Here is a 72089-nt window from a genome sequence, read left to right as displayed (position 1 = left end):
ACTGCAAACAACTAAGCCACTTGAGCTCTAGGAACCAGAATGGTGATGCTCCAAGTGCCAATATGGTTGGCATGTGGAGCCTCTGGAAGATCTGATATGACAAACACTGCAATTTGAGGAAGGCAGGCTCTATTCTACCAATAAAGATTCACCTTTGATGACAGTTTCTGGCTTAATGGTGCACACAAGATGCACAATGCTTGACCTAGTCACTCAGTGACCTTGTGATCTGACCTGCCTATCAGAAAAGACATATAGAGGAGGAGCCAAGATGGCAGAACAGCATGGAAGCTTTTTGTGTGTCTCAAGTACATGAAATACAGTCAGACCAACACTAAATCATCCTACACACCTAGAAAACTGATAGGAGGATTAGCACAACAATCTGCACAACTTGAACCACAGAATTCAGCAGGTACTGACGCAGAGAGGTGAATTTGGGGAGCAAGAAGCCGTGGAGGTTAGGGAACGGCTTTTGCGGGCAAAGAGAGGACAGAGACTGGGGAGGCAGGGAGAATATGGGAAAAGCACCCTTCCCCAAAAGCAGCTGGAGAGAAAGTGGAAAATTGGAAACAGCCACAGGGACTAAACTAAAAAGGGAGAAAGGAGAAAGGAGAGGGTTTAAATTCCATTAAGACTGTGAACAATGGGAGTGCAAAGGCTGCAACTCCACAGCTCCATACCTGGCGGTGCTCTGGTGGGAAGGGCGAATCCCCAGGAACAGAGTGGGGTCCGGGAGGTTCTCGGGCCACATGGGGAAAAGCAGTTCTACTTCTGGAAGGACATTTGGTAGACTGTTGAAGCCACCTGGTCCCAGCAGAACGCAGAAAATGGCCACATTCGCTGTTGCTGGAACAAGGTCATGGAGGGTGAAGCCTGGTGCCAGGTGTGTGTTGTGATTTTCCATAATCCCTGAGATGCTGCTGCTACACTGTCTCGCAAACATTTTCTGGGACGGGCTGGCACCTGGCCACAGTCTCAAGGCACGGCAGCAGCAGGGTCCAGCGGGTGGTCCTGGGTGCAGCCAACATTCGACCAACGCTCATTCGGCCATTGCTCGGTGAGACCCTCCTGCAGAGGAGAGGAAGGAGGCAAAGCCACAGTCCTTCAGAAGTAAGGGGCGAGGGAAAACAGCCGCATCTGAAACAAACTCGGTAGAGAGGTACTGCCTGGGGCCTGGTCGCAGAGAGTGGAAAAGCGGGGAGTGGACGAGAGCTGAAGACAAGAGGACGGGTGCTTGATTGCTGACCGGGGAGAACAGATGGGGTAGCTGCGCGGAGGCAGGGTCACCGCTCTCGCGCGTGCGCAGAAGTACCTCCAAGCTCTGCAACAATCCACCCCAGCAGGCTAGCAGCACCATCTAGTGGAGAGCGGAGCCATTACACTGAGCCCCGCCCAACTGGGCCAACTTTGCTCTTCAAGAACACAAGTCTCACCGCCAGCCTAGTTTACGGACTATAAAGCGCTACATAGACTGACTTCCAGGGGAAAACAAAGTAATTTCAGTCCTACTTCAATCTGTTAGGTCCATCTATTCGATTTTCTTTCTTTTTTTTCTTTTTCTCTTTTGCACTCTTTTTCTTTTTCTTGATTAGAGAAAGAGAAAAAATTCATTTTTATTTTCAATTTTTATTAAAAATATTTTTCTTTAATTTTTACTATATTTTTTGCTTTTGTGTAAATTTTTTCAAATTCTATTTTACTTCCATCATTTTATTTTAGTCTACTTCAGTGTATTCACCTTTTCAAAATTTTCAATTTCCTTTTTTCCTTTTTCTTTTTTCTCTTTTTCGTTTCTTTTCTTTTTCTTGAGTGCAGAAAAAGAAAAACTTCATTTTTACTTTCAATTTCTATTAAAAATATCTTTAAATTTTTTTACTATATTTTATGCTTTTATGTAAATTTTTCAAATTCTATTTTACTTCCATCATTTTATTTTAGTCTACTACAGTGTATTCACTTTTTCAATTTTCAAACGATTTCCTTTCTTTTTCTTTTGTTAAATCTTTTTTCTCTTTTTCGTTTCTTTTCTTTTTTCGTGAATACAGAAAGAGAAAAAATTCATATTTATTTTTAATTTTTATTAAAAATATTTTCCTTTAATTTTTTCCTACTATATTCTTTACTTTTGTGTATATTTTTTCAAATTCAATTTTACCCCCATCATCTCATTTTAGTCTACTTCAGTGTATTCATTTTTTCAAATTTTCAAATGATTTCCTTTTTTTTCCCCCTCCCTTTTTTTTCTCTAATCTGTCAAACCACTTTCAACACCCAGACCAAAACACACCTAGGATCTAGCACCATCTATTTGATTTGTGTGTTTGTTTTTTTTTTAATTTTTCATTTTATTTTTTTATTTTAATTTTTTTAATTTCAATTTTTCTACTGATTAATTCCTTTTCTCCCTTCAAAATGACAAAAACGAAGGAGTTCATCCCAAAAGAAAGAGCATGAAGAAACGACAGCCAGGGATTTAACCAACACAGATACAAGCAAGATGTCTGAACCAGAATTTAGAATCATGATAAAAAGAATACTAGCTGGAGTCAAAAATAGATTATAATCCCTTTCTGCAGAGATAAAAGAAGTAAAAAAATAGCCAGAATGAAATCAAAAATGCTATAACTGAGCTGCAATCATGGAGGGATACAGCGGTGGAAAGGATGGATGAGGCAGAACAGAGAATCAGTGATATAGAGGACAAACTTATAGAGAATAATGAAGCAGCAAAAAAAGAGGGAGATTAAGGCAAAAGAGCCCGATTTAAGAATTAGAGAAATCAGTGACTCATAAAGGAACAACATCAGAATCACACGGGTCCCGGAAGAGGAAGAGAGAGAAATTGGGGTAGAAGGGTTATGTGAGCAAATCATAGCAAAAAACTTTCCTAACCTGGGGAAAGACACAGACATCAAAATCTAGGAAGCACAGAGGACCCCCATTAGATTCAACAAAAACCGACCATCAAAAAGGCATATCAAAGTCAAATTCACAAAATACTCAGGCAAGGAGAGAATCATGAAAGCAGCAAGGGAAAAAAAGTCCCTAACATACAAGCAAAGACAGATCAGGTTGGCAGCAGACCTATCCACAGAAACCTGGCAGGCCAGAAAGGAGTGGTGGGATATATTCAGTGTGCTGAATCAGAAAAATATGCAGCCAAGAATTCTTTATTCAGCAAGGCTGTCATTCAAAATAGGAGAGATAAAAAAGTTTCCCAGACAAACAAAAATTAAAGGAGTTTGTGTCCACTAAACCAGCCCTGCAAGAAATTTTAAAGGGGACTCTCTGAGAGGAGAAAAGATGAAAAAATATAGATAGATAGATAGATAGATAGATAGATAAATACCAAAAGCAACAAAGACTAAAAAGGACCAGAGAACACCGCCAGAAACTCCAACTCTACAAGCATCATAATGGCAATAAATTCATATCTTTCAGTACTCACTCTAAACATCAATGGACTAAATGCAACAATCAAAACACATAGGGTAACAGAATGGATAAGAAAACAAGATCCATCTATATGCTGGTTACAAGAGACGCACTTTAGACCTGAAGACACCTTCAGATTGAAAATCAGGGGATGGAGAACCATCTATCATGCTAATGATCAATAAAAGAAAGCCGGAGTAGCCATACTTATATAAGACAATCTAGACTTTAAAATAAAGACTGTATCAAGAGAGGCAGAAGGGCATTATATCGTAATCAAGGGGTCTATAGACCAAGGGGACCTAACAGTTGTAAACATTTACGTGCCAAACGTGAGAGTGCCAGAAGCCGAGCTATCTAACCAGCCTGATGGCAGGGCCCAGACAGTGGACGGATTGGGACTGCAGGGTGGCCCCCCGACAGTAAAGCTTCTTGTACTGCCGCTTTTATGTAATTTGGCCTTAATAAAAGTACCTGGGGAATTGTCTGTTGGGGACTTGCCCTCGACAGGCCCCCTACAAAAAGAACCATTGGGAAAAGAAATAAGGTTCCGCAAGGAAACTGTGCGGCCCTAGATTTAGCCCTTGCCACCCCCTATAAAGACTCTTCTACCTAAAGGAAGGATAGCCTCATACATTTCCCAGTCAAGGAAGGAACAAATGGATTTGAAAGCCCCACTCAGGTAACTAAGGAGTGTATCTATGGGCATAGGTTACTCCAACCCCTAGGCCCACTTGGCCCCCAGGAGGCATTCCAGATGATGATTGAACCTAGTTGGCTAAGGGACGGTATGGTTCATTAGTTCCTAGGTGCATTGTCTCTCTGAGAATATATAAGGTGTGGGTTTCTAAGGCCCTCTTGGCCCCCTCCTAGAACCTCAGACCAAGGTGAACACTTCTGTTCTTCAAAACCATGAATGGTTCAGGGAAACAACTAAGAGGTCATGTCCCTGTAACTGTTCCACTTGAGGTGTTGAGAGATAAATGACCTTTCATGAAAACAGCAAAGCAAATGCTTTATAGATTATAGATAAAGGTAGATACATAATAAAAACAATGAAAGAAATTAACCAATAAGCAAAGGGCAGGAGGGAACGTTACAAGGAAACAATCATGTTATTCTTTAATGGGTGATTACACAACGGAACAATTTTAGAATTGGGTAATGCCAGAAAACTTAGATGACGCATGCTATAAGGAAATCGCTAGCAAATATAATGCCACGTTTGCCACAATAAAGCGGCCAGCACAACACACTGCTGTTGTTTGTGTCCATTTTTATTTTTGTTTTATTTTATTTTCACTTTTTCACCGACACCGTTCATCCTTCGGGAACCCCTGGACCTGCTGGAACTGGACTTCGGCATGAGAGCATCCAAATATGTAAGTCAATTCATCACAATCATAAAGAAACTCATTGATAGCAATACCATAATAGGAGGAAACTTCAACACCCCACTCACAGCAATGGACAGATCATCTAATCAAAAAATCAACAAGGAAACAATGGCTTTGAATGACACACTGGACCAGATGGACTTAACAGATACATTCAGAACATTTCATTCTAAAGGAGCAGAATATACATTCTTCTCCAGTGCACATGGGACGTTCTCCAGAATAAACCATATACTGGGACACAAATCAGCCCTACGTAAGTACAAAAAGATCGAGATCATACCATGCATATTTTCAGATCGCAACGCTAAAAAACTCGAAATTAACCACAAGGAAAAATTTGGAAAGGTAACAAATACTTGGAGACTGAAGAACATCCTACTAAAGAATGAATGGGCTAACCAAGCAGTTAAAGAGGAAATTAAAAAGTATATGGAAGTCAATGAACATGATAACACCACAATCCAAAACCTCTGGGACACAGCAAAGGCGGTCATAAGGGGAAAGTATATAGCAATCCAGGCCTTCCTAAATAAGGAAGAAAGATCTCAGATACACAACCTGACCTTATGCCTTAAGGATGTAGAAAAAGAACAGCAAATAAAACCCCAAACCAGCTGAAGACAGGAAATAACAAAGATTAGAACAGAAATTAATGCTATCAAAACCAAAAAAACAGTAGAACAGATCAATGAAACCAGAAGCTGGTTCTTTGAAAGAATTAACAAAATTGATAAACCACTAGCCAGTTTGATCAAAAAGAAAAAGCAAAGGACCCAGATAAATAAAATCAAGAATGAAAGAGGAGAGATCACAACCAACACAACAGAAATAAAAACAATAAGAGAATATTATGAGCATTATATGCCAATAAAATGGGTAATCTGGAAGAAATGGACAAATTCCTAGAAACATATACACAACCAAAACTGAAACAGGAGGAAATAGAAAATTTGAATAGACCCATAATCAGTAAGGAAATCAAATTAGCAATCAAAAATCTGCCAAAAAACAAGAGTCCAGGGCCAGATGGCTTTCCAGGGGAATTCTACCAAACATTTAAGGAAGAGTTAACACTTATTCCTTGAAACTGTTCCAAAAACCAGAAATGGAAGGAAAACTTCCAAATCCTTTCTATGAAGCCAGCATTACCTTGATTCCAAAACCAAACAGAGACCTCACTAAAAAGGAGAACTATAGACCAATTTCCCTGATGAACATGGATGCAAAAATCCTCAACAAGATATTAGTCAACCAGATCCAACAATACATTAAAAAAAATTATTCACCACGACTAAGCGGGATTTATACCTGAGATGCAGGGCTGGTTCAATGTCCACAAAACAACTAACGTGATTCATCACATCAATAAAAGAAGGACAAGAACCATATGATCCTCTCAAAAGATGCAGAGAAAGCATTTGACAAAATACAGCATCCTTTCTTGATAAAAACCCTCAAGAAAGTAGGGATAGAAAGAGCATACCTCCAGATCATAAAAGCCATATATGAACGACCCAACACTACTATCATCTTCAATGGGGAAAAACTGAGAGCTTTCCCCCTAAGGTCAGGAACAAGACAGGGATGTCCACTCTGGCCACTCTTATTCAACCTAGTATTGGAAGTCTTAGCCTCTGCAATCAGACAACACAAAGAAATAAAAGGCATCCAAATCGGCCAGGAGGAGGTCAAACTTTCACTCTTTGCAGATGACATGATACTCTATATGGAAAACCCAAAAGATTCCACCAAAAAAACTGCTAGAATTGATTCATGAATTCAGCAAAGTTGCAGGATATAAAATCAATGCACAGAAATCAGTTGCATTCCTATACACCAACAATGAAGCAACAGAAAGAGAAATCAAAGAAATGCTCTCATTTACAGTTCCACAAAAAAGGATAAAATACCTAGGAATAAATGTAACCAAAGAGGTAAAATATCTATACACTGAAACCTATAGAAAAATTATGAAAGAAATTGAAGAAGACTCAAAAAAATGGAAAAAGATTCCATGCTCTTGGATAGGAAGAACAAATATTGTTAAAATGTTGATACTACCCAAAGCAATCTACATATTCAATGCAATCCCTATCAAAGTAACACCAGCATTCTTCACAGAGCTAGAACAAATAATCCTAAAATTGGTATGGAACCAGAAAAGACCCCGAATAGCCAAAGAGATCTTGAAAAAGAAAACCAAAGCAGAAGCCATCACAAGCCAGACTTCAAGCTATACTACAAAGCTGTAATCATCCAGACAGTATGGTACTGCCACAAGAACAGACACTCAGATCAGTGGAACAGAATAGAGAACCCAGAAATGGATCCACAGACAACTAATCTTTGACAAAGCAGGAAAGAATATCCAGTGGAGTACAGTCTCTTCAGGAAGTGGTGCTGGGAAAACTGGACAGCGACATGCAGAAGAATGAACCTGGGCCACTTTCTGACACCATACACAAAAATGAACTCAAAATGGATGAAACACCTCAATGTAAGACAGGAAGCCATCAAAATCCTCAAGGAGAAAGCAGACACAAACCTCTTTGACCTTGGCCACAGCAATTTCTTACTCAACACATCTCCAGAGGCAAGGGAAACAAAAGCAAAACTAATTACTGGAACCTCATCAAAATAAAAAGCTTCTGCACAGAGAAGGAAACAATCAGCAAAACTAAAAGACAACTGACAAAATGGGAGAAGATATTCACAAATGACATATCAGGTAAAGAGTTAGTATCCAAAATCTATAAAGAACTTATCAAACTCAACACTCAAAAAACAAATAATCCAGTGAAGAAATGGACAAAAGACATGAAGAGACACTTCTCCAAGGAAGACATCCAGATGGTGAATAGACACATGAAAAAATGCTCAACATCACTCGTCATCAGGGAAATACAAACCAAAACCACAATGAGATATCACCTTACATCTGTAATAATGGCTAACATTAACACCTCAAGCAACGACAGATGTTGGCGAGGATGTGGAGAAAGAGGATCTCTTTTGCACTGTGGGTGGGAATGCAAACTGATGTAGCCACTCTGTAAAACAGTATGGAGGTTCCTCAAAACATAAAAATAGAACTACCCTATGACCCAGCAATTGCACTGGGTCTTATCCAAGGGTTACAGGTATTATCCAAGGATACAGGTATGCTCTTTTGAAGAAACACATGCACCCAAATGTTTATTGCGGCACTATTGACAATAGCCAAAGTATGGAAAGAGCTCAAATGTCCTTCGATGGATGAATGGATAAAGAAGAAGTGGGATATATAGACAGTGAAGTATTACTCTGTAATCAAAAAGAATGAAATCTTACCATTTGCAACTATGTGGATGGAACTAGAGGGTATTATGCTAGGTGTAATTAGTCAGAAAAGGACAAATATCATATGACTTCACTCATATGAGGACTTTAAGAGACCAAAGTGATGAACATAAGGGAAGGGAAGCAAAAATAATATAAAAACAGGGAGGGGGACAAAACATAAGAGACTTTTAAATATGGAGAACAAATGGAGGGTACTGGAAGGATTGTGGGAGGGGGAATGGGCTAAATGGGTAAGGGCATTAAGGAATCTACTTCTGAAATCATTGTTGCACTCTATGCTAACTAACTTGGATGTAAATTTTAAAAATAAATAAATTAAATACATACATACATACATACATACATACATACATACATACAATAATAATAATATGCTGACTCAGCCTAAAATGACACTGGTTGCTCACACAGCCCCTCAAAGGGTTGTCCCTGGGGCGCCTGGGTGGCGCAGTCGGTTAAGCGTCCGACTTCAGCCAGGTCACGATCTCGCGGTCCGTGAGTTCGAGCCCCGCGTCAGGCTCTGGGCTGATGGCTCGGAGCCTGGAGCCTGTTTCCGATTCTGTGTCTCCCTCTCTCTCTGCCCCTCCCCCGTTCATGCTCTGTCTCTCTCTGTCCCAAAAATAAATAAAAAACGTTGGAAAAAAAAAAAAAAAAAAAAGGGTTGTCCCTGAATCACAATGAGTAAAGAAATACTCCCAGTGGAGAGACCTGAACAACAAATCTGTTTGTCTTCTTTGCCTGGAAGAAAAGAGAACTAAAATTTTGGAGCTGCATGGACATTTTGGCTAATGGCTTAGCTTAAGGTAACAGACTTGGAAGGAGCAACAAGGGAGGAATGAGTACAGGATGCATGGCTGATGCCCAGTATAAGAACTGTGTGTAAGAACTGTAGCTACCGTGAGATTGACCCTCAAAATGCGTCTTCTACAGATCAGGCTCTCAGGGATCAGGTAGACAAAAATGATCCATTCAATAGAGGTCAGTCTGCCTCCTTTGCCAACTGGCCTCGTTCTCACTGAGGAGCCAAGGCAGCAGGGATAAAATGGTTGCACAGTGTTTGTCTTACCAACGTTGATTTGGCTAACGTTACTACCGCATACCCAACATGTTAACCGCAGAGAATACAGTTGATTCCTTGATATGGCATCATTTTCTGGAGGGAAAGAACAGCCAACTGATAGCAAATTAAGATTGATTACATTGGAATTCTTCCATCATGGCAGCAGTAGTAATTTGTCCACAGCAAAATAGACACTTATTCTTAATTTATGACTGCATTCTCTACCTGCCTTCATTCTGCCAAGACTACCATCCGTATATTTGTTAAATACCTTATTCATCATCGTGAAATTTCACACAGCATCGTGAATGAATCCGGGAATTGATTTTTTATGGGTTTTTTTTTTCTTGTGATAAGAACTTTTAAGAACTTTTATAATAAAATTGTGGAAACGGTTTTAAGTTCAAGAGATTCACAGTCCCAACAGCCTTTCCTACTGGCAAAAAAATAAATAAATGCCCTAGAGAAGGTGGTAGAGTGGGAGACTCCTGGTTAGATTACAGTAATAGTGAGTGAAGCAATTGAAAGAAATCTGGATTCAAAACAAAGAAAATAGGGAAGGCAGGAACTCAAGTAGGTGTAGGTTCCTACGAGAATCAAATAGGCACTTACGCAGTAAAAAACTACAAGGCTAAGATGTGACATACACTGGATATCAGTGAGATGAGCCATTCATGACCATACTGCACAGTATTCCAAGCAGACAAAGAGCCGAGAGAATGAGCAGGAAATGTTCACACGTGTGGAAGTAGAAGGGCAGGAGTTGGGGCACAGAGCGTCTAACTCTGCAGCACTTCAAATGACCTGTACTTAAAACTGAGCCATTAAAGGCCTGTATCTTAAGCGTAGAGACAAATGGAAGTAAACAAGCCTTTACGTAGACTATAGCACCACTCTGAGAAGAGCAGTGGTCCAGAAAATTCTCATGCCCTGGTATTGGATTAGGTTAATCGTATATTTCTAATATCCTGAGGTCCCTAAAGGAGGTTAAAAATATTCTTCCAGTTCTCTGGAAGAATATTCCATCATCCAGCACCTTGACATTTATTTCTAAAATAATAATGTTTCCACTAAAATGCTCGACCCACAATCAAAGATACCTAGGGACGTGAGAAGACATGACATCTGATTGGAGACCAACACAAACATATTAAGCAAAAACAGGTGTCCTGGTTCTCCAGAGAGTAGAATTAATAGATATGGCTTGTGAAATAACTATGCTTACTGTGGGGATAACAGGCAAGTGTAAAGAACTTTTCAGTAAAGAACTCAAAGATTTAAAAAACACTGATATTCCAGTTTTGCAAAAGAAACATTATAGAAGCCAGTTTATAACATAACATATAACCACATATATAACAACATTTAATACATGTGTAATTAATCTTGGGATGAATTCAACGTAGTAGGAAGCGCTATAATTTCTGCACAACTAAAATATAACTAGCCAAGGCACAAAAGAATAATCTTATTGTTTCTACTAAAAAAACATACAAAATCAACTCCATGTGGTTTTGATACTGAGGGATTTGAAAATCAATCACAAATTTATTAATTGTGTTTCAACCCTTAAAGGCATTAGTGTTTCTGTCAACTACCAAGCGCACAATTGTAGGAGCCAAAATAATCTTCGTCAACACAGCAGTAGTCAAATCTCAAAGCAAACCCCTTCCTTATATTCATTCTTAATCTAATGATGCAGGCCGTGCTTTTTAAAGATTACTTTATCCCATATGTTCCACATAAATGTATTAAGCCAATGTATTTTTTCTTTTGTTTTGCATTTTGCTGTAATATGGTAATAGGCCTTGAACAATAAGAACAATAGAAATTATTCACTTGAATTTTCGTGTGCAAAAAGGCAGTAATTTAGTTCAATAATGTTAATGTATCAGAACTTCAGCTAATGTCTTATCTCCGTGTATGTGAATGTATAATTTTCAATATGTACTTTTGTACCACTTCTTTAACATAAATAGATGCAAGACACATTTAATGGGACCAATATTCTCTCCAGAGTTTGCAGGTATATGCAGACCTAATTGATCAGAAAGTAATACACTTACCAGGAGAAATCGTCACTATCTAATGCAAGAACCATGAATAATTTTTAAATGACTTCAAATTTTGTAACAGTGACATCATCCTTTTATCTTGGTAAAATATTTTGAGATCAAGTTGTAAGTAAAAAGAATATTTCAAAAGTCTATGCTGTGTAACCAAAGCTATAAGCAGGAATCTTTTTCGAAAGAAATATTTGATTTATGAGTGTAGCACCTTATAATGTTTTTCATAAATTTCCTCAAGTGATTATTTTTATGTAAGTTCACCAAATTATGTATCCCCATTTCTTGTAAACACTCCTAGAAGGATCAGAAGTATAGGACAAGCACTCTTACTTTGTTTTTAAGGAAAATAATCAAATAAACTACATATGTAAACAGATTTATATAATAAGACATTGTATAAAACATGTTATATGTATTGCATGTAGGTAGTGAGAAATATTGAGCTATCTCAATCTATAAAACCTTGGAGACTATGAATGATTTGAGAATCAATCCCCCATAATAATTTGGACCTTCTTGAGTTGGTTTTTAAGAGCTTGGAATGCAATTGCTCTCCAGCAGACACCCCCTTATCCACAGTTTCACTTTCCATGTTTCAGGTGTCTGTGATCAACCATGGTCCAAAGGCAGATGATCCTCCTTTTGATCAAAGAGTGTCAATAGTCTAACGCCATGTCACAATGCCTGTGTCCTTAACCTCACTTAATTTCATCGAGTAGTCATTTCATCATCTCACATAATCACAAAAAGAAGGGTGAGTGCAGGACAATAAGATATTTGAGACAGACAGAGACTACATTTGTGTAACTTTTAATACAGCATATTGTTACAATTGTTCTATCGTATTATTAGTTATTGTAGTTAATCTCGTCCTGAGCCTAATTATAAATTAAACTTTATCATAGGTATGTATAGAAAAAAACCCCATAATATATATAGGGTTTGGTACAGTCAGCAGCTGCAGGCATCCCACTGGGGGTCTTGGAACGTATCTCCCATGATAAGGGGGTGGGGTTAGATTTCTGTATTCAACTTTGAAGTTCCTCACAATTCGCCAGTGCATTCACTGCTTCTGTCGTTCAAATTGCCATCCTCTGTGCTAAAATGCACTGCACGAATATCCAAATGCCCAGGCTTTGAGTTTTTCATCCCCTGTCTTTCCAAAAACTATCACCTGCCTATTCTCCACATAAGATACCACCGAGCTGATCAGGATACAGGATAGCCTCCCAGACCAAACTCTTGCTTTTTCCTATCACTTCTTTTCCAAAGCTAATCATAGATTGATTTCTGGCCATTTTAAAATTCTATCCAAATGGTCTGGCTTTTTTGCTCCACATTACGTCTGTGAGAGTCTCTCTGGATGTGGAGTATTGTTTTTCTGTCATTGTTTTCTAGCAGGCTTCTCAACCTAGGCATTGTTCCCACTTTAAACTGAATAATTATTTGCTGTTGGAAACTGTCCTATGCACAGTAAGATGTTTAGCGGAATTTCAGGCAGAGCTCTATTCATAAAATGCCAATGGCAGTCCCCCAGGTTGTGACTACCAAAGATATCTCCAGAAATTTCTAAATGTCCAGTGAGAAACAAAATTCCCCCCAGTTGAGAACCACAACCATATAGTATTCCACTTTAGAAACTTATTTTTAATTTTTTTTAACGTTTATTCATTTTTGAGAGAGACAGAGAGAGACAGAGCATGAATGGGGGAAGGTCAGAGAGAGAGGGAGACACAGAATCTCAAACAGGCTCCAGGCTCTGAGCTGTCAGCACAGAGCCCGACGCGGGGCTCGAACTCACGGACCGCAAGATCGTGACCTGAGCCGAAGTCGGACGGCCCCAACCGACCGAGCCACCCAGGCACCCCCCACTTTAGAAACTTACCAATTAATTATCTTTAGACTTTTCTCTCATTGAAATTTGGTTGATTAGGGTTTGGGCAACAATCTGGACTTATTCAAGAATATAAGGCCACTCTAATTATCCTGAGAATCAAGTGGTTTGGTATAAAAATTAGAGTTTACACAAATTTTGTGAGAGCCTGGTGAGTAGTGGTGGTGCAGGAGGAAAAGGAAGACAAATCAAAGGAAACTACTGCTAAATCTGGCACCAGAGAAAAAGATCCGGAAGCAGATCCCGGAGACCTCAACCTGGAGACCAAGGCAGGTGGTTGTCCAAGGCCCCAGGAGAGCCACTGCGTCTCGTGAGTCTGGGAGAATGCTCCCATCTACTGTCCCTTCCTGAATCATCAAGTTAGATTTCCACCCTCAAAAATAATAAAATACTTAGGAGTAAATTTAACCCAGGTGGTAAAAGATCTGCACACTAAAAACTATAAGGCACTAAGAAATGAAATTGAAGAAGACACAAATAAATGGAATTACATTGCCTGGTCATGGATTGGAAGAATTAATATTGTTAAAGTGTCCGTACTATACAAGCCATCGTAGATTCAATGCAAACCTGGTGGCTCATAACCCCTTGGGAACCTTCCTAGACATAATCTGAACCTGGGCCCTAAAACTGGCTGGGAGAGCCCAAAGAAAGAGGCAGGCCACTCCAAGTTGGTAAGTTGCAGTTTTAACAAGCAAAGGGAACTTAGATATGAGGCTTGTCTTGGACAAGAGCAAGACAAGTGGATCCCTGAACTTGCTCCCTGAATCTTTAAAGTTTATACAGAGGCCTTAACTGAGTTGAGTCACCTGTACCACGCAGGTATTCTCAACACTACATTGCTGTCTCAAAGCTATGTCCTTGGAGCAGCCTCTGGGGAGAAAAGCAAGTGGAACCCATATTCCCAGAACAGGAGAGCGGGGAGGAGCCGCCAAGTGCCTGGGTCCAGTTCAGCGGCAGTCATGTCTTTTTGATGACTTTCACCAACAAAACCGTGTCAAAATTCCAACGGTATTTTTCACAGAAATAGAAAAGCAATCCTAAAGTGCAAATGGAAACACAAAAGATCCCCAATAGCCAAAACACTCCTCAGAAAGAAGCACATCACTGGAGACATAACCCTTCTTAATTTCAAACTATACTATAAGACTATAGTAATCAAAAAAGTACACTCCTGGCATAAAAACAGTCACATAAGACCAATGGAACAGAATCAAGAGCCCAGAAATATACCCACACATAAACAGTCAACTAATATTTGACTAGAGGGCCAAGAATACTCTGGAGAAAAGAAAGTCTTTTCAAATGAATGCAAAAGAATCAAACTGGAACACTATCTAGCACCATTCACAAAAATTATCTTGAAATGAATAAAGACTTAAATATAGTCCTGAAATTGCAAAACTCCTAGTAGACAACATAGGGGGAAAAGGTCCTTGACGTTGATTTTAGCCATAATTTTCTGGATATGACACCAAAAGAAAAGGCAACAAAACTGAACATTTTATGTGGGAGTACCTCAAAATAAAAAGCTTCTGCACAGCAGGAGACAGAATCAACAAGATGAGAAGGTAACCTACGAAGTAGAAGATAACGTGCAAATTACACATCGGGTAAGTGCTTTATATCCAAAATATGCAAGGAATGTATTGTACTCAATAGTAAATAATAATAATCCACTTTAAAAAAAGGGGACAAAACATTTGAATAGACATTTTTCCAAAGAGGATATACAAATGGCCAACAGGTACATGAGAAGGTATTTCATCAGGGAAATATAGATCAAAACCACATGAGATATTACCTCACACCTCAGAGTGGCTATTGTCAAAAAGATAAGAAATAACAAGGGCTTGGGAAGGATGTGGAGTAAAGGGAAACTTTGTGCACTGTTGGTGGGACTGTAAATTGATATTGCCACTATGGGAAACATTATGAGGTTCCTCAAAAAATATATATGTATATGTAGGTATATATATGTATATATTATATATGTATGTATGTATGTATATATATATTATATCTATATGTATGTATATGTGTATGTACAATATGTATGTATGTATGTATAATATATATACATATAACATATATTATATATAACATTTGTGATATATATGTCACATTATGTGATCTATATAAGACATATTAATTTAAATCACATTAAAGAAAATGTGATATATATCACATTTGTGATATATATAATTTTGTGTGATATATATGATATTATGTTATAAAGTAATATATATAAATAGCATTCAGCCATAAAAAAGAGAAGGAAATCTCTTTTGTTGCCATTTGCAACAACATGGGTGGACATTGAGGCCTTTATGCTAGGTGAAATACCTCAGATGGAGAAAGATAAATACTGCATAATTTCATTTATATATGCAATCTTTAAAAATACAGAACTCACAGAAACAATAGGCTGGTGTTTGCTAGGGGTGTGAGGTATGATGTAATGGGTGAAAATGGTCAAAGGGTAAAACTTCCAATTGTAAGATGTACAAGTCCCAGGCATCTACTATAAAGCATGGTGACTATAGTTAAAAATACTGTATTACATACTTGAAAGTTGCTAACACAGTAAATCTGAAAAATTCTCAACACACACACATACACACACACACACACACACACACACACACACACACGGAAACCATGTAAGAGAATGCATGTGTTAACTAGTTTTATTGCGGTATTTTGGAATATATACTCATATGAAGCCATCGTGTTGCACATCTCAACGCTATTATATGTCAATCACATTTCCATATACGTGGAAAAATCAAAATAAAACTGTAATTCCTTTTACTCTTTGTCTCTATGTTTTCTACTGAAAAAAATCTCCTGTTACTCTTATTTTTGCTCTGCTGAAGAAAATGTGTTTGTTCATTTGTTTTTACTCTGGCTGCTTTGAAGATTTTATCCTTATCTGTGTTCAGAGTTTTACCTCGTCAAGTGATTTTCTTTGTATTTCTTCTGACTGAGGTCCACCCAGCTTCTTGACATATAGGGTGAGACCTTTGCTAATGTTGGAAAATTCTCAGGCCATATTATTTCACTATTACTTCTATTCTCTTGTCTCCTCACTCTGACTCAAATGACACACATTTTAGGTTTTTGGTTTGTTTTTTTTTTTTCAGTACCTCAGCCGGATCTTTTACACTTTTTTCTGAATTTCTCATTCTATCTGTATATGTTTTAAAAATATTCTGACTTTTTTATGGTTTCCTAATTTTCTCTTTTGCCATATTTAATGTCTACCTCCCTAATTCTCATTGTTATTATAATTTTTTTAGTTCTAAAATTTTAAGCTGACTTTCTTATAGATTACAGGTCTCTAGCAAGTCTCCATCTCTTCTCTTTTTTTTCTTTTTTAAACAAAATAATCATGATTATTTTAAGTCTATCGTTTATAAATAACCTGAATATCTAGATCACTTGGATCTATTTTCATTGTATTTTTATCTTGGTTTCTATGCATTTTATAGACATGTCTGGTGATTTTTAACTATAAAAAATACAGAAGTCCTGGCTAATGATCTTTCTCAGAGGAATAATCTTCAAGCCGGCACAGAGTGTTTTGGTGGGTCACCCAGTGCAGACAAGGAAAGGTTTGGGGCTCTGTGAAGTCAGGACTGTGGTCAGCTCCTCCCACCAAGGCACAGACCCTGCTCCTGGGGCGTATTCTTTCTGGGCACTTAACTGAGAATCCCTGAGTCCTCCTTGGGGCCATACAATTTTTTACTCACCGCTGCTTCACTTTCCCCAGGACTAGAAGACTGCTGAAATATTTGCTCCGGTCTTTAGATCTCAGACCATAGCCTGACACTAGGTGTCTCTTCCTGGACACCAACACAGTTCAGAAAACGCCAAAACCACTGGTGGCAAACTTCACGCACTCTCCCACTCACATCTCTGCAGTTACTTTCCCCTTCTTCCAAGAAGTTCAATTCTTCTTAGAGGGACCCAACACCGATTTCTGTCTCCCCAGCACGGTGAGACCTCAGTAGAGTCCAAGGTTTTCCTTTCTGTTCTGACTCTTCATCCATGTACTTGACAAAACCCTGAGGAAAAACAGAGATGAATGGGGGACTCATAAGTCATTTTCTCTTGTTTCCGGAATGTGGGCCTCTCCTATTCTGTCTGCCTTGTTCTCTGATCCTTTCAAAGATTTGTTTTAGGTACTAACCCAGCCTTTATACTTGTTTAAAAAAAGTGTATTTTGAGAGGCACTACCTTGTTAGGTTTGACAAAAGGAATAATTGAAACTATGTGAGTTTTCAGTCATGAGAAATACTCGGTAAACACATGTTTTGAATAAATATGACATCCCTGAATGCTGGAAAATATCTAGTACAGTTATCTTTATGTGTAGAGGTGCCATTTTCTCTCTCAATGGTCTTGAATTTTCTCTCATTTCTTCTTTCATGCTGTGATGGTGGTGCAATCCACCTTTAACAACTAGAAAAGTTACCATATGAAATTAACCCAAGACTTATTCATTTTGAGATAGAGAGAGAAAGAGATAAAGATGGAGATAGAGAGAGAAAGAGAGACAGAGAGAGAGAATCCCGAGCAGGCTCTGCATCGTCAGTGTGAAGTTCGATGTGGGGCTCGAACTCATGAACCGTGAGATCATGACTTGAGCCAAAATCAAGAGTCAGATGCTTAACCGACTGAGCCACCCAGGCACCCTGGATGAATCTGAGAGTTTTTCAAATGACTGTGACATTTCCAACGTCGCACAATACGCTATCCTTCCTGTTGCGGCAGTTCGGGATTTCATAGTTAACCAATTCCATATTTGCTGTAACAAATTTTAAGACACCTAGCTTATTTTCCTTTAAAAAGTACCCAAGCATTTTTTTAAGGAACACAATATTTGAGCATTTGTGTGGTCGTTTATTGGTGCCCTATTATGCCTAAGTTGAAAATCTATGGGTGAGTAGCCCTCAGGATGTCAGTAGAATATTTTAAGTGCTGTGAACTGGGTTATTTAAAATCTACTCTCCAACGAAAAGTACTTACCTGAAGTGCCTATAACTCAGCTAGCTCAAGACATAATCACAGAGTGGAAGTTTATATTCCATATGCTAAAGTAGCTCATTGAACAAAAAGGTACATTAATGTCTACTAAGCAGAGAAATCTAGTGTTAATTTTCTTGACTCTCAGCCAGTGGAATCTGCTGAGTCTGTTATAGTAAATATGTGGTTTTCAAAGAATTATCCAGAGAAATCAGCCCATAAGAGGTTTCTTTTTTTTTTTTTTTCTAGAGGCTTTCTTACCAAAGAAAATGCTCGCTGTGATGTGGAAGAAGGTGGTAGTGTTGGGGTATAAAAACTTAGATTATTGTACTTACAATTGCACTGGATTTCATTCCCATTCATTCCTATGAAATAGAAATGGAAGTTTATGGGGATGTGTAAGATAGATCAGCACTTTAAATCGCATCTGTTCCGTTTTACTGCAAGCTGATGTCTTATTAAAATCAAACAACAGCATACTTTAGAGCCAGAAATTATTACAAGACCGCCACACCAGGAAAAAACATGAAACAAACAAAACAAGATATAGTGAATAGAACTACTTATTAAGCATGAAAACGATCCTCATCTGGGATTATTTGGATGCAGTGTTGGAAGCATTTTATTCCTCAGATGTCATTCCTGCAATAAATACTAAATTATCATTGTGTTTTTCATAGCAATACACAGACATCCCATCTTAAGGCAGAAATTGAGGGGAGTGTTATAGACTAGGATGGTTTTTATGAAAGAAAGGAAAAATACAAAAGAGATAAATAAAAGTATTGATTTATGAAGTGGTGTGTAAAAAATAAAGGGGCAGGTTATAAAGGATGCTTGTGGAGGGCATCAGAGTATCTATTATGAGCCTTAGAATTGGTGAATAGTATTGTGAAGTTTTATCACAAAGTGCATGATGTTTTTGTACCCACATCCTTTTGGGTATTGAGAAAAGATAAGAATGGAAAGAAAAGTTGGGACCAAACTCTACTGGGCCTTTTTGGCATGCCAAAGCTCTCGGACTGTGCCAGATGGGCAGTGGGAAACCAACTAAGTCTTCTAGATGGAGAATGAGTTAGGTGATCACATCGTTATAATATTAAATAATAGCTACTATCCATGAAATGCTTTTGATGTACCTTCTCCATACACTTCTAGAAGTTTTACATGCAGTAACTTGTTTCATGCTTATAGTAACCCTCTAAAGTAAAGGTTAGTATTTTCTTCAATTTATATAGGTGAGGAGACTAAATCTTGGAATCCCTTGTGTAAGATCACACAGGGTAAAAAGTGACAGATGCAAGTTTCGGTTTTTCTGACTCCAGGGACTGCGTCACTAACCTCTGCATTATATAAAATCAAATTTCTGGTTTACAAAATGCAAGGTGCAAGTAAATGATTAAAATTTTGGTGATAGCCTCGTCTTCCGTTCAAATCCCTCACCTTGGACTTGGGATATGCTTGTTTTAGAGGTGGGGGTTGGAGCTGTGGAGGACAATGGACACCGACTGTACTTTTCTAAACATTTTCCTTGTACCTGAAAAAATAAGTAGAAGTGATAAGGGAAAGCTAAATAATACCTTCCATAAAAAATCTATTACTGCACTCCACTGCATTTAATGCTTGCTCTAAAAAATTATTGATATGCTCAATAGCTTCCTTTTAATTCCTCAAGTAACTTCCAGAGAATTTAGGTGAGGTAGATAATAAAAGAGATAATAAGTGGTACATGAAAGGTGATGAAGTTTAAATTTAAGGACATACTTTAAAAACCTTTCTAATAAGCATTGACTATTTCAAAGCTCTTTTTTTCAGTTCATGACACAGGAACAAAATGGCAGCATTAACAGAGATTCAAAATAGGTTCAAATTGAAAAAGAAGTTACATGATATACAGCCATAAAGAAGGATCTTCTCTCTGTTTTGATGTTCCATTTCTTATTCCTGGTGACCTTGAAACATCATCTTGGTTCCATCATTTTTGCCCTTCGATTATGATTTCCAAATTCAAAACTAGATCTGGTAGTTTTATCCTGGTTCTTACATACCTTCTTCTTTCTGGAATTTTTTTTTCATTGTGAAACTCCTTTCTCCTGACCTACGTTTAAAACCCTGACACAAATTCATCATTCTGCTCCCCTCTATTTAATACTTCATGAAAGAAGGTAACTTTTCACCAAGGGTTAGCACTGTCATCCAACTGGATTGTGGAACTAATAAAAAGCCCATATCAACAGACTCTCAAGGTATCCAAGAGTTAAGTTACACAAGTTGTAAACAGTATGATTATTAGATGACAATATGTTATTATTATCTCTTACAAATATTTCCAATTAATAACCATAACCCTACAAATCGACAATTTGACAACCTAGAAAATTATTTACACTACTGTATATTTTTACATCAAATTATTATTTCAGTAGGCACCTAAGTTGTATATACAATTCTAATCTGAGAACTTAACATAAACCTGAAATTGCAATGCGTCATTCAAAATTAGAAACTCCAGGTATGTATGGGAATTTCCCTTCCTGTCACAGTAATTTGTCTTCTCAGTCCCCATATGCAGTTAGGTTACTTAAGTTAGGGTCGCCATGGAACAAGCACCACTAAAGGTAACTGAAACAAATAAGCAAGTGAGTAAGTAAACAAATGATCTCCTTGTGAAAATGTAGCATTTCTATTACACTAAAACATCCACCGTCCAATTATCAGTCCACTTTACTATTTTCTCTGTAATCCCTTCTGGTATAATGGCATAATTTAACAAATGGATCAATAATATTTAGCAAAGGCAAAACTAAGGTATTTAAAGTTCATAAATCAAATCTAAGAAATGTGCAATTGATTATGATATGAATATTTCCTATAATTAATGTGCTCCAGTGAAGGGAAACTATTGGGATTTGACTTAATTTTCAGATTTGAACATGCTGCATTTGGAGTGAATATTTCAACCATAATACAAAGAGGCATCAGCTTATACCTAGTTAGGGTGAGAGTCATACCATTGTATATGGCAATGTTCCACATACTTTATGTCTATTTTTAAATACCCACAGCTCTTTAGTATGGAAATTTGAATTCCAGGCCCTAAGCAAAATAAAATGTTTATCGTTATCCGATTGATTTTTTTTTCCAAAACATCAAAAACATTTATCACCCCTGAAGTCTTTCATACCAAAATAAAAATACTTTCCTATTTTAAGACATCTTACATGGATAAGGCACTTGAGTTTAAAATCAATGTAAACTGCCTAATTAACCAATACCACACATTCATAACTTAAAAGGGAGAATTTTAGGGTTTGGCTTAATGTGCGTTTTATACTAAAACTGTGATAACACGTAATTTTGGACTGATGTTAGCCTTTTATAATTTGGTGGCAGAGCCTTATTTGATCATCTTTGGAAGTATTCAAAAATCTGGGTAATAGAATCCAAGTGAAGATGAGCTAAAATCTTAAAGGATGTTTTATGTAGAATTATTGCATGATGATATAAACCCATTCACATATAAAATTTTACGTAGAATTGTTGCATAATAATGTAAATCCACTCACATATAAAACTGTATATGCCGGGGCGCCTGGGTAAGCTCTGTTGGTTGGGCTTCCAACTTTGGCTCAGGTCAGAATCTCGCCGTCTGTGGGTTCGAGCCCCACGTGGGGCTCTGTGCTGACAGCTCGGAGCCTGGAGCCTGCTTCAGATTCTAGGTCTCCCTCTCTCTCTGCCCCTCCCCTGCTTGTGCTCTGTCTCTCTCTCTCTCAAAAATAAACATTAAACAATTAAAAAAAAACTGTATATGTCTGGATATACATAAATGTATTTTTTTTAAAGTCAAAGGAAAGTAGTGAAGGATTACATATCAAATTCTTAAAGGTGATTCCTCTGGAAAGAATGGATGTGTATGCATATATATCTGTAGGTTTAGAAAGAATTTATACTCCTCTATTTTCATTTTTTATAAAAAAAATATTTATTTATTTATCACTTGTGTAATACTCTTTAAAAATGACTTCAAGTCAAGAATGTATAATTTCTCACATATCAGAATGAGAAGGTAATCAAGACCATTTTCAGTCAATTCTTCTATGTTACAAATTCATTGAGGGCAGACAATTGGTTCCATTTATATATGCACTCCCCTGATGCTAGTGAAATAATTTATACATAACAGGTTCTTGATAATGACATATTTGGTGAGTGAATAAACAAACACAAGCCACCAGCAGGTAGTGATCAGGAAATCTGTGTCATTATCACAGAGAAGCCACTGTGAACTGTAAAAATAAGGACATGTGACAGGAGATCATCACCATGATTACAGTTTGAGGGCAGAGTTCCAGTTCTCGGGTTCGAGGAATCAGAAGAGAAATAAAGTCCTGGCGAAACCAATAGAGAAACTCAGGCAGGGGAGTAAGAAGACATAAATTCTGTCCCTACAACTCTTAAGCGGATCTTGAAACTGAAGTCTGACTATAATAAACAGGGTTTAAAAAAAATAAACATCTATCTACAGATGGCATTGATTCAGTGCTGAGCCCAAAGAAAAGAATAAAGTTCTTTTTGTATTACTGTTCCCAGTAATTCCCTAGTCATAGGGCCTTGGGTCAATGTGAAGCCAGTCACCAGAAATTAAGCCGTTGCAGGAAATATAACAGGGTAAAGAGACAAGAAGAGACAGACTCCAAACCTCAAATGTATGAGATATAAGTAGGAGAACCATGGAGGATTTCTAGGTCAAACTATTCTGTGTGACACTATAATGGTGGATACATGTCATTCATTATACATTTGTCCAAACCCACTAAGGGTACAACACCGAGAATGACCTTAATGTAAACCACGCAATTTGGCTGATAATGATGTGTCAATACAGGTTCATCAGTTGTAACAAATACACCCTCTGGTGAGAAATGCTGATAGTGGGGGTTGTGGGGAGTGCAGAGAATATATGGGAAATCTCTGTCCCTTCTGCTCAATTGTGCTATGAACCTAAAATGGTGCTAAAAAACTAAGTCTGTTGCAAAAAGAAAGAGACAGAAATGGGAAATTAGCAGTAGAATAATAAAGATGAGGGCAGGTGATTCCTTCTTTTTTAAGTTCACTTATTTATTTTGAGAGAAAGAGAGAGAGAGAGAGAGTGGAGGAGGGCAGAGAGAGAGGGAGAGAGAGAATCCCAAGCAGGCTTTGTGCTGTCAGTGCAGAGCCTGACACAGGGCTCAATCCCACAAACCATGAGATCATGACATGAGCCGAAATCAAGAGTCAGATGCTTAACTGACTATGCTACCCAGATGCACTGAGGACAGGTGATTCTAAGAATTTTTCATTGGTAAAAATGTTCCATGCCCTAGAATAGAGGCTAGAGGCAACCATTTAATGTTTTGGATGTGTCCCAAGTTTTGTCATTTTTTTCCCCCACTTCTATTACTATTTTCACAATTCAAAGCTAACTCTCTCTTGACAATAGTATTTCAATCATGTACTAACTGGCCTCTCTGGGTCCAGTCTTTCCCTCTTCCAGTTCATATGCCATACTTCTTCCAGATTTACCTTTCACAAATTTCTAACATCACTGTCCGATTTGAATGTCTCAGTGACTTCGTATCATGCACCGAAGGAAATCCAATTTATTAACATGTCTTAGTAGGTCTCAGCAGGTTAAATGTTCAGTCACCACTTAGTTTACAATAAGGGAATAAATAAAACAATAAGATTATAAGTACAACACACAACACACACACACACACACACACACACACACACACACACACCTTAGTGTATTCTTTCAAGAAATGTTGATTATAGTAAGGAAACAAGTTATACAAAGTAAATACATCTTTTTAATTAGTGCTTTTTCTTTAGGTAAAATCCCAGTAGTGGAATTACTAAATCATAAGGTAGTTCTTACTTAATTTTTCAAGAAGCCTCCATACTGTTTTCCATAGTGTCTGCACCAATTTGGATTCCCTCTAACAGTACTATATTTATTTACAAGAGCTAAGATATGGAAGCAATCCAAGCATCCCTGGAGAGGTGAATGGATAAAGAAGAGGTGGTGTACACACACACACACACACACACACACACACATACACACGCACACACACACAATGGAATATTACTCAGCCCTAAAAAGAATGAAATCTTATCTTTCACAACAACACGGATGAACTTGGATGGTATAACGCTAAGTGAAATAAATCAGAGAAAGACAAATACCATTTGATTTCACTCAAATGTAGAATTAAAGAAACAAAACAAATGAAGGAACAAAGAAAAAAAAAGAGACGAACAGGCTCTTACACATAGAGAACAAACTGGTGGTTTCCAGAAGGGAGGTGGGTGGGAGGATGTGGGAAATAGATAAAGGAGATTAAAAGTACACTTACCATGATGAACACTGAGAAATGTGTAGAACTGTTGAATCACTATGTTGTATACCTGAAATTAATATAACACTGTATGTTAATTATACTTGAATCTTAAAAACAATACAATAAAATCTGGTAGATAAAAAAATTTAAACAGTAAATCAGAAATAGAAAACAACATGATTAATTCTAAGGAAGAGACTGTCTCCTGATGAGCGCCTTATAAAGAAACATGGATATGACTGGCCTAGAGGCTGAAAAATTATGCCTGACTGAAACAATTACCTTAAGATATGTTCACTTTAAGAATCAAAGTAGACCATATAACTAATTTGGGGCCAAACTGAAGAGTATATACAAAATAGATATAACCTCTTAAAGAAGAGGAAATCTCAGTTAGGTTTTTCTGATCTAGTCAAATGATAAACTAGCCGTCTGCAACACAAATATCCCAATGTGTGAGTTCTAGTTACATCTTGAGTTGGCCAGAGGAATTAAAGGTAGTGGATTCTGTTTACTCCAACCTGACCAGATGGCTATTTATGGGTATAATAAAATCAATCCTAGTTTTAAACTAATAAATTAATACATAATAATAAAACAAGGATATTAATAAAAAGAGGCCGGGGAGGGCGGTAAGTAATGGCATTACAGCCTTTCCCCATGCTTGCTACGAAGGACTATGTTCCCAGTCTGAGCATCTTCCCTCAGGATGGGTGTGACTGGTGGCAGATGATGTTGGTGGTCATTGGATTATGATTCTGCGGTCAGTGATTATCTTCAGTTTCTAGTACAAAAAGGTCCAAGTTGAGGCTCAACATTTATGCACACCAGAATATATGCATTCGAGTAATCCCACTCCACAGACTCTTTCTCCTACTTGCACTTCCCTTTACTACCACCGGGGGGTGAAGGTTGATTTCTCACTGACTTATTTCTTCTTTGGTGACACTTATTAGAAGCCAGTCCCTAAATGTTAGTGGCTCATCATTTTAGTAAAACAGGAAATGTTTAGGAAAAAAAAACTAGATATTAAAATGCTCTAAACTTAGCACTCATTGATTATTCCGAGGTGGTCATTTTTTCTCTTTCATTCTACTACTTAGAATAGGCAAATTTGATCTTTGCCTCCCTTTACCTCGTGGCTAGTATACTATAATGCTTAACATTATGGACTCTAAAATCAGACCACCTGAGGTCAATCTTTGTTCATTTACTCACTGGCCATGTAATCCCATGGCCAAGCTGCTTGTCCTCTGTGATTTCAATTGTTGTATCTCTAAGGTGGCAAAAAAGATAGATTCTACTGCCTAGTTTCTTTTAAGGAGCACAAGAGTCAATACTTGAGAAAAACTTCAAGCGTTGCCAGGCATATCAGATAAGACCTCTCAAGGTGAGAATTTCACAAATTGCAATCCAAGGGGTCCTCTATCAATATTTAATTACTTCTATTAACCCTTCTAGGGAAATAAAGGTTATCAACAACCCCTACATTGGTACAAGCAATGGTCAAGATATCATCTTACTTGACGCATCAGGACCGGGAAACTCTCTTCCCACTTGGCTTCCTTACACCCACTCTCCTGGACCCCACCTACCATTACTTCCCTTAGTCCATCACTGATTCTCCTTTTCTCATGATATGCCGACAAGGGGGTGTCCTAAGATTCAGTGCTCAGACCTTTCTCTTTTCTCCCTTATTTATCTCATCCAGATCATGATTTCCTAACCCTTTATCAGACGATGTTTCCTAAATTTAAATCTCCCACACAGAACTTTCCCTTGAACTTAAAATTCACCTATCCACTTACTCCCTGAAAATCACCATGTGGATGGCTAATGATAGCCCACATTTAAATTTTTCTTCACGGAAAATCTGATCTTTCCTAAAACCTGTTTCACTCACAGTTTTTCTGATGTTATTGTACAGCAACAACATCCTTTTAGTAGTTTTGGATAAGAGCCTTGGAAACATTCTGGGTTCCTCTTTTCTCTAAAGCCGTATATCTAAACTGTCAGTAAATTTTGTTGCTTCTGTTGTCAACACACACCCCAAATCTGACCACCTCTGTGCACTGCAACCAGCTTGGTCCAGGCCGCCATCATCTCTTGCTTGATTACTTGGATGGCCTCCAAATTAGACTCCCTGCTTCTACCTTTCCACCATCAGTTCACAGCTTAGCAGTGATTAGTGCTTCTAGAATATAATTCCACTCATGCCACTCCTCTGTTCACACTCTGCTGATGACTGTCCTTGTCACTCAGAGTGAAAATCAAAGCCTCTTCCTGGTGCTGTAGGCTGCCCCTGACCCACTCGTTACCTCTCTGAACTTCTCTTCTTCCTCTTCTAACAACTAAGAAGAATTAATTCCGTGTACACATAAAATAGATTAGCCAATACAAACAATTTATCTGTAACATAAAATGAAAGAACCAAACACGCTGTAATGCTTTGTAGAGGTTGATGGGGGGTGGGAGGGAGGGGAGGGTGGGTGATGCGTGTTGAGGAGGGCACCTTTTGGGATGAGCACTGGGTGTTGTATGGAAACCAATTTGGTAATAAACTTCATATATTGAAAAAAAATAAAATAAAAAAATAAAGCCAAGGAGACAGGAAAAGAGCTTCTGTCCCCTCCAAAATCAAAAAAAAAAAAAAAAAAAAAAAAAAAAAAAAAAAAAAAAAAAAAAAAAAGAAAGAAAGCTGATGACATTATTTGAGTGCCTGGACAATGATGACCAAAGTTCACTACTTGAACTTCCTAGTTATATGAGCCAATAAATTTCTCCACTTACACCTTTAAAAAAAAAAAATGTGGGGGCCTTCTTAAATGTACATGTAGAATGTATGGAATATATAGAAATTGTATTCAACTTTTTCAATAACTTTATTGATTTTCTTGAAGACCACTTAAGGGAGTAATACATTAAAATGGCTTTGAAAAGGCAATTAAAGTTTTTACTACTTTGTCTTTCTTACGCTGTCTTTGCAGAAAACAAGAGAAGGGAAGGGAAGGGAAGGGAAGGGAAGGGAAGGGAAGGGAAGGGAAGGGAAGGGGAGGGAGGAAGAAAGAGAGAGAGGGAGGGAGAAGAGTATGAAGAGAAAGTGGGGGGAGAAAGAGAGTGAACAAAGAAAGAGGAAAGATCTGCAAATATAAATAAAGCTGTATGCCAACATACATTGAATTATTTTACACGATATTCTTATTTTTGAAATACGTAATGCAACAATTCATTCCAAGACAAATCACAGTCACACAGGAATCCTAAGTGTTTGTAGAACCGCTTACACATTCAAACAAATTGCAAAGCATGTTAAATTACACCAAATATTTCAATATTGATACCTACTGACACACCACAAGAGTTCCCTAATTAAGGAGTTCTTGCTGATGATGACTGCCATGATAGCTAACATCTTCCAAAATGAGTTATCTATAAACAGAGAACCTGCATACAGTTGGCCAAAGTACACTTCTACTTATGAATGATTTTTATGTAGAATCCCATATAGACTGGTCAGCCATATGCAAGTATGTAATTCCTGATGGGGTTGTTTTCTCTGTGTTTGAAAACGAGAGCAATCCTGTCCAAATGCCATACCTGTGGGTTATTAATTAATTTCACATTCACCGTTATTAAAATATGATTACCCATGATTGAATGTGTTAATGAAAAATAAGTACTTGTCACTGGCAAATGGTATCAAAAGAGCAAGAGGGCAGGGGCGCCTGGGTGGCGCAGTCGGTTAAGCGTCCGACTTCAGCCAGGTCACGATCTCGCGGTCCGTGAGTTCGAGCCCCGCGTCAGGCTCTGGGCTGATGGCTCGGAGCCTGGAGCCTGTTTCCGATTCTGTGTCTCCCTCTCTCTCTGCCCCTCCCCCGTTCATGCTCTGTCTCTCTCTGTCCCAAAAATAAATAAAAAACGTTGAAAAAAAAAATTAAAAAAAAAATAAAATAGGGGAGTCCTTGTTTATATAACTTTCTTTAACAATAATGTAACTTGTTTATTGGCAACCCACTGAATGAAGAAAATAATAAAGAGGAGAGCCAAAAAAAAAAAAAAAAAAAAAAAGAGCAAGAGGGCATTGAAGGCCACATAACCAAAAATATAATCCATTTGTCTTCTCTTTGAAGAATCCAGTAATGCTAGCAACATGCCACAATATAACTAAATAATCTTGGTTTATTTGTGGGAGAAACATAAAGGAAAAGCAAAGACAATGTTTTGGTTTTCATTTTCTTTAAATACTCAAAAAATTCTTATAATACCAAACATATCTAGAAACATAGGATAATATTCCTCATGTATGGAAAATATGAGAAATACAGCTAAATTTAGAAAAAGTCACATAGTCTGATAAAATATACTGGGGGAATTAGTTCAGGCCATAGGATGAATTGATCACATAAATCTCTAGCAAAATATATTAATAGCTACAGTAAAATCCAATAAAACAAAATTAGCATCCTATGCCTCAGGGCACATTCGACTTCTCTTACACATCCATTTCCAACACCATGTCAGCTTGAGGCCTGCTGTCTGCCAGGAAAGAGTTTGTGTTCAAGATATTCATTTTTCTCAAATGAGGAAGCTTTCTAACATTGAAAAACTCTGTATTAGAACTGTACAAAGCTTGCTTCGAATCACCATGTGGTCATATAACGAGGGAAAAACTTTACGTTTACTCGCCTTCCTATGATGAGTCTAAGAAAAAACTACAACGAAAATAATGTTTTTAATTGTGGTATAATATCTCCAGGGGTATGTCCATTAAATGAAAGAATACAGTGAAGATATTTTAAAAACTGTACAACACTAAAATGTTAGTATGATTATCATTTTATTTACAAGAAAAAAATCTAAGACAGGGACTTTGTAATGTAGAGTTGGCCAACAAAACATTACTACTTGTCCTAAAATAAAAGTTTAGATGAACGATCAGAACTCTGGTATTTTTACAGAGTACTCTTTTGCTGATATATTAAACCTTCTGATAGTGTTATTAAATTATTATTCAAAAGCTGACTTAAGTTACTGAACAGCTAGTCTTCAGAATGCTTTGCATAAAAGATCTACATTAGTTGTCTTCTACAATGAGAACAGAATCTGTACCTTCTCAAATAGCTCAAGTAGAGTTTACAGAAAGCCATTTTGTTTTTTCTTAAATCTCATTATTTAGGGTCTGGACACCAAGTACCCCAGGCAAACTGAAGTCATCTCTTGGTGATGAAATGAAAGGCTACACTACCTCTAAAGACCAAGACATGGCAGCAATATTCACTGTCAAGAACCTGAAGGAAGAGTTGAGTAAACCATGGGGTTGACGCGATTTTTCCTAATTGTATCTTATTTGTATTTTCTTGCCCTCTTTAAACCTTTAATGAAGTCCTATCAAAATATTGTAGCCTGGCATACACTTTGCTACAGAGAATTGAGACTGGTGTCTCCTTCCAGTACCCACTTCTTAGGCCCAAAGTAAACCTTCCCTCACATCAGGAGGATGGTGACAGTGGTAATATACGGTCATCATATTCTCCAAAAAAAAAAAGAGGGGGGGAGACAAAAACCTTTCTGACACACAAGAAAAAGAGTATCAGTATAATACGTTATTAGTAGACAAGCAGGGGCAAAACAGACAAGTAGCTTTCCTTCCAGCAAAAGAAGACAACTGGGTTTTGATGGAAAAGAGTTGCGTTTTTTTTCTTATTTGTTTAAAGTAGGTTTTTTCATAACACCCTAAATCTAGATGTAAAGTTAGTAAGAAACAATACATGTACGTATTTGGAATCAGTCTTTCATGGTTTAGCATGTGATTTGGACAAGCTGAAAAACAATGTTTGCAGATTGAGGACAACATCCAATTCATCAGGAAGATCTTGGGCTGCACCTTTAAAATATATTCAGAATCCAAACACTGATCAACAGCTTCCCTTCTATGGCCTTGGTAATCTACTGCAAAGACCTCCTGATGGGTCCACTTCCAGTCTGTTTTAAGCATGGCAGCCAAAATGATCACTTAAAACGGAAGCCCTGTCATGCCATTCCTTCAGTGAAAACCCTGAAATGCCTCATGGAAGCCATATGATCTGCGCACCCTGCACACCCACCCCCCACCCTGTATGTCTCTACCTCCCTCATCTACCACTCTTGCAATTGATGACTTTATTCACTCACTCTACTCCAGTGACAATAACCTCCTCGTTCTTCCTCAGCTGTGCCAAAGAGGCTCCCATCAAAGAGTTTGTCATATTGTTTTTCTACCCAGAAAAATCTTCTTTCCTCCCACATATTTATAAGACTAATTTCCTCCTTCAAGCATTGGATTAAAGTCACCTCCTCGATAATACTATCCAGATCCTCTCTCCTCGCCTACATCCAAATCTTTCTTAACTTGTTCTAATTTTCCATTTTCCAAAGAACTTATATTTTTTCTATAATGCTACATAACTGCCTATTTATTATGTTCAGTATTTATCAGCAATTCTGTCTATCACTCACTACAATATAGGTTCTACAAGGGGATAGACTTTTGTTTTCTTTACTACTACATTAAAGCATTTAAAACAACGTCAGATAGGTAATAAGCACTCAGTAACTTGTTGCCTAATAAATTTAAGGAAACAACAGAAGACAATCCAGATAAGACCAGAAAGGACAGCATCTTAATCCCAACAAAAAATTCCAAATTATTGCAAAAAAATAAGGGGTTTTTTTTTGCATTCATTCTTTTAACCTGTATGTATTGGGTCTAACTATGAGTCAGACAGAGTTGTAGGTGCTGGGGATATAATGGGGAGCAAACAGTAACATGCCCCCTAACTGCTTGAACTTGTGTGCTAGAGGGAGAAACAAAAATTAAAGAAACACAAAATCTCATTTGTCGTAATAAAATCAGTGTCTTACAGGGAGATCTGACCTGGGGAGAAATGCCAGGGAGGCTTTCATAAAGAAGTAACAATTGAGCTTAAATCTGAGGGATAAGAATGATTTAATAGAGAGGAGGAAAAATCATTTTTGTGAAAATTGTGTAGCATGTTCACTCTGTGGTGAAAGAAAACACAACACTTACAAGGCACTGAATTCATGCCAGTTGTGGCCAGAACTTAAAAGACAAGGTGAGGGTAGAGAGCTAAATAGTCCCTAGTCATGTAACTTGACAGGTCTGCTCATGAACCTTGTAAATCAAGTTGAAGATTTTCATCTTTGGCTGAGAGAAATGGGAAACTGTTCAAGGGTGTGTCTGTGTGTGCATGTAAGTATGTATGAGAGGAGACAGGGGCTAGTTGTTGATAAGATCAAGTTTTGTTTTGAAAATGGTACTGTGACAATGGGATACATGTAAGAATGAAGTCGAACCCCATCCTCACACCTTACACAAAAATTAATACAAAATGGATCGCAGATTTAAATGTAACACTTAGAGGTACCTGGGTGTCTCAGTTGGTTAGGCGTCTGACTTTGGCCCAGGTCATGATCTCATGGTCCATGAGTTCAAGCCCCACATCGGGCACTGTGCTGACAGCTCTGGAGCCTGGAGCCTGCTTCAGATTCTGTGTCTCCATCTCTCTCTGGGCCCTGCCCCCACTGGTGTCTCTGTCTCTCACTCTCTCTAAAAAATATAAATAAACACGTAAAAAAATTTCAATGTAACACTTAGAAGATGATATATGAGTAAAATGTTGGGGCACCTGGGTGGCTCAGTCAGTGAGGCAACCAACTCCTGATTTCGGCTAAGGTCATGATCTCATGGCTTCATGAGATCGATTCCCACATCGGGTTCTGCACAGTCACTGTGCACAGAACCTGCTTGGGATTCTCTATCTCTCCCTCTGTCTCTGCCCCACCCCAGCTAGATTCTCTCTGTCTCTCTCAAAATAAATAAATAAACTTAAAAAGAAAAGAGTAAAACGTTATGACCTTGATCTACGCAATGGCTTTTTTAAACACGATATCAAAAGCACAAGGAACAAAAGGAAAATTTGATAAGTTGGACATGGTCATCAACATTTAAAACTCTGGAGATTCAAGGACTACCTTCAAAAATGTGGGAAAAAACCTACATTCTGGGAAAAAACAAAAGAGATCTATATGTAGAATACACAAAATTTATAACTCAACAAAAAGACAACTGGATTTAAAAATTGGCAAATGATTTGAATAGAAACTACTCCAAAGATGATATGCAGGTGGCTTAGAAGCAAAAGCATGCTCCACATCTTTTGTCATTAGAGAGATGCAAATCAAAGCCACAAAGAGATGCCAATTCGTATCCACTAGAGTAGCTTCGATCAGAAGGCTCATAACAAACGTTGGTACGGATGTGAAGAAATCCGAAAGCTCACAGGTTGTTGGTGGGAATATAAAATGGTGCGTGCTTTGGAAAATTTTCCACCATTTCTTCATAAAATTAAATAGAGACTGTATTATCCAGAAATGTCCCTCTAATGTATACACCAAAGGGATTTGAAACATACATCCTCACAAAAAGTTGGTCACAAAAATACTGCTGTCCTTAGCAGTATTATTCATAATAGCCAGAAATGGGAAAAGATGTCTATCACCTGATTAACAAATAAACAAGTATAATATAATCATACAATGGAGCACGATTTGTCCACACATGATATGCTACATGCATGAGCATATCGTGGATCAGTTTTTTAAACATCATGCTAAGTGAAAGAAGCTACTTACAAAAGGTCACCTATTTGACGATCTTATTCATGATGTGCCCAGAACAGGCACTTACAGAGCCAGAAAGTAGTTTTGTGGTTCCCAGGGTCCGGGAGGGGTTGGGGGGAAATTCAGAGCGACAACTAATGGATACAGAACTTCTCTTTCTAAACGTCTTCTCTTTCCAAATTGATTAATGTCTGGTACATCTCTGTGCATATACCAAAATAACACTGAGGGGTGCCTGGGTGGCTCAGTCAGTTAAGTGTCCGATTTCAGCTTGGTCATGATCTCACAGTTTGTGGGTTCAAGCCCCACATCGGGCTCTGTGCTGGCGGCTCAGAGCCTGGAGCCTGCCTCAGATCCTGTGTCTCCCTCTCTCTTTGCCCCTCTCTGTTCCCGCCATGTCTCTCTGTGTCTCTCAAAAATGAAAAAATGTTACAATTTTTTTTAAAGAACAAAAAAATAAAATAAAGTAGCATTGAGTTGTACGTTTTAAAGCGAGTGAATTGTATGGTAGGTGAGCTATAGCCCGTAAAGCTGTCATACTGTTTAAAAGCTACTGGTTGATGGTCCAGACGGTGTCCAGACTGCCCGGTTGTGAGTCCTTCCAGCGCATCTGGCTGAACGTGGGCTCTTCCCTTAAACCGGCTGTGATTGTGGTACCTACCTGGGAGGCCTGTGGTTGGGTCTACAGGAAAGAGCACTTCTCAAATGCTCTACTCCAGTGTTAGCCCTAACCACGTTAGCAGTCACTGGCCTCCGCACTTGAGCACCCTCAGCAATGCATGCCTGTACTAGCCAGCTCCCTAAAGTGCAAAATACCATTTTGCAAACATCACAAATCGTTTTAAAATACTACTTTGTTTCTCACATGCAACTATGTAAATAAATTCTCCACCCACGTATAGACAAAAACCCACAGCGAGAGAGAAACTTAAAATCACTATGTACACTGCTCAAAATAGGAACGTCTATGAAGAAAAACCAAAAACATTACTGGAAAATAAAAAGTAAGTCTTAGCTAAATGGAGAGATTTACCGCGTGTCTGGATGAGGAGACCAAACACTGTAATTTTTTTTTTAATAGTATGTGTTTCCAATACAATTACAAGTCACTTCCTTATTTAGCTATAAACTTCACCTGGAAAAATAAAGAAGCGATAATAGCTAAGAACATTTGGGGAGAGTAATAAGGAGGGACATGCCTTTCTGGATATTGAAGGATTGTAAGCTATAAAATAATTAAAACAGGGCTGTACAAAACAACCCGGTCTAATAATTCAGTACAATAATAATCTGGTGCAATACCAGTTTTAACAGGCAAATTAATAGACTACAGTAAAGTGCCATAAAATAGACCTTCACTGTTTATAAACATTGATTTCATGCTGAAGAAACTATCACAAATCAATGGAGAAAGGACGGACTACTCAAGAGGGTTAACACTTTAAACTAAAATCTGTTTCAAATTGACAGAACAGTGAATATTTAAATAAATTATTTAAAAAATAAAATTTAAAGAAGTATTTAGCTCACTGCTGAACTGGAAGCAATTTGCTAATGACCAAAACAACAAAAGCAATTACAAAAGATGTGAACACACAGTAACCAAAGCTTCTTAATGCCAAAAAAGAACATTACATAAAATTTAAACTTGATGTAAAAATAGGAAAGTATGCCAAGGTTAATGTTGTTTGTATACACACACACACACACACACACACACACACACACACACACAATTTTAAAATATGTGAAAAATAGAAAAATGTAATAATAAATAGGTGATGGGGCAGAAAAGCAAATAAGAAAATATAATTGTTTAATGAACAAAAATCTTCAGTTTCTGTAGTTACTACAGTGACTGAAGAAAAACATACTTTAACATATAAAATATATTTTTTAAACATTATCCAGGGCTCATGAGGAGGAACAGGGAATATAAATTAGTTTGAACATCTGGAAAGCAGTCAGCAGTCTGTATCAAGAGACTTTAAAATGTGTATAACATTCAACTTAATTATTCTAATTCTGATATCTTTTCTAAGTACATCATTACATACGTAGACACAAAAATATGTTAAAATATCCTCATTACAGTCTTCTTACTGTAATAACAATCTTGTTATGAATTATATATATATAACTTATATATAAGATATATAATTTATATATAAATTATAAATTATACACACATATATATACATATATATATATATATATATATATATATATAACAGTCAAATTTTCAATACTTAGTAAATAGTTCATTTAATTAGGGCAAATCTATAAAAAAAATTCTTTCAGTACCAACAATGGGTTTCTGAAGAATTTTCATGTCACAAGAAAATTTTCACAATATATTAACTCGTGAGAAAAACACTATGTGAACTAAGAATTCGATCGCACCTTGGGCATAGGAAATATATTGAACAGAAATATACAAAATGCAAACATGCTAATGATGTCTATGTTTGATGAGTATAAAGTGATTTTTAGTTTTTCTTAATCTGTTCTCTATTTTCTACAATTAGCAGCTATTCCTGCCCGAACACCGCAGCGGAAAGTAGCTTTTCTGAATATCTATTGTGCTCTTGCTTCAACAATTTTTCCTTATTTTCTGCTACTTTGCGATTATTAAAATGTGACTGTGAGATGCAGAATTACTTTGAATTTTATTTAAAGGACAAAGCAATTATTTTGGCACTAGCAAAATTACGGTGAAATTGATTTTTATGTTGCCGACTCTGTTATCAACATGGATGAGTTTACGATTCATAAATAGTAATTTTAGAGTCTATTAGTACATCCACATCATGACATTTTCCCCCAACTCTGTCAAGCAATAAATGCTCAAAGAAATAAGTTTAAAAATTATGATTTACCCTTTCTTTAATTTCACACCTTTAGTTGGTACTGATTAGGGGGGATATGTTCAAAAAGCTTATGAACAAACTTGAATTCGAAGTGAAATTTGTGAGCTTGAAGTACACATATTTAAATTACGGACACATACAGGAATACCTTGTTTTACTGTGCTTCCCTTCATCGTACTTCCCAGACAACGCATTTGTTACAAACTGAAGGCGTTTGGCAACCCCGCTTTGAGCCAGTTTTCAGAGCCATTTTTCCAATAGCATTTGCTCATTACGTGTATCTGTGTCACATTTTGGTAATTCTCACAATATTTCAAACTTTTTCTTATTATTATATGTGTTACGGTGATCTGTGATTAGCGATTATGACCCACTGAAAGCTCAGATAATAGCATTTTTTAGCAATAAAGTGTTTTTTTAATTACGGCACGTACTTTATTTTTTCAGATAAAATGCTATTGCACACTTAGTAGACTATAGAATAAACATAACTCTTATATGCACAGGGAAACCAAAAAATGCACTTGACTCATTTTATAAGTGATATTCACTTTATCATGGCGGTCTGGAACCAAACACGCAATTCCTCAAGGGAGGCCTTGAAATCTGTCTGGACAAAACCACTTTGTAAACAGCAATGAGGTAGAATGTAATACTAATTAATTTGCATTTGCTTAAATTCAAATGCAAATTAAGGACAGAGGATTTCCTCAGATCCCTGTTTCCATTTTAACTAACAATCATCACAATGATGTGACATGGGCATTTTGCTCACATGTGATATTACTTTCAAATAAACAAATACTGCAAGAATAATTTATACAGAACACTTTTTGGTTAAACCATGTAAGATAAGTGACAGATAATCATTACCTTTCCTGTTCCTTTACCCCTGCCAACGACATCCCCCACCCAAAGCCAAATATTTTGGGCAAATTTAAACACTAAAATGAGGGTAATATTTAGTTGAAACCCCCTCCTTCTCCTAACCCTAAGCCCTTTTTTTTTATTATTCCGTAGAATAGCCATAATAGCCAAAAGGATTGAAACAGTATCAACAGCTTAATCTAATCTAAATTTAAGTCCCTTGACTCGCTTATCGGCCTGCATTCCTTAAATATTTTGTTAGAACTTGCTTTAATGAGAATAAATGTCCAAGCATGATTTTTAAAAAGACATTTACACATTACGGTGAAATCTTGTGAAAGATTGGTTCAGCAGACCTTTACAGTCTTTCATTATCATCTAAGCTATTTCAGAAATTGGCTATTGCCCCCCCCCTTTTTTTTTTGGTAATTTACAGTGCATATTGTTACAAGTTAGATTGTTTTGCCCATCTCGTTTTTATTCCAAGTCTATTTCCCCTGAGCAGTCAAAACTACTGTAGTGTAACATTTATTACCATCTACTTTTTATTACTCCTCAATCCCATAGCTATGCATCACTTCTTTGAATTTTTCTCATTAAAATTAATACATGTATATGTTTCAATCCTATAAATATGTTTCATGTCATATCCTATTGGACTGGAGAAAACGATATTAATAAATCGATTCATGTTTGCAGGGTTTCCATCCCTCTCCTTTTTCTCTCTCTCTTCCTCTTACTTAACTCAGCATCCTTAAAGTATAGAAATGATCGGATTTTCATTAAGTCTGCTAACTACGTCTTTCCACGTTACAATGAGCAGCTATCACTTAGAAAATGTCAATAACCTTAGAAGTCAAACCATGCTGATTCGTTTCCATTGAAGCATGGGAAAAACTATTCCTCTGGATTTATTAGCTTGGTCATATTGAGAACATTCAAAAACAATTAAGCTTTTGAATACGGACAAGAGCCATGAGGAGTGTGCAAAGTGCACTATGCTGAAAACTGAAACTGTGGCTTCTCTTCATGGCTCTATCCCTGACTGACTTTGTGAGCCTTGAAGACAGGCCCATTTTCAGGTCTTTCCGGGATCTGGGATTCATCTGTAAAGACAATATTTGATGACGACTTCAAAAATTTTATTCGATTATTGTTGGGGAAATGTAATCAGAAACAAAATCTTTCAACCCACAAAAAAGCAGATAACATAAATTTATATCTATCTATGATATCTAGATATTATATATATATAATATATAATATATATATTATATATATATATAAAATATATATGGGTTTCCTCCACTATCTGTTCCTATGAAAATGCTCATAAGCCCAAATGGCAAAAAGCAAAGAAATAATTACCATTAATCTATATGGAAAAATATTTGAGTGTTCCCAGACTCAAGAAGGAAAAAAAAAAAAAAAACACCCCTCTTAGGTTTTTACCTTAGATCACCTCTTGCTAATGGACACACAAAACAAACTGAGACAAAGCAGAGATGCTCACAGAGATTTCAAAGCTCTGGTGGCCTGATGCTGAGGTGCTGAGTGTCTGTCCCCAGGTACAGAGCTTGGTGGCACTCTCACTGCCCCACATGCACACTGTTTCTCTAAAAGTTCATGCCGAAACCAATACTGCACACCATTTCTGCGTTCTTTTTTCATAAAAGGAAAAATCCTCTTTGATTTATTTTGGTTGGCAAAACAGGTAATAATGTAGGTGTGTCAGAAAAACAAAGTGGCATAACATAAACTTTCAAAAGCAGGGACACCGGTATATTATGTATACCTGGGGGGAAGGCAGGAGGGAGGGAGAAAGGAGGGAGAGAGAGAGAAAGAGAGAGACAGAGAGAGAGTTACTATAGGAATTGGCTCCCATGATTATGGAGGTCAGGAAATCCCAAGATCGGCCATCTATAGGCTGGACAATGAGGCAAGCCTGTGTTATAATTCAGGCCAAGTCCAAAGGTCCAATAACCAGAAACAATGATTCCAAGGGCAGAAGAAGACAGATGTCCAAACTTAAGAAAGAGAGCAAATTCCTCTGCCTTTTTGTTCTACTCAGTCTCTCGGTGGACTGGACGATGCCCACCTGCATACGTGATGGAGATCTTTACTCAGTCTACTTATTCAGATGGTAATCTCTTCCAGAAATATGCTCACAGACATACCTAGAAATTATATTTTACCAGATATCTGGTGTTCCTTAGCCCAGCCAAGACGACATATAAAATTAATCATCACTAGCACAATAAAAATAAAATGTTCTTGCCATGGTCTACAATGTCCTAAAAAAAGGTATAAATGTGTCTAAGAAAGAAACCTGTGGAAGAATAACAGACTGAAAATACACAAACACACCGATAAGAATCTGTCAGTGATGGACATATCACAAAAGGTCCAGTGTGGTGACAAGACAATCAGGAAGCAGGTGAAAGGGAGGAAGTATAAGGGAGGCACTCTAATCCTTGAAAGCTCAGTGATAATTGTAAGACTCCTTGGGCTTTCAATGAATCATAGGTCATCACTGAAGTTGCTGGGAGTACTAACCTATGTTCAATTACACCTGTCCTCCTTCTAAAATCTTAGATTCAATAAAGAAAAAAATCTCGGTCTGTTATTCACTTTTCATTGACGAAGTAATACATGTATTTGGAAGGACAATGTGATCATGTAGAGAATTACTGTGTCATTTAGACAGAAAATGCTACCGAACCCCTAGGGAAGCATACAGCCACTCCTTTCTAGGATTTGTTTGCATTACTCTGAGTCCTTCTTTTCAAAGAAAAAGATGGGCTTATTTTAGCCAGTAAAGTGCAGAACTATGCACTCAATAACTGCATAGTTGATTTCTTATAAAGTTTTTGAAGTACAGGTGTTGTTTTCTGTATTTTCTGTGTGTAATTTTGCACGAGGGAATTCTGGTGCTTGGGTCTATACTGTCCCTTTAGCATCATTTCTGCTCCTGTTAAGAACTGCATGGAACCTGAAGAAAAGAGAAGGTATTCACAGTATACTGCCTAACACATTTATGGAAATGCATTGAGCTTTGATTGAGATAAATTTGATTTAAACCACATCACGACGACCACAACATCAACACACATTTACCCCACCATGCCTGCAAAAAAGGAAAAAGAAAAAAAAAAGGTAGTCAAAGAAAATGCTTTATTACATGTTTTACTTACTTTAAGGTGCTGACTCTTGGATAATTCTGCTGCCTCAGAACTAGGTTAACTACTTAAAGTTGTGTAAATGTTACTGATTATTTCTGTTGCTTTTTCATACAATTAACATAAACTTGATCTATGTTGGTAATTTTAAAAAACACACACAAAGGATCTTAGGCAGCATTAAAAATGCTGATCTGCAATTTGCTCCCAGGAAGGCAGAAGATCATTCTCACATACCCTGAGGGTGAGTAAGTTTAGGATATTTTAATAAATTCACACATTAAATTATATAAAAGAGAACCATTAGAAGTTAATGCTAAACTCTAAACAGGTTTGGATGTACCGTACTAGATCATAAGTGATATGCAAATGTTTCTTTTCAGAAAAAAAAACTAGCATAATTTATAGAACTATTTTCAAACTATAGGCACCTGCAGAACTGCTCACAAAACTACCCTTTAATTACTGTTGACACGCAAACAAAGAACAAGGGATTTCTAGGGGCCTTCATCCAAAGGGTGGTTCTCAAAACCATTTGCATATAAAATCACCTGGGGAGTTGCCAGAAACTAGTGATCACTGTGACTGACTCCCAGAAATTCTTCTTTAATTAACCTGAGACAGGTCTCTGATCTGGAGAATGACTGGATTATGCTTGGCATGTAAGCCTGGAATATTCAGACCTTGGCATTACATTCATCGTTCCTACATCCCCATATACAAAATATACAAAATACACTAAGGACAGAGAATAAGCAAGGAAACCAGCTTTTTTTTTTTTCGATGTTTCATAAAAATACTGTCCACCAGAACCATTAGAGCTTCAATTTAAAACTAGCATTGGAACTTTATGCTAAGTCAACACTCTGAGGGGTACTGAAAAGAGAAGGAATGGACCTGGGACCACATACTCCAGAAAGCTGATGTCCGCTTGGCCTCACCTCAGAGGCATTTTCCCATGGATGAGCTATGGTGAAACCATTTCAGCTATGGTGAAAATCTCTGAAACCTCCAATAAGAGGGACTTCTTGGTCCAGGAGACTTTTTGCCTCTCTCCAAGGTGTTTTATGTCTATAGCTGAATGACACAAATTCCAAGTCCAATTTTATTGGTTCACCAACTGGCTCCTGTACACAGAGGGCAAGGAGATGTGGAAGACAGAGGCAGACAACTCCAGGTTTGTGGACAGCAGATTTAATAAGCGAGAGGACTTTCTTCTGAGGCTTGTCCTGGCCAAAAGATGAGCAGATCTCTGCACCTACCACCAAATCTTAAAAGTCTGAATAGAGACCCTAATGGGGCTCAGTCATGGCTACTGCCCAGATGGTCTCAACAACACATTGCTCTCTCAGGTCGCATCCTTGAAGGGGATCCCAGCTCAGGAATGGTGAGTGGACCACTTGTTCCAAGAAAAGGGGAGGGATGAGACACCTCCAATTGTCCAGGCCCGGCTCATAGGCCAACCAATGGTCACATCCTCTTGATGACCTCCTCCAACAAGTTTCCCTAATTTGAGATGGACATTTAGAAATAGACACAAGAATGAAGCCACTCAACTCTTGAGGTGAAGAGAAAAAGGTTTGGTTTTAGATACCCTAGAGCAGAACTACTAACAGAGTAAGGTACTATTCATTTGTGCTAACCCTAAAATTGTATGCCCCACTATCCAAATTCTAGTTCCTATCAACATTCAAAACTTGGAAACAGATTAATGTTAGGTATACAGAAACAAACCCATATCAAGGCTGGAGAATAACTGAGTATTTCCATCTCCCATCCCCCATTATTTGGGCACAGATACCTTCCTTTAATACTCAAACATGGAGACTTCTGCTTCAGGCCATTTTAGATTTCCTAATACTGAAATTTCCTTCCTGCTGTTAATAAATAGATAATTTGACAAAGTATGTAAGGAAACTGTTCTCAGAGAGTGGATAATCAGCAGCACAAGACTGCCATCTCTAAAGGAAAGAAAACAAACATGATGACTTCTACCAAACCTCAGCTTTCTGCCTAGAGGCGAATCAGTCTCTTTTAGTTGAAAAGAAAGAGATCAGAGTTTAAGGAGACTGAGACAGCCAGACCAGCATACTGAAGAAGCAAAATCTGCACAGAAAAAGGGCTCCAAAAATCTGCTTCCTATTCCCTTAAGTTTATTGATGGAAACTAAGAGGCACAGGCAGAGTGAAACTCCACGAGGCCAGGTGGAGGATACCAGAAAGCTATGAACTAAACAATTCTCAGAGCTCACACAGCAAAAGGAGGCACTTTAGTTCTAACCATTCAGAACAGAAAATCCTCACTGAACACATGAGGTATTCAGTAAGGACCACAGACAACTAGCGCCTTAATAATAGGTTTAACATGCTCTCCGTGAAGATTACACTCTACCCAACTATGGTAGGTAGAGCTCCAAGGTCCCTTCCAGGACTCTTGCCCTCTGTCATACAGGCTTTGTTTGGCCTCCTCCCCTCGAATGTGCACGGAACACTATCCATTTAACAAAGAAGTTACACTTATTTATAATTTTAAGACTCTCAGCAAAATAGGAATGAAAATAAACTTCCACCAAAGAGAAAAAAATCAATAAAATAGACAACAAACAGGTGACAATGAAAATAAATTCTCTGAAAAAAATCAATAAAATTGATAAAACACTAACTAGATTGATCAGGACAGGGGGGAGAGAGGACGCACATTATCAATGTCACAAATGAAACAGGTAACATCATTGCAGATGCTAGACAAATAAGGGAATATGAATAGGCAACAAGCCAGTAAACTTGATAAATTAGCTGAGTTAGACAGATTTTTAAAACATACAAAGACTGACTCAAGAAAAAGTAGAAAATATGAAGACCCTTATATCTATTAAAGAAATTTGATGCTCAATTTTAAAAACCTTCTCATGAGACAATAAAATAAAACTTAAATCTTCTAGGCCCATATACTCCCCTGGCAAAAAAAAAAGAAAGAAAGAAAGAAAGAATAAACCTCCAGTAACCATTCATGATTTTAACTCCCAAAAGTTATGCATAGCGGAGAATTTTCTTACCTTGAAAAACAGTATGAACAAAAAACCTAGAGCCCACATCACACTAAAAGTGGAAAGACAATAATTTCCCATTAAGATAAGAAATAAAACAAAATATCCACTCTCATCTCTTCTACTCAATGTTGTTATGACGCAAGAAGGGAAAAAAAGAAAATAACATTCAGACAGAGTAGGAATGACTTCATGATCCTATAGAGAGAAAACCTAAAGGAATATACAAGAAAGTTACCAGTATTAACAAGCAAATTTAGCAAGATGCAGAATATATAGTCAATAAAAAAACAATTATATCTTTATAGAAAAGCAGGGAAATAAAACTGGAAAATTGAATTTAAAAACGGATTCATCTTACAATATCATCCAAAAGCATGATATTTAAAATAAGTATAATAATTTTGGGCAGATACGTACAGTGTAAACTACAAAATATTATTGAGAGAAATTAAAGAAGGCTTAAGTCAATGAGGAAATATACCATATTCAAAGACCAAAGACTGGAAATTGTTAAGAAGCCAATTATCTCAAAATTGATCTTTAGAATCAATGCAATCCCAATAAAACATGTTTTATTTTTCCCTCCTCCCTTATTACTACCATCAATTTGCTTTCAGTATTACAGGTTGCTGAAGAGTGTTTCTGAGTCTTTGGAGTTGGGGTCGGGGGAGAAACAGGTAGGCTAGAATAAAAGGAATAATAATTAGTGATTTATTCCCAAGAAGCATCAATGTTCAGGACACAGGAGAAGAAGAGACACTAGTGAGTGAGGGTAAGGGTAAGTTACCAGAGAAATCATAGAACAATTGGAGGGTTTCAAGAAGAAAAGCAAGGATGAGTATCATTTGCTGCGAAGAAATCAGGAAGGATAAAGAAAGAAGGCGAACAAAAAGATCATCGAATATAATAAGGAAATGTCTGTGGCGCTGTAACAAACACCTCTAGAAACGTGCATCTAGTTTGTGACATCCCTTCCTTTGAGAATCATCCCTTACCCCCCTACCCAGAGGGCTGTGTGCCTTCAGTCATATTCCTCCTTGTCCCATCAGCATAAGTTGATGATCGATGCCAATAAACTTCTCTCTCCAGATAAGTTGGAGTTGCAATTCGTCGAGTTCACTTACTCAGTACTGAATTACTTAGAGGACTTAAATTTTTTAAACTACAAGTTAGCCTGTCATTGTGCCTGTCAGCAAATTGTCAGTATCAAAATGTGTCAAACTAGATTCCTGAAACTGATCATAACCTCCAATTTCCTATCTCAATGAATACCACTCCACACACAATACATAACATTTACACCTTCATTTATTCAACCTTGTTTAAGATGTGCACTCTATTTGGCATATATTAATAGTTCCCTTAATTACATTGTTCGAGCCCTCAATTGCTTCGTTACATTTCATGTATTTGACAATAATTTAAAGAGAGTGGTTTATTAATGACTCTTCCAGTAATTGTGCAGTTTTCAATTTACCTTAGATTTGTGCAGGCTTTTGTAATAGATATTTTGCTGCTGTATTATTGGCCACATAGTTTAATGACTGGATTTTCTTCATCACGAGGAGTTAATGCATATAATTAGCCTTCTGTAATCCACACCACCCACAGGCAAAAGCGAGTACTTATTGTCTCACCAATAAAAAGTTACCCCTCTTTGGCCCGTTTTGTTTAAAAAGTGCTTTTTTTTTTTCCTAGGAACACTATGCACTCGTCACTGTGTCTGGCCTGTCACTGTGTCCCCGAAGAATTCACATTTCGGTGAGACTCAGTATTACAGCCTTATTAAAGAATGCAATAATTGTCTATCAATATAAAAATTACTGTCTTTTTAGTCTGATAAATGTGTACCCCTTCCTTGAAAACCTTCAGTGTAACTCTGTTTTAGGTTTTTCCATTGTTAGCAGCATACAGTTGAATTTACTTGAGTTTTTGTTTTTAAACACAATCTGAGAGCATTTTTGTTTCAGTAGGGAGCTTTATCCTAGGGCCATTTAGAGGAATAACTGTTGATCTTGGTTCTGTTTCTATTGTTTTATATTTTTTGGTTTATTAGACCCCCTATTGTTTCGTTTATTTTGTCTATTGTAATATGCACAAAACTCATCTTTTACTCTTCCCAATGATTAGGAAGTCAACCTGTTTTTAAATGTCCAGGGCTCTTTGTCTCTAAGTTTTCCGAAACCTACATAAGTCGACTTCTCCAAACACGAAAGTTAAGAAAATACACAAAAATGTTAGTCTCCTTTCCCTCATACTGAAAGAAAAAATATCTGTGGCCTGTCTACCTCTTACCTCTCATTTCTATTTCCTTATGAACTGAATCTTGAAATGTCAATCCGAATAATCAGTTTTATTTTTCACACCTCATAAGTAGTGCCCTTTTGTTTTATGGATTCCAACGGGAACTGATTTAGATTTGTCTTTTCATGTTAATATTTCAGTCATCCTGAATGCATAAGTATTTAAATATTATGAGCCACACATTCTTAAATTCTTCCTTTCTATTTGCCTCTAAGTCCTTTGTTCAGTAGAAGTTGAGTCTTTGAGACATTCACTCTCCTGCTGTTACCTCAACATCTAGAAAGCCATTACATTGCTGATGCATTTATATGTAAACATCAACTTGCCTGGGTGTTGACCTTTGATTTCAAAACCGTTTACTCTCAAAATTTGAAGCTTGGCCATTCTACTGTCTTCTGGTATTTTGTGTTTTGGAAGACTATTAATACGAGACTTTTCAGTGTTGTTGTTGTTGTTTTAGTAACCAAGGTTGTATTACCTTGGTTAGTAACAACCAAGGTTGTTTCTCTGGTTGAGAGCCAGTCAGATTTTATCATCTGCTTGAGACTGAATATGCCACGCCTACTTCTGTAGGTGACGGTCTTTTCCTCAACTATGCCTAGAGAACAGCAATCTCTTTCAGGCTTGAAATGGTATGTTTACTTCACTACCGTTGTTTTCATTCATACTACATTCATTCTGGTTTTTAATTGCTTCCGTTCCATTCGTTTGGTTTCTGATTCGGGATTTTATTCTTTTACAAGCTTAATACAAAACATTTCTACTCACTGTCTTACCTATCACTATTTTATCTATTTCTCTGCTTCTGTGTTCTGAGTAACGTATAAAGTACCTCATCTGACTCACTCACTCAATTTTCTGTCAAGAGCTCTCTACAGGTGCCTGTAGTTCTCAGGCCTTTTGTTGTATTTTTAGGATTCCTTGCTCTTCTCATCTCAATGTCTCTCTTCATTTCTGCCCACCTCACAGCTCAGCCTTTTTCTTCCTCTGGATTAAAAGGTTTCCCAACCGTGTGTGGGTTCACTGTTCCCTTCCCCAGACTGGCTTCCCTGCTCAACATCCAACTTGGCCTTCGTGGTCCCTTTGCCACAACTCTGTACCTCTGGAAGGCAAATCTGATTCTTCACCCACAGCCCAATACACGGTTTTCTTCCTCTATTTCTTAACTCATTGATAAGCACATACTGCAGACCTATGTGGACACATCAAAGGTCGGATATGATATGCCTTTGCCAAATGGGGTCTGTCTCATATCAGAGTGAATTTCCCCTGGTAATTGTTCCTGAGGAATCATTTTAAATAACTATTTAGCATATACAACCTAATACACAAGTAGAGACTATCAACAATACTATCATATTTAACTCCTAATAGTTTACATGCATGAATAATAATTTTAAGTAAATCACATAATTATTTTCAGTAAAACTCAATGCACTTTATCTTTATAATTTAGAATCCTTTACCTGTAAGTCTTCTCGAATTACATCATGAAAGTAGGACAAGTGGAAGGACATCCAAAAATAAAAACAGGTATCATTAATTCCTCCATGAATTTTTCTCAGGCCAGTGTCCCACGTAGTACAGAGAGAGTAGGTATGGAGCCTCCAAAGTTACCATGTATAATATAACATATCATGAAATACATGCACAATATAATATTTTTATGTTATAAAAGTATTTCCTATCTTGCACGCAATATGCCTATCCTATAATATAGTCCCTGTTATGAAAAGTACTTGTTACTAAAGTGAAGGGTCAGTATTTCCCGAAGCTACTTTGGCCGCCATATTGTTCTCGGAGCCTTCTAAACTAACATTTCTCTGCATTCCCCCAGAGATCACACGCAATCAGCCTAGTCTCCCTCTGCATCTGAGACACACACATTTCAAAATTAAACGTATCTATTTTGAAATGCTTTCACTACCTGAGTAGGGGTGAATGGGAAGAAGCGTGATTTGAATTGCATACTGTGATTACTGAAGACGTAACATGTGAATTTTAATACCACCTCAGAACTCCTCTTAATGATGCCGCATACAAAATATTTGAAAAACAGTTACCAAAGTAAAGAGCATCAAGCCATGCATATACTTAATATACTCAGAATACTATGTGATTTGCACACATTCATTCATGTTTTGCTTGTCCCTCAGTGAACTTGAAATCATGGTAACACAACCTCATAAAGTATCTCAGAGATAGATAATCCCAGGTAAAATCTTTTTAAGAATGAGGATCCAAATGATTTCTTATTACTTCAGAAGGACCTCTACGTATATTAGATGCATGTTTTTTTTATGAAGAAATATGTTAACCCACTGAATTTCAACTCAATCCTCTATAACTCTTAAGCTTAAACTCCATATCCTGCTTCTTCTAAATTGGTTTATATGTGATTCCCAGAATCGAAGCCTGTGAACTAGGGATTGTCTGTTCTCTTTTACAGTGTAGACAGGGCAACATTTTTGTCTATTTCAGGAAGAACATTAGGTCTCTTTGGGGGGTTATTCAGAGCACTGCTAACCCAGGGTTTTATTTTAATGTTGAAATCATTGTTTTGCTATTTTGTAATTAAAGAGATTTTTCTTGATGCAAATATTCAGCAACATCCTTTAGGGACATTTTTAAGCAAATGTTCACATTTTGCGTGGTGTAGCAAATGAAGTAATTCTTGTATTTTTCCTATTATATTGTGTAAGACTGTGAGACAGCTTTGCAAGAATGCCCTACTACGGCTATAAGCACAGCGGTGTGAAGAAAAGCTTTGAGAATACAGAAACACAATTTGAAACAATGTGGAATAACTGTCGACTTTTGGGAGAATAACAACAGCAGACAGACCGACCTGGCACACAGCAATCAGAAATGAGGTCATTCACATTTAGCAAAAGCCTTGGGCCTTTTAAGGGAAGAGAATAGCCAAAAACAACCATTTCCCCGAGCCAAAAGATTCTTCAGATATACAGCAAAAGGGCTCCCGATTCCATAGGGATCCTTGCAGGTACCTTTATGCCGACAGCTAACAATGACATCAGTCCCCATATTGTCTTCAGATATGGAGTCCACCAATATCATGTATGAGTGGGGTTTCCACAAATTTCAGTTATTTGACCAAGCTATTCAACATTACTTTCTCCATTTTCAACTGCTGACTTTAGCATTCTTATTCTCCATAGTTATTTCTTCAAGTAATTTTCTACATATTCAGAGAACTGGAAAAAAAAAAAGTTTATTTGAGAATTGTGAATCATATTCAGCTAGCTAGTAATTGAAATGCCTTCTAAGCACACACTTTTCAGTAGGGTGTTGCTATCGGGGAAAATCTACCTCCCGTGGATTGTCTTCAAAGCTATAAAAACTCCTTATTTTGTTTTCTTATGCTGAGGGTGGGGTGGGGGGTTGATGTTACACCCTCATTCAGATCAAATGATTTTTGTTCCATATGTTCTGTTTGAAGGCCTGTAATTTCACCACTGTTGATGGTGGAAACGAAGTTTGGTGGAGGAAATGATGTGGAAAGTCACATTTGATATTTCTGGGCTCTCCCAGTGAGGTTGAGAGTGAGCAAGCTAACAGATTTTATACACAGCATCTTCCATGCCATCAGAAAGCTAAATATCCTTTCCTTTTCAAAGAATAATTATTTTGGTTTGATTTATCAATAATGCTTTCGCTGTAATTATAACAGAAATAATGAATGGATCTTCTGTCTCCTAAGAATTATGCTCTCTTGTATGGAGCTTGTTTGGTGGGCTCTACCAATAAGTCAAACAAATTTAACATATTAAGGTTGTTATGCACAGTAATTTTCAGCAGAGCAGCACGGCAGCTCTATTTCCAGGCAATGGTTTCTTGTAACAAATTGACATCAAAACAAATGAAAAGTTGGAAAGTTATTTCTGCTAATACAAAAATATGTATTATATAATGAACCTGTTTCCATGCAGGTTTATGGTGAAATCAACACTTCATCTCGATGCCTAGTACAACGTTAAAATGCAGAAATGAACCAGGCTCAAGTCGAATGGACATAGAAAGCTCTGAAGTTGATGGTAGAACAAAGCAGAAGTTCAAAGACCATCATTGCTATTTTGATGGGCTTCCCCGCCTTCCCTTCCTTCCCCATTCTCTCTCCTTCCTTCCTTCGTCTTCTTTTCATCCTTCCTTCCTTCCAACAGACCTTACTAAAAAATGAATGTAACCCTTTGAATGAAATAATGCCACATGATTTCTCAATCACTTAGCCTTTGCTTGGCCATTTGGTGTGGTCACGCCTGTCACCTCATGGCTACATGCAATAATGAAAATGGACCTTTTAATTAGTTATATACAACACATAATGGCTGCAAGCCTCTAACATCCTTTATGCAAATGATTCTTTAGAGATTATTAATTAGTTTTTGAGGAATATTAATTTCTCTAACCCTCCAAAATTATTACTACTGGGAAATAGGCCTGAATTCATTTTAACTATGATAAAATTGCACTCAGTGACAATTAATCGAGCACAGCAAAAGAGACCTTGGCGTTAAATGAGAAGTGCACTCGCTATCGCTTCTTGCGAAGGCTTTTAATTTGTAGGCACAAACATGACTTTAAGCACAGTAAGTATGATCTCTGGTCAAGCAAATGTTTTGGACAGCTGTCTTGAAAATAATTTATATGCAGAAACACTGAGTTCAGAGGTGATTTTATAATCAACATGCGTATGTTTACATATAGCTTTAAAAAGAAAAGTAGAAAGTCAAAGCACGCCCAGAGGAGCTGATAGTGTTTTGCAGGAACACTATTTAAACTCAACCAATAGGATTGTCACATGATGCCAGGGGTCCGTCTTTTCTGACTACAAATGAGGCTCTTTGTTTTAACTAGAGATACCTTGGGGCAAACCTTAAAAAAAATACATAAAACCCTGATGAAGCACAAAGTTAATTTTATTAAAATTAACAGCATTTTCTCTTCTACCAATTTACTACCAGATACAATACCTTAGGCAATATTATGAAGCAATCTATATTCAAATTCGTGGGTTAGGTATGTCGAAAGTTCCATTTTTGTTTTCTACCTTAGTAGAAAGTGAATATCATTACAGAACTCAAATATATTTTTTCAAATATATTCTCAGAAGACAAAGTTGAAAACTCCACAGCAAAAAAAATGTTTAAAAAAAAAACAAAGCAAAACTAAATATTGTGAACCGCATGTTGTGATTTATTTTTTCCCTATATTACATGCTAGTTCAAAAGATTAGTAACCGTGACCTATTAAGAGAGGAAACTGACAAGAGAACAATTCATTTTGCAGAGAAAAATAACCCATGAAGATTTGGAGATTCTCAGGGAAACAAAGGACAAGCTGTATTAATGAGTAGCAAACAAATGTTTCAAGGTGTGGCAAGCTGTTTATGTAAAGAGACACCACAGCATATGCACTGTGTATGTATGTATATACATACGCAACATACATCAAGCAGTAGAGTGACAAGAAGACAATAGCAACCATTGGAACTTTTCACTAATTTTTTCATGCATGCATATGTGTGGACTCCATTCAAAAGTGGTTCTGAAGTCATTAAAAACAGGTCAAAGGTATCTAACCTGTTGAAAGATCTCAGATCCCACCGAGAATGTGAGTAATGCTTTGGACTATTTTTCCAGGAAAATAACAGATATAGTATACATATAATATGTATCCTTACACACATGTATGTGCCATTGTTGCAACTATTTTTAATGTCGTATGTTCTTCACAAACATGTGGAACTCTGCAGGCAATTGTGGAGTCCTCTTGTAACCCAAAGATCCATGGTAACAAAGTATGACTTAACCAGTGAAAAGCTTCAAAAGTTGCTGAAAAACTAACATGTTTTCTTAAAAAAAATCTGAAAACATTACTCTTATTAGTCTGCCTTCATGCCTAAAATGATCCACTATTAATATTACAATATTATATCTCAAAAATTATCCACATGTATGATAACTGTAAAAACATAATATTATAACAGCAATGGCAATTTTATCAGAATACTAGGGTATAACTTTATCAAGAAAAGCCAGGTAGATGTTCAGAAAAGTGTCTACACTGAGGTTTAAAACAAAGTGGACAAATAGAAACGCAGGTCCATTCAGACCCAGGTAAGGTGCTGGGGGAACCAGGGAGAGCATGAGGGCTCTAGGGTCCTGGGGAATGGTTGGGGGCAGGAGCCTCGTAAGAAAGAAGTAGAAGAAGCTGAAGGCCAACATTTCCTCTTTCAAAATTTCTGTACTGAATGTGCCTAGTTTTTGATAGAGCTGATGTGCTGCATATCATGCATTAGGCTGGTAACCATACAGAACTGTATGAATCCAGAAGCTTGAAAATAGGCTAGTGTTTTAAAAACTGTTATCCAGACTGAATCATTTCAGTACTGAAAATTCCCAGGAAAGAAGCTTTGTTCTTCCTGTTAGGAAATTATTGGGAAACATTTCCAGTAATCAGAAATGTGGCCTACTGATCAAACAAGGGCAGAAAATCAGCTTAATCAAGCCCCTGAGTCCAGTATGCCTCAGTAGTCTGTCTGTGTCATTTCCATTTCCTATTAAAATAAATAAATAAATAAATAAATAAATAAATAAATAAATAAATAAATAAATGTATTCACTGCAGGATATGTTATTCATTCACATATACTTATCTGTAACTCCAATCTTTCCCCCTCTTTTTTTAAAAAAATAAGTTCTACACCCAACATGGGGCTTGAACTCATGATCCTGAGATCAACAGTCACATGGTCTACCACCTGAGCCAGGCAGGCACCCCTCCTTAACTCTAATCCTGATACTCTATGGTAGGTGATAGAGACATAGCAAACTTCCCTCAAATAAGGAGGTAATGATTATAAAGGAGTGGACTAACCTGCAAAGAAATAATTCTACCATGATAAAATGAGGCTATGGTGTAGAGAGCTAACTTAAGGGGAGCACATGTTGAGATGGAACTCTAAAGCAAGTAGGATTTCTACACTTAGAGATTAGAAGCCTGTAAGCAGAGGGTGAGGACACAGAAGGAAGAGGAGAAAGGTGGAAAAATGTGAAAGGCATTAAGTCCAGGAGGCATTATGAAACCCAAGATTGCCTTGATAATTCACTCTCTTCATGATTCAGAGTAGTATTGGAGGTATCATGAGATCCATCTAAGAGATGGCCTGCTACACTATTACTACACCAACAATAATCTTGGAAATAAAAATGGATGGTTGTTCCTCTGAGATGAAAAAGTATGGGAGAGGAAAGAGCAATGAGGCCGTTTTAAGGCAGAGCAGAAAGAGGTGGTATTAAATAGCCTTGGTCATTTTATTAAAATGGAAGAGAAAGTCATGTAATGAAAGGGAAGGCAGCTCTTGATGGGAATAAATGAGCTGAGGATAGCTAATGTTCAGAATTCAAAGGCGAAAAAGAAGTGAAAAACTTTGTGGAGCAGCAGGAAGGATCCAGTTAGTGCTGAATAACACGAATTTGAATCGAACTCCATCAGTTCCAACACTTAACTTGCCATAACATTTGTCAGAATGGAAGAGGAGGCAGTGGAATCAAAACTCAGAAATATTCGGGGAAGAGAATTTTTTGAAAGAAACGTGTTGATAAGCTACTCCAAGGGCAAGGTTAGCCGAATTGACCAAGGACGTGATCTTGTAACAAAGGGTGGTTTCAAACCTAAATGGCACTTGGGTTGCTGAGCGCTGGCATGAGTTGCGGTCAGTAAGTCTGAAGACAGAAAGCAGGTGGAGTAGAATAGGTTTCCGTCATATAGAAGAACGGCACTTGGCTAGGTGATAAATGACTGACTATGCAGCGTGAAAAATTTGCCCTGTCTTCATAGTGTGTTGGGAAAGTGCCAAGGAATGAGATGATAGAAACAGAATGCCCCTAGTCTTTAAGCCCTGTTAAGAAGTACAGCCCTTTTAACACAAGTACTACCAGGATATTGAAGAGCTTAGTGGGAGCCTCTAATATGGGGGTCTCCATGTACAGCAGCCTAGGTTGGGTTGAGGACAACTCAGGCAGTTACACTTAACTCTGCACAGTCTGGAATTTTACCAGGTAGGTGACACAGAATAGTGACCGCACACAGGGAAGAGAAGGAGGGGATGACAAGACTTAGAATCCAAAGGACATACAGAAGAAAGTAAAAACAGAGGGTGCCATTAAATTGGATAAATATGGAGGCAACAATAGATTGAAATATCTAGTTTAGTCCCTGCAGCTGTTTCCAATGTTCCACTTTCTCTCCAGCTGCTTTTGGGGAGGGGTCCTTTTCCCGTATTCTCCCCCCCTCCCCAGTCTCCATCCTCTCTCTGCCCGCAAAAGTGGTTCCCAACCCTCCGTGGCTTCTCGCTCCCCAAATTCACCTCTCCGCGTTGGGTACCTGCTGAATACTGTGGTTCAGGTTGTGCAGATTGTTGTGTTAATCCTCCAATCAGTTTTCTAAGTGTGTTGGATGGTTTAGTGTTGGTCTGGTTGTATTTCATGGACGCAAGACACACAAAAAACTTCCATACTCTTCCGCCATCTTGGCTCCTCCCCCAATAGATTGAAATATCTAAAAAAAGAAAAGAAAAGAAAGAAAGAAAAAGAGCATACTTAAGAACAGCTGAGTAAAAACTGAAAGGATGTGTTTGGATTTTTCTCTCAACTTTATATTAGTAATACACTTTCTTCATGAACCTCTCTTCACTCAAAACAGTTCTGTCCATCCTACTACACACATACAGTGGATACTTAAAATATTCCAATGGCATTACACATTAAGGCTTTTTCCGTCTCTGGCAAAGCTCAGGAGACTTAAATATTTCTGTTCTTCATCTTATCTTCATAATCTCAAGGCTCTTACAAATGGATTTGCTTATAAAATGGTTTTAAAACAGAGTATTATTACCCAGTATGATTTAAATCCTTGCAGTCTCTTCTGTACATGGGGGAAGGGCTCCTGTTTATATATAAATATATATCTATATAAATATATATAAACGTATATATAATATAATATATAGAAGTGTGGCCAATGAATTTTGTATTCCTCAAAAGAATGGTGGAAAATGTATCTCTAGGTCTTTTTTTTTCTTTTTATCGATGGCCTATTATTTTATACATGATATATGAAAAATGAAAAGCACGGGGATACCTAAAACTCGGTGAGGAAGTGACTTCAATGTATTATGGGTACTACTCTTTAAGACACCTGTGGGAGCAAACTTAGATGAGTTTGTAGCTTCTTCAGGGGACCCTGGAGTGTCTCATGTAAAAATGTCATTTTAATTATTTATGCAGGAAAAAAAAAATTCCATCACGTACGTGAACTTTTTTTTATCAGTTTCAATGCACTCGTAGAAAGAATGAAACTCTGGGTTTACACAGTACATTTTGCCTTAGGAATACGAAGTGCTTTGAAAGCGTTATTGTAGGTTTTCCAATAGAGTGAGATTTGATGCCTATTTTTATTCTCGCACACAGGGTAGAAGATTAACGTGGGCAAAGTTAGCCAAGTTAGTAAAAGATGTCAGAATTAAATTCAGGACTGTAAATTCCAAAACAATGCAGTATCAACAAGGATAAATACTTCAAGACAAAAAGACTTACTCAGAGGAAAGGACAACAGAATTTTTGTCCTTAAAATATACGTTATCAGATGGATCTTAAATAGCTTTTGAAAACCAGAATTCAAGACAGGATATACTACTAACAGCATTCTTAGAGGCACATAAGGTAAGTCATGAATGACCCAACCAGTTTAACTAAAATACGCAATGCTGAACAAATGCAAAGTAACCATTTTTCATTTTTCTCAGGAATTAAGCTTAATGACTTAGGAATCATGAAAACACGATTTCCTTCGACAAGAACACAGTGCTGCTTGTTTGGTCTTGCTTGTCATTGAGACTGAGGTTGAGATGACTTTGCTGATTGGGTGACGGCAACCTTAATAAAAAGAAAAGCTCTATGCCTTACATTTTTCTTCAAAATAAACACATATGAGCAAACAAGTCATTCTAACCCCAGAAGAGGGTTCTAGGGTCAGCATTCTCTTGGTCCTCCATTGGAGTTTTCACACTATTGCAAATACAACTTCTGGAAACGTTCAGCAATGGTGTCCTTGTGTCTTTATTCTCCTGCTATCTAGTCACATACTGGTGCTTCCTTTACAATTTTGGAAATGTTTTTAACGTAGTAATCTGTTGGCTCAACAGATGTTTATTAAATGGCCTGCTCTGTGTCAAGTTCTGGGGACATGGAAACGAGGGAGAAAGCGGTTCCTATAGTCACAACCCAGGGAGGAGGGCAGTCACATAAACAAGTATTATGCCATGTAAGGGATGTGTCAGCAGAAATACTTATGGAGTAAACCGGGGGAAGCAGAAGGACGGCTGAGGTGCAGCAGAGAGAGCCTTGCCTCTGTTGTGGGTGCCTGGGCAGGCTCCGTGGGGGGGAGCAGACAACCATGGGTGGAGCTTTGGGTGACAGAGGTCACACTGGTAACGTCGCCATGCATCCTTTCTAAGGCTGGAAACTATATTTCCCAGAAACCATTTGGCTTAAACAGTGTGGGTTAGAATCTGCCCCTGGGAGGAATCTGTGGAAGATCTGCAAGGAAGAAGGAAAGCTTAATGTGAACCATTAAGCTTGACATTTTACAGTAGCCTGTGCCGCAAGATTCTGGATCCCTCCACAGACTTCCGGAATCAACAGCATCCTCCAGGCAGACATACTGACTATTTCTCTAATCTGCCAGCCTCAGCCTTCTAAGGCTTTTGTCTCCCAAAGCCGACCATATTCAGATAAACTCTAGTTCCCGTATTAGAGGCTACAAAGATTCCTGCACTAAATCACTCCTCTTCCTAATACTCATAGACAGTCTTTGCCTGACTCAACTCAGGTGATGCAGATAATTTCAAAGAGAAGTTAAAACTTGGACAGGGTTTTGAAAGCGAAATAGGAATTGATCCGGCAAACAAGCTATAGACATCATTCCTGCAAAACTGAAGAGCGATGGGCATCGGATGCAAATTAACCGTTATAAGCCCATGAGAGAACAAAAAATAGTCATGTCTAAATACCCGCAGAAGGGTCCTTCCCTCTAGCCACGAGGACAGAGGATGCACTTTCCTGCTTAGTCTTAGCTCCTTACCCAAATTCTAAGGGGTGGCCCTGCCTTGGCAGAAAGGCTTCAGTCGTCCTTCACCCACGTCACCACATACAGATAGTTCGTCTGACAACACATCCAAGAAGGCAGCTAGAGCCGGACAGCCAAGACTGAGTCCTAAGTGAAACTGGTTTGTCTCTTGGATTTCTCGGTTGTATAAGAAAAATTTTAAAAAATAAAAATAGGGGCGCCTGGGTGGCGCAGTCGGTTAAGCGTCCGACTTCAGCCAGGTCACGATCTCGCGGTCCGTGAGTTCGAGCCCCGCGTCAGGCTCTGGGCTGATGGCTCGGAGCCTGGAGCCTGTTTCCGATTCTGTGTCTCCCTCTCTCTCTGCCCCTGCCCCGTTCATGCTTTGTCTCTCTCTGTCCCAAAAAAAAAAAAAAAAAAAAAAAAAAAAACGTTGAAAAAAAAAATAAATAAAAATAAAGAAAAAAAGAAAACCTTTTTTTCTATAAAAACACTTTGACTTCAAGTTTATATTCACTCAGAAACAAGGGCCCTTGTCAACAATACAGTGAGAAGTGTACACAGTTGAATAACATCGAGATCACTTCTTGGGTTTCATACCAATGCTGCAATTACTACAAACTGTACGGGAATGAGGCCTCACAACTGTAATTCGTTTTTCAATTAATATTTATTGGGCCAAATTGTGCCTGGCACTGTACCGGGTACTAGGCATTCAAAAAGACAGGCAAAGATGTTAGCCCTCAAGGAGCTTAAGTTCCCCTGGGTAGAATTATAAAATAATTGGAAACTTTTCATAAATGAGTATGTAGCATACCACACAGATGTAATAGATTTGCCCTTCCTCAACCACAGGTGACGGAAACAAGAGAGTGTCACTAGTTTGTGATGTCTGAGTGACGGCTGCTTGACACAAGTTCCCTTTGACCCAGGGATGCCCCCAGGTCCTATCACTGGACTCTCCCCAGTTCCCTCCTTCCTTAAATGACACCTTATAACTCAGTTGATAAAGGATCCTTACGACCTGCTGTGATAAATTTAGAAGAACAAATGTCCTTTTTGGAGACACCTGCAAAGGCTGGTTAAGGTTCAAATCCCGTCAGGTGATGACTGATAAATACAGTCACTCCTTGATCAATACATAAATTCTATTCCTTCTATAATCCTGCATTTCTCTGATGACCCTGTCACCGCCAATCTCCAGCTGTAACTCCTATTGTCTTCTGGGAGTCACTGTTGGTATGTATATTAATAATAAACCTTGTTCTCTTATGCTTGGGGTTGGTTATGTCCTTAGCTCAAGCATCTGGTACCTTCCTCAGTGGGAAGAGCACAGTGAGTTTCGGGGTTTCTCTAGGTCTCTCTAGGGTTGACTGAAACACGGTTTTATTATTTCACTTATCGGCTCACATCCCCAAATCTCCTCCTTCATCCTTCCATCCACACCTTTAGTTAATGAATTTACTCATACTTTACAAAGAAAAATGGGACACTGCAAGGTAACATTTAACAGACTCTCACCAACACATCTATCACCTACCAGCATCCATCTGTTCTCCCAACCTGTTCTCTTAGATGAAACTTCCATAATCCCATCCAAAACCAATTCCTACACTTTACCCAGGATCCCCTCTCCTCGTGAGGCCTCCAGGACATCGCTGCACCAGTTTTTTCCTCATTTTCCTACATCATTCTCAATTTCTAGATGGTTTATACTGATAATACACAAGTATGTAGTTATTTTTTCATGCAAAAAGATATGTGTATATATACACATCATCCTCGGGTGAACTTGAAAAGGAGCCTGAGAAGAAGGAGCCAATGAAATAGGAGGAAAAGAAAGCACATGTGATTTTGGCAGTTCATGTGAAGAAAAAAATAGTGTTTTAAGGAAAAGGAAGAAACCGTCATGCCACTGCCGGTAAATCAGACAAGATAAGATGACAATGTCTCGCAGCACAAAGGGTGGTATTAACACAGAAGTCACTGATGAGTCATAAGAACAATTCTGATGGAAAAGTGAGGGTAAAAACTTGATGGCACGTTTCACAGAGGCTGGGACAAGAGGATAGGAGCTAGAGTGTCAGCTCCTTCGAGGAACAAAGTGCTGTGATAGTGACAAAGGAAATGGAGATACTGGTTTTACAGAGTATCACAGAAACTCCTTCTGTGGGAACAGGAAAGAAGCAGTCAGGCATCAGCACAGGAGACAGAGAAGGAGCAGGGAGAGCCTGTGGAAGGACTTCTCTGACTGTTTCATTTCTTTCAGTGAAATAGAAAGTGAGCCCAGAGCGAGGATGATGAAGGAGACTTTGAGGTAGAAAAATGGAACACATGGGGACGCCTGGCTGGCTCAGTCCATGGAGCGTGTGGCTCTTGACCTCAGGGCTGTGAGTTCGAGGCCCACACTGGATGGAGAGATAATTTAATAAAATGTTTTGTGTTTTTTTTTAAATAGAAGCTATGAAGCGGTCTCTTTGGGAGAATAGACTCTGAACACACAGTATGATCCAAGCAGCCTACTTGAGGTTCATGGTCATGAATTCCAAGTGAGATCAATCAGCATGGTTGTGTGTTGTCTTTAGCCCCATTACAACAAAGGCACGGAATTAGGTGAAAAGTCGAATTTAATCAGGACTTTAGGTTTGCTGAGCCAGTACAAGCAAGAAAGGTGAAAAGAAAAGTTGAGATTATATGCAAAGGACTTACAATAGTGATTGACCATGAAATTCGTGCTGGCTAAGGAATGAGGATGTTAAGCACGTGAGGGATGGTTAAATGATAGTAACACCAGTAGATTAGTGATCTGGACGGCAGTGATAGACTTCTAGGCTAAGGGTGAGCTATCATTTTAGGAAGTGTGGTAAGGAGAATAGGACACATGAAATTTAGGTTTTAGAGAGGTTATAATTATTGACAAAGTCTAGTACCATTTGCGGAAGTAGATGCCGAGGAAAAGAACGAAAGGCAAATACGATAATTCGAGTAATGTTATAAGGTCTTTATCTTTAAAATTATCGGGCAGCTTTTTGTTGTTTGCAATATGAAAGTCACAGCGTCGTAGCACATGACACAGGCTCCTTAGTCTTTAACTCTCTCCCTGTCCTATCTACTCTAACCACCCCCCCACCTCTCCCTACTGCACCTTATCCATCGGAAATGCTGAACTACCTCAGTTTCTCTGAATATTACTTTCACTGAAGCACATCTTTGTATATAAACATTGTTCCCTCTACCTGTAATTTTTTCCCCTCCTTGCCTGACTGATAAATTCCATCAAGCTCAATCATCTGTGAATTTTTTTCCTGATGAATGTATATATACACATATATATGGGATTTCTCTTTTTAAAATATGACTTTTTGAGAAAAGAGCTAGATTACTCATGTTTGTACATTTTGGCCTCATACCATGCCTGACACATAAAATAAAAATATCTGAGATGAATAAATGGAAAGATAAACATTAATAGTTTTTCTTCTTGATAAAGGGTTCATATTCCATTTCCTTTTTTAAATTTTTTTTTTAATGTTTATTTATTTTTGAGACAGAGAGAGACAGAGCAGGAACGGGGGAGGGGCAGAGAGAGAGGGAGACACAGAATCGGAAGCAGGCTCCAGGCTCTGAGCCATCAGCCCAGAGCCCGACGCAGGGCTCGAACTCACGGACCGTGAGATCGTGACCTGAGCTGAAGTCGGACGCTTAACCGACTGCGCCACCCAGGCGTCCCATCATATTCCATTTCCTAATTCGTTTGACACTTTCACTTATAGATATTTAATCATGAAATCAAAGGTTACTGAGTTGATTGAAAGGCATGTACTAATATGAATATAGAGAGGAAAAACAAATTAAGCTTCTCTTCCTCATATTCCTCTGTGAGCCAAATATCTTCAGATTGCCCTAATCCAGACGGTCCAAAACTCCGATAGCGCCTCTCCTACATAAACTAAGCCACACATTTACAAATCATCCTTACAATATATTTGGAAAAACCTTCCTTTACAGAAGTCTATACACAAGACATTATGCTTTGTTATAATAGGAAGGGTCATATTGAATAATGTTCTTAGTTTTTCAAATAGAAAAATAATATTATTGGGCACATGGGCGGCTCAGTTGGTTAAGCATCCGACTTCGGCTCAGGTCATGATTTCACAGTCTGTGAATTCAAGCCCCGCGTTGGGCTCCATGCTGACAGCTCAGAGCCCGGAGTCTGCTTCAGATTCTGTGTCTCCCTCCCTCTCTACTCCTCCCTTGCTTATACTCTGTCTCTCTCTGTCTCTCAAATATAAATAAACATTTAAAAAAAAAAAACTTTAAAAAATAAATAAACAGAAAAATAATATCGTTAACTGAATGTTGTAACTTAATTAAAAAGACCCCCGGGAATACAAGAAGATATTTAATAATTTCTGAACTGAGCAACTAATGCACGTTTTGCTTTAGGGCAAAGGGAGTGTGGCTTGTAAGGAATGGCCACTCCTTCCACTAACCTCAGAAGGAGAAACAACTAAAAGAATCTAAGACGGCCAGAAGATGTGAATCAGAGTAACCATAACTGGGCTTGTAATGTAACAGAAGTCTCCCCAAGTCACTGGAGGGTCTCCAACAGGCGAAATTGTAGCAAAAACGGTTATTTTGCAGTTCAGCCCCTTTCTCCGACTGAAAATATAGGCGAGGTCCTCAGGATGTGTCCTATCTGCTGTGCTGGTCCTTCCCACACGCTGTAGTGACAAGTGCCTGTATTTGACCATGACATTTACAAACTGCCCAGAGAATCCAAGCCTTTTTCAAAGAATACAGCAACTGTTGTTTCTCTATTTACAGATTATGGGTGCAACGTTATTTCACATTCAGTCTTTGTGGGGCCTGGGAACCAGAAAAGGGCTACCAGATACCTTTTATTAGCCAGGTAGTCCCAGGAGGTTCCTGCTCCAAACAAGATAGTAAAACCTCCTTCACCTCCTCTGTGCAGACCCTGGGATCCCTCCACCAAGCAAGTAAGCTTCTTTGTTTCAATTCTCTCCCACTCAGGAGGAAGAAGCCCTGGATGAAACCATGAATAATCTCTCAACACAAAACTTTTATTTAGAAAGGCGTAAAAACAGTGGTGTGTGTGTGTGTGTGTGTGTGTGTGTGTGTGTGTGTGTGGCATCTGTAAGTAAAGACACGGCTGATTAGAAAAGTATAAAGAAATCCTCAGAAACCAGCTCATGATTATGCCCATGAACGGAGGCTGTGATTGCCTGGGAAACTGTGGTGCTATGGGTAAACTAGGGCTTGAATAAAAGCCACAAACCAGGACGGGCAAAGAGGCCTTGAGGAATTGTTACTACGAACCCCACATATACTTTAGATCAAGACTCAATACAAGTATATAATAGGAGGAAAAAAAAGGTTCCCACTGACCGAGGAAGACCAAAAATATTTTTTGCCTGGTTTAGCCTGGGCTCTGGTCAGGAGAATTAAAAATCTCTTGGAAATTCATAAATACAATAGGCCTGAGGCCTGAATTTCAAGTATAATCTAGGAATCCCTACTTCAAGAAGTCAACATTAAATGCAGGCTGAACTGAGAAATCTGTAGCACCTGAGAAACACAGACCAAAAAAAACCAAAAACCAAAAAACAAAAAACAAAATATGCTTCTGTTGAGAAGCATGCCCTCTCTACAGCCCCAAAGTTTTACTGCAAATAAATTCTCACTGAAGATTTTCTCACAAATCTTGTGGAATGTACTAGAAAACAACCCACTGTCAGCGTGAACCAGGGCACAAGAGGTTGAGGAAGAAATACTTAGGAACCACAAATAATAAAACTATCAGATATAGGCAATATAATGAGTTCAAATGACTAAGACATAAAAGAATTCATAAAAAAGAAAAATTCCAGATCAACAGACTATTAAAAAAATAGGCATACTTAAAGAAAATAGAAGTTTGAGCACTGAAAAATATAGTAATTGTAGTAAAAAAAGTTAATTGAATGGTCTAAGCAGTCAATTAGAAAGCAAGAGAAAAATGGTGAATTTGAATATTAATCTGAGAAAATGACTCAGAATTTAGCAGAAAATGAAAATAGACATGAAAAAATATGAGAGTTTAATAGATACAGAAATTAAAATAAGAAAATCTAATGAAGGGCTAATAAAAAGCTTTTAAAAAAAATTTTTTTTAACGTTTATTTATTTTTGAGAGAGAGAGAGACAGAGCATGAATGGGGGAGGGTCAGAGAGAGAGGGAGACACAGAATCTGAAACAGTCTCCAGGCTCTGAGCGGTCAGCACAGAGCCTGACGCGGGGCTCGAACTCACGGACCGCGAGATCATGACCTGAGCCGTAGTCGGACGCTCAACCGACTGAGCCACGCAGGCGCCCCAGAAGGGCTAATAAAAAGCTTTAACACTGAGAGAAGATGGTTGCAATCCAGGACATGGACACGGGGGGCTCCTGAACTCACCTCCTCCCAGAGACACACTGAACCTACAGCAACACGCAGAATAATTACCTCTGAAAGAAATTCTGTGCATTGAGTAAACAAATAAACAAACACAAAAAAAACCCACACTGAGTAGGATAGGTGAGATACACTCTCACCTTAAACCTCACCCCAGCACAGGGACATATAATCAGGAAAGAAATCATCAACCCCAGCTTCTTCTTAAGGAGTGACGGGTTTGAACCCCAACTCCCAAGACTTCCACCTGAGGGATGGGCCCCCAGAACACCTAAGCCTGAAAGTCTACAGGGCTTGTTTCCATGCAATCCTCTCCAGAGGCAGGCGAGACCAGTGGGCACCATTTTCATGTCATCTGTCTGGCCCACTCCAGGTCACTGGTATCTCCCTGAAAGGAGGTTATGCATCTATCTGACAGTCCGGCTTTTGTGGCTACCACTCAAAAGACACACCTGTTGGCTGCGTGGCTGTATGGCCAGTGAGTCCTGTAGTGGCCACAGGACCATAGCAAAGAAACAATTCTTAACCACTCAGAAGATGCCCCTGTTGACTGCCTGGCTGTAGCAGCTAGTGGGTCCTGTAGTGGTGACAGGACAGTGGCAAACAATGAAACAATTCACCTATTCCCCCAGGGCTAGCTCCTACACAGGAAAAATAATGATGAGCAAAATAAAAATGCAACCTACAAAAAAAAGGGGGGGGGAATATTTGCAAATTGCATATTGGATGAGGGATTCATATCTAAAACATATAAAGAATACTTACAACTATTTGGGGAAAAAAATAAACGGTCCAATTTAAAAAATGGGCAAATGAATTGAGCAGACATTTTTCCAAAGAAGATATCCAAATGGCCAAAAGATACAAGAAAAGGTGCTCAACATCCATCATCATCAGGTGCAAGCAAACCAAAACCACAATGAGATAGCACCTCATACTTGTTAGAATGGCTATCATCAAAAAGACATGAAAAAGCAGGGGCACCTGGATGGCTCAGCCAGTTAAGCATCCGGTTCTTGGATTTGGTTCAGGGCATGATCTCAGGGGTTCATGAAGTCAAGCTCCACCTTGGACTCCATGCTGACAGTTCAGAGACTGCTTGGGATTCTCTCTCTCTCTCTCTCTGCCCTTCCCCCACTCGTGTGCACACTCTCCCTCTCTCTCTCAAAACAAATATATCAACATTTTTAAAAAGACTTGAAATAGCAAGTATTGGTGAGAATGTAGAGGAAAGGGAACTCTTGTTCACCAAGAGTAGAAATATAAATTGATGCAACTACTATGGAAAACATTATGGAGATCCCTCAAAAAATTAAAAAAAAAAAAAAAGAAATACCATATGATCTGACAATCCCACTTCTGAACATTTACCCAAAGAAAATGAAATCAGAGTGCCCAAGTGATATCTGCATTCCCTTGTTTATCACAACATCACTCACAATAGCCAAGATACGGAAACGACTTAGGTGTCTGTCAGTGGATGAATGGATAAAGAACTTACGGTATACATATGCAATGGAATATTATTCAGCCATGATAAAGAAGGAAATCCTGACATTTGCAACAACATGGATGGACCTTGAAGGCATTATGCTAAGTGAAATAAGACAGAGAAAGACAAATATTTCATAGTATCACTTATCTGTGGATTCTAAAAGAAAGAAGAAAGAAAAAAAGAAAGTAAGAAAGTAAAACCCACAGAAACAGAGTAGAAAAGTAGTTGGCAGGGCCTGGGGCATGGATAGGGAGAGTTTGGTAAAAGGGTACAAACTTACAGCTCTAAGATGAAGATTGTCTAAAGATATAATATAAATCATGGTGACTACAGCTGATTTAAAAAAGGGAAAGAGGTAATAATATTGAAAAGGATAATCTTAGAGAATTTTCCTTAAACAATAAAAATATATGATTCCTCAAAAAGAACATGATTCCTCATATTCAGAACAAAATATACTACATATGGATTTATTTTAATGGAGAAAGAAAGAAAGAAAGAAAGAAAGAAAGAAAGAAAGAAAGAAAAGAAAAGAAAGAAAGAAGAAAAGGAAATAAAGAGAAAGGATCTTAAATGTTATAATAAGTCAGATTACTTTCAGGGGAACGATATTTAAACTAATGGGAGGTTATTAAGTACGCAAAATAACACATAAAGACAATGGAAAAATATCACCAATGTACTAGTGAAGAAAAAAATCAGTTGTAAGTCTGGGTATGTTGTATATCTTGACTAAAGTTTTGGCTTTGCAGATGTATACGTTTGTCACAATGTCTCCATTATATAGTTTAAGTTAATGCAATTTTTGCACTTAAATTATACTGCAAGAAAGTTGGTTTTAAAAATCCAACAGGATCGTGTTTCCAAGGACATCAGACAGGAGGACAGAAAGAAAAAAAATTCAACAAATTCAGCAGTATTATGGACTGAATGGTATCCCCCAACTCCTATGTCGAAGTCTTAACCCTAGTACCCCAGAATGTAGCTATATTTAAATATGAGGCTTTCAAAGGGTGATTATGTTAAAATAAGGAGCTTTAGGACAAGCTTCAGTCCAATCTGACTGTTGTCCTTGTTAGAAGAGATAAAGAGAGAATGAAGGCATGAATGTGCATACACAGAGGAAAGTTCATGTGAGGACAGAGAAAATTTCACTGCAAACCAAGGAGACAGACCTCATGAGAAACCAACCAGCTGACACATCGATCTCAGACTTTCACAGTCCAAACTCTGAGAAAATAAATTTCTGTTGTTTAAGCCACAGAGTCTGTAGTTGTGTTTTTTTTTGTTTGTTTGTTTTTATGGCAGCCTTAGGAAACTAATACAACCACATTTCATGATTAAATATAAAAATCATAAGTACATTTCAGTAGATACATAAAAGTCATAGGACAAAGTTCAAATTCTTTACATAACTTTAAAAGGAAGTTATTAGCAAAATAGGTATAGAAGGACACTACCGAAAGTGATTATAGGTATCTTTCCAAAAGACCTTGATCAAACATGACACAGATAGAAGTTTTCCTTTTAAAATTCAAGTGCCTAGGTGGCTCAGTCAGCTAAGCGTCTGATGTTGGCTCAGGTCACGATCTCACAGTTCATGGGCTTGAGCCCCGCATCAGGCTCCGTGCTGACAGCTCAGAGCCTGGAGCCTGTTTCGAATTCTGTGTGTCCCTCTCTCTCTGCCCCTCCCCGGCTCGTGCTCTGTCTGTCTGTCTGTCTCTCCCTCTCTCTCATAAATAAACATTAAAAATTTTTTAAATAAAATATAATGATAAAATAAAACAAAATTCAGGAATTTATAAGGATTCTTACAATTACTACATTTACTCAGGATTCTACTATAGTCCCTAAACAGAAAAATAAAAAGAGTAAAATAAATAGAACCATAAATACTAGAAATAAAATAGGAAAACTCATTATTTGCATATGTTATAATTGTATATATGGGAAATGTAAACATGTCTACAAACTTTTAGAGCAAAAAAAGTGAGTTCAGCAAGTTTGATGACAGAAACATTGTAAAACATCGATTGCTTTCCTGTAACATAGCAGCAACAACAAAAACAAATCTTTAAAAATTCAACTTTACAATAAAAAATGCAACTAGAATTTATCTAGGAAGGCCTCTGGCAAAGATATGCAGTATCTTTGTGGAATTGTAAATACAAGAAGTGGTATATTAATTGAAGAGTCAATATTGGAAAGATGTCAATTTCTCCCAAAATTGGTCTCTAGAGCCAAAACAGTTCCTTTCTACATTAAAACAAGTAATTTGTATTTTTTGCTATTGTTTTGGAGAAACTTGACAAATTGCCCCAAAAAGTATATGAAAATTGCAATATCCAAAAATGGCCAAAATTCTTAAAAACGACAGTGGAAGGAGAGGTAGTGATACTAAACAGTCATATTATAAAACTATATAATAAATCAAACAGTCTGAATTTGTCAAACATAGAAAAGAAGACAAGGAGAACTCAAAAATGCTCAGAAATGGAGCCACATATTTCTGGAAACTTGATATCAGGTAGATTTATCAGTGCAAATCAGTGGGGAAAGAAATAAGGCCTTTTTTAAGTAATCTGTTCTGGGACAGTTGGGTATCTGTGTGTAAAAGGAAAAAAAATGACATTAGATCCCTATTTTCAAACCATACACAAAAATAAATTCTAGGTAGACTAAAGAAAGATACATATGTGGAAAACATTTCCATACAACTTTTGGAATATAATATGCAAGAGCATTGTATGATTTCAAGAGCAGAGAGGATTTTTATATAAGGCAAAAATTCATTAAACTTAACATGAAAGATTGAGTAATTTCTGTAAAACAAAAATTCAATGTAAACAAAATAGAAAAGAAACCACAAACTGGAAGAACATATCTATAATCTATGCAACCAAAAAAGAGTAAGTATCAATGTATTTAAATAATTGCTTTAATAAGAAAAAGAAAAGATATATATATATATATATATGTATATATATATATATATCTTTTATATATATATATATATATATAGGCAGAAAATATTAATAACCAGTTTACAGAAAAGGTATATGGCTGTCAAGTACATGTGAAGTGTCTTCAACTTACTAGTAATCACAAAAATGCTAACTCTAACAATAATGAAATACTGCTTTGGGATTTTTTAGATTTGTCAATATTCAACATTTGATGAGATTTTTAAAATATAAAAGTTTAGCAATACCAAGTGTTGACAAAAATAGGAAGTAATCAGAACTCCTGCAAACACCCTGCAGGAGTATAAATTAGTACGACCTTTTTGGGGAAATATCCGAATATGCAATTTCATACCCATTTACAAACCACTGAAATAATGTTTGCAAGGAGAGCACATATATATATGAATCTTCGCACAGCAGGGTTCAGTGACATTCCTTGGGTCACTCAACTAGTAAGTGGTAAAATCATGATTCAAATCCGAGAGTCTGACTCCTGAGTCTCTAGCCTAACCACACCACTGATGTGTAACCTATCAGGATCATAAAACACTCAGCGGCCATTAAAGAGAATTACCCAGCTCTGTGTCTAATAATATTAAACAACGTCTAAAATATACCGTTACACAAAGAATCAATGCTAATGAATGTGAATAATGGAAAAGTATCTACAGATGATATATGAGAATAAGTGAGCTTGAAAAATTTGTTGGCTACTAGGTCAGTATGTAAAAATCATTTTTATTTCTATGCACCAGCAATTATTACAAAATTAAGGGGTTTTTTTCAGTTTATTCATTTATTTTGAGAGAAAGAGAGAACCAGTGGGGGAGGGACAGAGAAGGACAGGGACAGAGGGCTCAAAGTGAGCTCTGTGCTGACAGCAGAGGGTCAGATATGGGGCTCAAACTCATGAACCGTGAGATCATGACCTGAGCCAAAACCAGACAATCAACCGACTGAGCCACCCAGGTGCCCCCAAAATTAAGTTTTAAAAAGGGATACCTTTTTATAAGCACATACAAAATAAAATACATAGGTCTAAATCTAAAAGTGTACAATTATTGAAAGAAATGAACAAATCCTAAATAAATGTATGTGATAATACATACATACATATATATATATATATATATATATATGTATATATATTAGCCATAAAAGAAAAGACTGATAAATTAGAATATAGGAAAATTTAAAGGTTCTATTCATCAAAGGTACTATTAAGAAAATATAAATCAAATCAGGTAATGAGAAAAAATGCTTGCAATACATATAACCAACAAACAATTTGTGTACAGAATACAAAAATCACTCCTTCAAACCAATAAAAAGTATATCTAACTCCATCATAAAATGGGAAAAAATGATATTATCTCACCAAAAAGATATACAAATGACTATTAAACATATGAAAAGGTGCTCGCCCTCATTAGGCATCTGGTCAATTTGAAATAAGACTTCCATGAGAATGGCTTCAGTTAAAATGAGATTTACAGCCAGGTTTTGGTGAGCGTGTGAAGTAGCAGGAACTCTCATTCAGTGCTAGTGGGCATGTAAATTGGTACACCCACTTTGCAAAACAGTACTTTATCGAAGCTGATCTATGACCCAACATTTCCACTTCTAGTACATACCAAACATCAATGCATCTTCGCGTGCTCCAAAAGACATCTCCTAAATATCTGCAAGCAGTTTTGTTGATCATCTTCCCAGACTAGAAAACAAATCCATCACCTGTGAAATGAACAACGAACTTGTGATACAGCCATATAATAAAATCCCACGCACTAATGCAACGAAATAAAGTGCCGTTACAAACTCACAAGCATAAACTCACAAAGATCACTTTGAGCAGAAGCAGCCAGACACAAAAGGATATAGGTGGTGTTATTCCAGTTGTATAAGTTTAATAAACAGGCAAAAACAATTTTCTGTGATATTCAAAGTCAGCAATGGAGGGGAAAGTACAACTTGTTATTGGAAGGGCACCAGCGGTTATGGTTTGGGGTTTGGGCAAAGTTTGAATTCTTGACCTTGGGCATGGGTACATTGGTGTTAGCTTTGATCATTCTTTGGGTTGTATATTTATATGTTGTACACTTTTTTAAAAGTTTATTTATTTATTATGAGAGAGAGAGAGAAAGAGAGAAAGAGAGAGCGAGCAAGCAGGGGAGGGGCAGTGGGAGAGAGAGAAGGAGAATCCCAAGCAGGTTCCATGCTGCGGAGCCCGAGGCTCAATCCCACCAACTGTGAGATCATGACCTCAACTGAAATCAAGAGCGAGACACTTAACTCACTGAGCCACCCAGGCACCCCTTTGGTACACTTTTATATGTGTGTATCACACTTCAATGAAGAAAGGTTTTTTTTAATTCAAAAAACATGCATTTTTTAAATTATCTGCCTATATGTGCATAGTTTATCTAGATGTTTTACTTAACTGATAATGGTTACATTTGAGAGTAATGCAGATAGGTGAAGGACAGGGCTGTCCAACATATTTGAAAATCTTCCCCACATTTAGATAACTCCCACTTGAAATGGCAAGCTAAAAAACCTAAAACTTGGTCTTCTATTCAGACTCTCTGAGCTTCCGGGTTGGTGAACAGGAGACGCAGGGAGAGTGGCACACCTGATGAGGGCACCACATGTCTCGTCTTCTACATCTTTTCCATCTGGATGTTCATCTGTGTCCTTTATCATGCTTTTACGTGAAACCGGCAAACAAAAGAGGATTATCAGGGCAGGGTTAAGATGGCGGAAAAGTAGGGGGACCGGGATTTTCCTCATCCCTCAAACACAGCTGAACTGAAATCAGATCACTTGGAATATCCAGGAAATCAATCTGCGGAGTGGCAGAAGGAGACCTCCACAGATGGAAGGAGGAGGCTTGGCAGGATTGAGGGTTACTTCAACAAACAAATCAGAGCACCCCTGGTTGAAGGCCCAAACACTCCACCACGACAAACTCTGCAGAGGACTGACTAGTGGGACAGAGCAGCCAAAACGCAACAACACAGTGCACACAACATACACCAAAAACACCCCCTGAAGTGACCGACCCTGGCCAGTGTATGACCCCTTTTTACTACAGTACTACTCACAGGTTCGAGACGCATAACAAGCTATTAAAACACGGAAAAGACAGAAACTTAGCCAAAATGACAAAATGGAATAATTTTCCCCAGCAGAAAATTCAGGAAGAAATCACAGCCGGAGAATTGCTCAAAACAGATATAAACAATATATCTGAACAAGAATTTAGAGTAACCGTCATAAGACTACTAGCTGGGCTTGAAAAAAGCATAGAAGCAGAGAGTCTGTTGCCACAGAGATCAAAGACCTAAGAAACAGTCATGATGAATTAAGAAATGCTATAAATGACATGTAAAATAAACTAGATACAGTGACAGCAAGAATGGAAGAAGCAGGGGAGAGAATAGGTGAAATAAGACAAAATTAAGGAAAATTATGAGGCTGAAAAAGTAGGGAAAAAAATTACTAGACCATGAGGGGCGAATTAGAGACCTAAGTGATTCCATGAAAGAAAACAATATCTGTATCATAGGAGTTCCAGAAGAAGAAAAGCGAGAGAAGGGGGCAGAAGGTTTCACTGAACAAATTACAACTGAGAACGTCCCTAATGTGGGGAAGGAAACAGGCATCCAATTGCAAGAGGCACAGAGAACTCCCTTCAAAATCAACAAAACAGGTCAACACCACAACATACCATAGTGAAACCGGCAAGACACACGTAAGAGAGAGAGAATTCTGAGAGAGAGAGAGAGAGAGAGAGAGAGAGAACGTAAAGAGAGAATTCTGAAAGCAACTAGGGACAAACAGGCCTTAACCTACAAGGGTAGGCACATAAGAGTGGAGGCAGACCTGTCCACTGAAACTTGACAGGCCAGAAGGGAATGGCAAGAAATAGCCAGTGTGCTAAATAGGAAAAGTATGCAGCCAAGAATCCTTTATCCAGCAAGGATATCATTCAGAATAGAAGGAGAGATAAAGGCTTTCCCAGAACAAAAACTAAAGGAGTTCATGACCACTAACCAGCCCTGCAGGAGATTCTCAGAGGGACTCTGAGTGGAAGCAGCAAAGACTACAAAGGACCAGAGACACCATTACAAACACGAAATCTATAGATAACACAATGGTACTAAATTATCTTTCAATAATCACTCTGAATATAAATGGACTAAATGCCCCAATCAAAAGATAGAGGGTATCAGAATGGGTAAAAAAAAAAAAAAAAAAAACAAGATCCACTGGGGCGCCTGGGTGGCTCAGTCAGTTAAGTGTTCTGACTTGGGCTCAGGTCATGATCTCATGGTTCGTGGGTTTAAGCCCTGCGTCAGGGTCTGTGCTGACAGCTCAGAGCCTGGAGCCTGCTTCGGATTCTATGTCTCCCTCCCTCTGCCCCTCCCCTGATCACACTCTGTCTCTCTCAAAAA

The 72089-nt window shown here is 37.8% G+C and overlaps 1 long non-coding RNA gene across 1 annotated transcript; it reads right to left on the bottom strand.

Annotated features, from left to right (window-relative positions):
• Positions 1-31820: 31820 nt before the first annotated feature.
• On the bottom strand, positions 31821-69373 carry LOC131506372 (uncharacterized). The gene is made up of 3 exons (XR_009258898.1): positions 69267-69373; positions 53975-54148; positions 31821-32226 (listed from the first exon to the last, which is right to left on the bottom strand). It is a non-coding gene; the product is annotated as an uncharacterized LOC131506372 (long non-coding RNA).
• Between the last annotated feature and the right edge of the window lie 2716 nt (positions 69374-72089).

The sequence above is a fragment of the Neofelis nebulosa genome, chromosome 3 (assembly GCF_028018385.1).
Source record: "Neofelis nebulosa isolate mNeoNeb1 chromosome 3, mNeoNeb1.pri, whole genome shotgun sequence".
Lineage (NCBI taxonomy): Eukaryota > Metazoa > Chordata > Mammalia > Carnivora > Felidae > Neofelis > Neofelis nebulosa.
This window is presented reverse-complemented; position numbering and strand designations above follow the sequence as displayed.